This window comes from Medicago truncatula, chromosome 6 (assembly GCF_003473485.1).
Source record: "Medicago truncatula cultivar Jemalong A17 chromosome 6, MtrunA17r5.0-ANR, whole genome shotgun sequence".
NCBI classification, from domain to species: Eukaryota; Viridiplantae; Streptophyta; class Magnoliopsida; order Fabales; family Fabaceae; genus Medicago; species Medicago truncatula.
In genome coordinates, this window is record NC_053047.1 from 2,103,405 (window position 1) to 2,164,352 (window position 60,948).

At 32.3% G+C, this 60,948-nt stretch overlaps 6 protein-coding genes across 6 annotated transcripts; 4 read left to right on the forward strand and 2 right to left on the reverse strand.

Annotated features, from left to right (window-relative positions):
- The first annotated feature begins 1,282 nt into the window (after positions 1-1,282).
- On the forward strand, positions 1,283-6,897 carry LOC11433967 (TMV resistance protein N). Its single transcript, XM_024785374.2, has 7 exons — positions 1,283-1,434; positions 2,382-2,918; positions 3,106-3,528; positions 3,690-4,794; positions 4,967-5,254; positions 5,354-6,076; positions 6,170-6,897. The coding sequence occupies exons 2-7, from the start codon at positions 2,419-2,421 to the stop codon at positions 6,647-6,649; spliced, it is 3,519 nt and encodes a 1,172-aa protein (XP_024641142.1). The 5' UTR covers positions 1,283-1,434; positions 2,382-2,418; the 3' UTR covers positions 6,650-6,897.
- A 16,122-nt stretch (positions 6,898-23,019) lies between these two features.
- On the forward strand, positions 23,020-26,315 carry LOC25495240 (senescence-associated carboxylesterase 101). Its single transcript, XM_013595427.3, has 4 exons — positions 23,020-23,193; positions 23,294-23,660; positions 24,120-24,653; positions 25,386-26,315. Exons 1-4 carry the CDS (start codon positions 23,177-23,179, stop codon positions 26,193-26,195), a joined length of 1,728 nt encoding a protein of 575 aa, XP_013450881.1. The 5' UTR covers positions 23,020-23,176; the 3' UTR covers positions 26,196-26,315.
- A 1,692-nt stretch (positions 26,316-28,007) lies between these two features.
- LOC25495241 (peroxidase 31) lies at positions 28,008-29,931 on the forward strand. Its single transcript, XM_013595428.3, has one exon. The coding sequence runs from the start codon at positions 28,193-28,195 to the stop codon at positions 29,195-29,197; it is 1,005 nt and encodes a 334-aa protein (XP_013450882.1). The 5' UTR covers positions 28,008-28,192; the 3' UTR covers positions 29,198-29,931.
- A 9,482-nt stretch (positions 29,932-39,413) lies between these two features.
- On the reverse strand, positions 39,414-41,848 carry LOC11434906 (U-box domain-containing protein 40). The gene has a single exon (XM_003618292.4). It carries the CDS (start codon positions 41,438-41,440, stop codon positions 39,776-39,778), a length of 1,665 nt encoding a protein of 554 aa, XP_003618340.2. The 5' UTR covers positions 41,441-41,848; the 3' UTR covers positions 39,414-39,775.
- Positions 41,849-45,898: 4,050 nt separating this feature from the next.
- On the forward strand, positions 45,899-47,460 carry LOC25495242 (zinc finger AN1 domain-containing stress-associated protein 12). Its single transcript, XM_013595434.3, has 2 exons — positions 45,899-46,089; positions 46,844-47,460. The coding sequence occupies exons 1-2, from the start codon at positions 45,982-45,984 to the stop codon at positions 47,315-47,317; spliced, it is 582 nt and encodes a 193-aa protein (XP_013450888.1). The 5' UTR covers positions 45,899-45,981; the 3' UTR covers positions 47,318-47,460.
- Positions 47,461-47,984: 524 nt separating this feature from the next.
- Positions 47,985-53,457, reverse strand: LOC25495243 (ferredoxin-thioredoxin reductase catalytic chain, chloroplastic). The gene is made up of 6 exons (XM_013595436.3): positions 53,270-53,457; positions 51,326-51,438; positions 49,525-49,574; positions 49,125-49,196; positions 48,358-48,418; positions 47,985-48,238 (listed from the first exon to the last, which is right to left on the reverse strand). Exons 1-6 carry the CDS (start codon positions 53,361-53,363, stop codon positions 48,194-48,196), a joined length of 435 nt encoding a protein of 144 aa, XP_013450890.1. The 5' UTR covers positions 53,364-53,457; the 3' UTR covers positions 47,985-48,193.
- Positions 53,458-60,948: the final 7,491 nt, after the last annotated feature.

The following is a 60,948-nucleotide window of genomic DNA, read 5'->3' on the forward strand; positions in this document are numbered from 1 at the left end:
TTGATGGATTGAGTCTTGGAGCAAAAGAAAGGGGTTTTGGAGCTGATTCGGTACGAAAATACGAAGATTCAGAGATAAAAATATATCTCCCTCAAGTCAGAAACTTGGCACGGCCTGTGCTAAGGTTGGCACGGCCGTGCCACCTCCCAGGACAACTTTTGCTGCTTTTGCTTATATTCTAAGCTACTCTATTTGGTTTTACGACAAAACCCTTTGCTTGTGGAACATTCTAGTTATGTAATTGCTTAGATTTTAAGTCGAATGTTACCTATAAATAGAGTAGCTAGTCATCACAAATATTCATCTTTTCTTGAGGTTTATATACATGTTATTTGGTTTTTTTGAATTTTGAATGTGGCGTAGCCTCTATTTCTTGAATAAATGTATTATTCGCATGTTTAATTGCTTTAATAAAAATAGGAGTGTTACACCACTTGCATAAAATGATTGGGCCATGTGACATTCCGTTAGTTTTGCTTCTTTTTTTTAACAGAAAGTTAACAAAGGGACCAATGTCAATATTTTTACAAAGTGCAGGGACTAAAACCAAACAAAAAAAAGTGCAGGGATCAATCCCAAAATATGATGAAATTGCAGGGACCAATGACACATTTAAGCCTAAAGTTATTAGAAAAAACATATGTTTCTGTGTTTTTTCACATGACGAATGACTTCATTGAAAATTTTTTAACAAAAATATGAACTATTTTAAAATATTAAGAGTCTGAGACTAATTTGAGAATCAATTACAAAAGACATAGATCAATTTGATGGTTTACTCAATATTTTTTTTTCCTAAAAAAAGAAGTATAGTCTTTGGAAAATTGATGTCATTGCAAGTGCAATTGCTAGGAAGGGGAGTAATAGGTAAGAAGTATAGTCAACCAAGCGTGTCTACTTTTTTTAATAGCAAGTACTTAGGAGCGACATAGATGAATGGTTTGAGACAATCTTGGACATAGAAATAAATAATATTAAAATGAAAGACAAGATATTTTTTTATAAAAAATGATATTTACACGATTATTTTATGATAATTTTATTTCTCATATTATGTTTTTACTTTATTTCTTTAGTGCATTATTTTTTATCAATATCTACTTTTTTACGTAAATTTATAGTTGTTTCATAAGAAATTATACATAGATTGTTCAAATAACACATTATCATTGATACAATTATTTTGTCTTTAATAAGATGTTTGGATGTGGGCCATTTTAGTCTAGTGGTGTTTGAAATTGTGTGAAAGCTAGAAACTAAAGAAAACGAAGGTTGTTTTCACATCTCCCTCAATGCTACGACATTTCTCTTTTTCTTAAAAAAATTCAATTATTGAAAGTATTGTTTAAAGTATTCATTTTAGGAGTGACCAAGACTGAGTCCAACCCAAAGACTCCTTCAGACACAGTAATTTCGAGTTGCAACCAACTTGCCTTGTCCCAAACAAAATATGGGCAAACGAATTGTCTCAAATAGTATTCTTTCTTCCTCCCATTAAAAAATATTTGAATTCTGCTCTTTACCTAACAAAAATCACTTACACTCAACTGAACTTTCCAAAATATCTCTGCGTGAGTTAACTCACGTATGTGTTAAAATTAAGTCACGTTTTTTTACACTTGTGTGAGTTAACTCACACATGAGTATTTTAGAAAGTTTAGTGGGGTGCGAGTAATTTTTGTTGGATAAATAGCATAATTCAAAATATTTGAGTTGACCTAAATTATCGAGACTATTCTTAACATGCACATTCATAGTTAAATAGTTTGAGAATATTCTTAGAAGAGAACTGGATTCTTTTCACAAGTCTTATCATTAGAACTATTTTAAAATTTTAATAGTGGTATTTATACATATACAATTTTATTTTCCACGACTTACATTTTATGGCTCAATTTTTGAGTCCCACGTCGAGTAGATAAAAGTGTTTGGGTTGAGCTCTCTTCATGAATTTAAATCCGAACAATTGGTGCTCTCGTTGAGAGTTAGACCACAGAAAGGATCACCCATAGGTTGGATTAAGGTGTTCCACCGAATACTAATAAGTGAGTGAAGCCATCAAAGGTCATGGACGTCAGCTAATAGTGGACATCGGCTCATAAAGGGCGTGATAATGTTATAAATCCCATATCGAGTATATAAAAGTGTTTGATGTGATATTTAAGCCATGATATTTTCTCACATTGAACTAGTCTTTTGAGTAAAACTCTCCGTATACTAGGAGTATATTAGAAGTAGACACACTTGGTTGGTTGACTTTGCAATTGTAGTAGTTGCAATGACATAAATTTTCCAAAGACTATACTTCTTTTTTTTTTTTTTTGGTAGATCCAAAGACTATACTTCTTCTCCTACTTCAACCATATAATATATATACCATATCAATTCTCATATCTCATTTCTCATACCTCTATTCTCATGGCTATGCCACAATCATCTTCCTCCTCTTCTTCATCCTCCTCCAAATTCACCTATAACGTGTTCCTAAGTTTCAGAGGAGCTGACACTCGCCATGGTTTTACCGGCAATCTTTACGATGCTCTATGTAAAAGTGGAGTCCACACTTTCAAGGATGACGAGGAGCTTCAACGAGGGGGTGAAATAACAGCATCACTTATGAAAGCCATTGAAGAGTCCAGAATTTTCATCCCTGTTTTCTCAAAGAACTATGCTTCTTCTTCATTTTGTTTGGACGAACTTGTCCACATCATTCGTTACTCCAAGTCAAAGGGACGCCTGGTTCTACCAGTTTTCTATGATATTGCTCCTACTCATGTACGAAAGCAGACTGGGAGCATCGGTGAAGAACTTGCGAAGCATCAAGAGAAGTTCCAAAAGAATATGGAAAGGCTGCAGGAATGGAAGATGGCTCTTAAAGAAGCAGCTGAGCTTTCCGGCCACCACTTCAATCTTGCGGGGTACTCCACTTCATTCTTTGTTTCTTATATTATCCATTGTCTCATCATTTAATCTTATAACTTGAATGGGAAAAGATTTTAGAATTAATTGAATCTTAGGGATAATAACGATCATCATACGGGTTCAGTAAGTTTTTGATTTTATATAAATCTCAACTTTCGTTTTTTGTTCTCTAAAAATTTACAGACGACCTGACATTCGCGATGGTTTTACCGGCAATCTTTACGATGCTCTACGTAAAAGTGGAGTCCACACTTTCATGGATGACGAAGAGCTTCAACGAGGGGGTGAAATAACACCATCGCTTGTGAAAGCCATTGAAGAATCCAGAATTTTCATCCCTGTTTTCTCAAAGGACTATGCTTCTTCTTCATTTTGTTTGGACGAACTTGTCCATATCATTCGTTGCTCCAAGTCAAAGGGACGCCCGGTTCTGCCAGTTTTCTGTAACATAGATCCTAATCATGTACGAAATCAGACTGGGAGCATCGGTGAAGAACTGGCAAAGCATCAAGAGAAGTTCCAAAAGAATATGAAAAGGCTGCGGGAATGGAAGAAAGCTCTTAAACAAGCAGCTGATCTTTCCGGCTACCACTTCGATCTTGCTGGGTACACCACTTCATTCTTTGTTTCTTATATTATCCATTGTCTCATCGTTTAATCTTGAAACAGGAAATTATTTGAATTGTAGTAACATCAATAATGATAACGATAATATGATTATCAAATTGTGATGCAATGACTAATACTTATCTGATTGTATTGGATAGGACTGAATATGAATCCAATTTTATTCAAGGCATAGTTAAAGAGGTCTCCCGCAGGATCGATCGTGTACCTCTACATGTTACAGAGTTCCCTGTTGGCCTGGAATCTCAAGTACTAAAAGTAAAGTCACTTATGGACGTTGGATGCCATGATGGTGCCCAGATGATTGGGATCCATGGGATTGGCGGAATAGGCAAAACAACACTTGCAAAAGAGATTTATAATCGGATTTATGATCAATTTGACAAGGTGTGTTTCCTACATGACGTGAGAGAAATTTGTTCGACTAAATATGGCTTAGTACATCTCCAGGAGCAACTCCTCTTCCAAACAGTTGGGCTAAACGATAAGCTAGGACATGTCAGTGAGGGAATTCAATTCATAAAGGAAAGACTACAACAGAAGAAGGTTTTGTTGATTCTTGATGATGTTGACCAACCAGACCAGCTGAAGGCTTTGGCTGGAGATCTTAATTGGTTTTGCGGTGGTAGCAAGGTGATCGTTACCACCCGAGATAAACATTTGTTAGCAAGTTATGGGGTTGAAAAAACATATGAAGTGAATGGGTTAAATGAGAAAGATGCACTTGACTTGTTGAGGTGGAAGGTTTGTAAAAGTAACAAAATTGGTTCCAGTTATGAGGGCATTTTAGAACATGCATCAAGATATTCCTCTGGCCTTCCATTAGCTTTAGAAGTAGTGGGTTCTGACTTGTCTGGAAAGTCTAAAGACGAATGGAGTTCTACATTGGCTCGATATGAAAGGACTGTTCCTAAAAACATCCAACAGATACTTAAAGTCAGCTTTGATGCTTTGCAGGAGGAAGATAAGAGTCTCTTTCTCGACATTGCTTGTTTTTTCAAAGGATGTAGACTGGAAGAGTTCCAAGATATACTTGATGCTCATTATACTTATTGCATCAAAAATCATATTGGAGTGTTGGTTGAAAAATCACTCATAAAGATTATTGGGGGTTGTGTGACATTACATGACTTGATAGAGGAAATGGGTAAAGAAATCGTACGACAAGAATCACCAAAAGAGCCTGGAAAACGTAGTAGGTTGTGGTCCCATGAAGATATAGTTCCTGTTTTACATGCAAATTCGGTGAGTAAGAATAATGCATGTATATGTGTATATAAACACTCAACTTTTTATCTTCAACCTTGATTTTGTCTTTTTGATTATCAGTGCTACTAATGCTAATGTAAATTTCCCTATATGTACGTGTTAAGTTTGTAATATTTTTGTTTACTTGGTTATGGTTTTTTTTTAATAGGGAACAAGAAAAATTGAAATATTATACCTGAATTTCTCATTGTCTAAAGAAGAAGAGGTAGAATGGAAAGGAGATGAATTGAAGAAGATGGAAAATCTTAGAACAATTATCATCCGAAATTGCCCCTTTTCCAAAGGTTGTCAACATCTTCCAAATGGTTTGAGAGTGCTGGATTGGCCTAAATACCCTTCAGAGAATTTACCATCTGATTTTTTTCCAAGGAAACTTTCCATATGCAGGTTACGTGAAAGTAGCCTTACAACATTTGAGTTTCCTAGCTCATCCAAAGTAGGTGTAATGTTTTCATTTTCCTCATCTTGTGTACCAACTCACTACTGTAAGATTACTCATTTTTTCTCTTCTCTCTCTCTTTTTTATTTTTTGCAGAAGTTCTTGTGCATGAGAGAGTTAAATTTAGACCACAATCAATCTTTAACACAGATACTTGACATATCTGGTCTCTTAAATTTGGAAATACTGTCATTTCGAGATTGTTCGAATTTAATTACAATTCACAATTCGATTGGGTTTTTGAATAAACTCAAAATCTTGAACGTTACTGGCTGCAGCAAGCTGAGTAGTTTTCCACCCATAAAGTTGACATCTCTTCTAAAACTTGAACTTTCACATTGTAATAATCTCAAGAGTTTTCCAGAAATATTAGGAGATATGAAACATATAACATACATTGAATTGGTTGGTACTTCCATAGAACAATTTCCATTTTCCTTTCAAAATCTCTCCATGGTCCATACTTTACAAATATTTGGAAGTGGAAAGCCTCATAATTTGTCTTGGATTAATGCTCGTGAAAATGATATACCGAGCTCCACGGTGTATTCAAATGTTCAATTTCTTCATCTCATAGAATGCAATCCATCAAATGATTTTCTTCGAAGGTTTGTCAATGTGGAAGTTTTAGACCTATCGGGAAGTAATCTCACCGTTCTTTCAAAATGCCTCAAAGAGTGTCACTTTTTACAAAGACTTTGTTTGAATGATTGCAAGTATCTCCAAGAAATTACAGGGATTCCGCCAAGTTTAAAACGTTTGTCTGCATTACAATGCAATTCACTGACTTCCTCATGTAGAAGCATGCTACTTAGTCAGGTTTTGTATTTTGTTTTATATCTATTTGACTTCATTTTTAATATTTCATAATGATTTTTCTTGCTAAACTTGTTAGTTCTTTACAAATAACAGCATTTGCATGAAGATGGAGGCACCGAGTTTAGTTTGGCAGGAAGTGCTAGGGTTCCAGAGTGGTTTGATCACCAAAGCGAGGGACCATCAATTTCTTTTTGGTTTCGTGGCAGGTTCCCTTCCATAGCTCTCTTCGTTGCTAGTCTATCAACGGATAACAGGCATCCCAACAGTGATTTTCTTTCATTAACAGCCCATCTGAGAACCTATACCGATGGTATTGAGTTTGACATCAACAGTGTCGATCTCAATCTCGTGATACAACCAGATCATACATATCTATATGATCTGCGACAGCAAGTGATGGAACTCGAATCTGACCTGGAGAAAACAGATTTAATAGATGAATGGATCCATGCAGAGATTACGTTTAAGTGTGAGGGCGGCAGAGAGGAAGAATTGTTTATAGAAAGTGGAGTTCACGTATTCAAGCTGAAAACTAGTATGGAGGATATTCGATTTACCAATCCGCATAATTGAGAAAGTTTCAAACCCAACAAAGTAGAAATATTTTCTTCCATCTTCATTTAGAGTCTCTTAGCTTTTACTTCTAGTAATTATGTTGTCATTGAGCCTTTTGGAGGTTGTCATCAACTTTGGCCCTCAGATTTAGAGTTCATGGTTTTTGTTGTTGTAACATCTGAGACAATAATTTCATCGGTATTGGTTTTCAATAACAAGTGAAAACAAAATAATTGTGTCTCAAAATTAAGTTCATGTTTGTTTTTCCTTGTTTGCAACACTAATTAAGTCACCGTCAACCATCTTTTGTGTTTTGATAAACTTTTTTCAAGTATGTGAAATAAGCCAATTCTATGGTGCACAAGAGACAAATCTTGCATCATGTAGAAGCTAGTTTCTACCTTTGGATCAATAAATCTTACAATTAAATTAAATGAAATATGATATGATTTTTTAATTCAATTTTGGAAAAAACATTTGTCCATGAAGTAAGATCATTTTCCTTATGTATGTTAGACAAATTCCTTAGGATAAGTTTTAGAGTACTTTCCTACCAAATTTAGATGTTTACATGACCACTCTAAAATCTAATAATGTGTCTAAAACAACGATTGAAAATAAACTTCCCATGATTTTTTTACTTTTTTGACAAAAAAAACAATCAAAAGTTTTCCTCATATATAAAAAAAAATAAAAATAAATAAAAATAAAAAAAGGAATGTTGTACCACTGAGGGAGGTGTGAAAAGAAGCTCCCTTTACTTTAGTTTCTACATAATTTCAAACACCCGTTCAAAATAGCCCACATCCAAACTTGCAAAATAATTGTATAAAGAAAATACGAAGATTCTACCTCATCCTTCACATCTGATTGAGACTATAAAATCCAAAAATGTTGTAGGATGTTGGAGTGTATTTTTAACGTGTTTTTATACCGTTCAGATTTTATGATTCAAATTATCGTACTGAATGGAATAAGAAACTATCAAAAATATATTGCCTTTCGTTTCATTCATTTTAATCTATATCTATATTATATAAATTTAGGACCTGTTTCATGTCCCTTAATGGAAATAATTTTCTTCTCTTCTTTTCTTGACATGTGTCACCACATTTCAATGTTTTAGGATTTCATTCAAGTCACGACATGTGGCACTCTTTTTTTTAAAAAATAGGCTAAAATGAAATATATTACCACATCAACAAGGTCTTCCTAGCACAAGGTGTGCTAAGGAAGAAACACCAAAATACAAATTGTCTACAACAAAAGTACAGTGATCGCCACCAAACAACAACAAATCAAAAAAGAGTTAACCATTACCCAACACCTAAAATAGTAAACGGACAGAGCCACCACCCATGATAATTAGACATGTGGCACTCTAATATTGTTTTATCCTCAAGCATTTGCATTATTGTAACTTTGTGTCTTAATTTTTCTAATTAATATATGGAACCATGGTACCGTTTGGTATGGACAAATATACAATTTGTGCACCAATTGTGCATTTTCAACCTGAAAGCAAATCTGGACCATTGATTTATTATTATTTTATTCGAATGGTCAGGATTTGTTGGAAAAGTGGGAAAGGTGACCTGCTGCCATCAAGTTGTTTTTGTGCAGGCGGGTCCCACGCGTGGATTAAATTTGATTATTTAAATGGTTTTTTTGGCAATTATTCTATTGGGCTTAGCAGGATCAGGTGCATAACGCAGGCACGACCGCGCCAATATTAAGCACGACCGGGTCAAATAGAACAAGGGTCGAGCACGACCGTGTCGATGTAGTGCACGACCGTGTGTCGATTTGTATTGGGATTAATGGTATTAGAAAATTCTACAATTTTTCTTAATTCATAATATAAATTAAATATACAATAAATCATATTTAGAAATCAAATATACATTAAATAAAAAAAGAATAAAAATTTAGTAAAAGTTTTTGTTGTAAACTGAGAAAATTTAGTTAATAATTGGATTTTGTTTTATTTTTTTAATTAGACTTACATAATTAAATGAAAATGACCATTTTAGATAATCCTCGTTTACATAGATTAATTAATTAATAAATATAAAATGTCAAGTTTAGGTTATTTTGGTGACCAGAGTGTGTACATTATTGTTGAATGGGTCAAGGTAAATGGACATTAAAACACACAAAACATTTATTCATTAGCAAGTTTTACTTTGTTCAATTAATGTATTTTTATGACTCCAATATTCTTTAAGTTAGGGTAAGAGTTGTGAGTTTGATCAGTCGTTTTAAAATCTTTGAATTAGTTTAGGTAAAATAAACTTGTCATTAGGGTTATAGTTGAAGGCTTGGTTAGTCGATAAAGACTTTGATTAGTCAGTGATCGTTCATCCAATTAGTCTGACTCGAAGATTCTTGAAGTTAAGGCTAGAGTTGTGAGTTTGATCAGTCGTTTTGAAATCTTTGAAGTAGTTTAGGTGAAAGAATCTTGGAATTAGGGTTAGATTTGTCATTAGGGTGATACTTGTAAGCCTGATTAATCGATAAAGTCTTTGATTAGTCGTTGGCCGTTCATGAACGTACTTTGACTCCAATATTCTTTAAGTTAGGGTAAGAGTTGCGAGTTTGATCAGTCGTTTTGAAATCTTAGAAGTAGTTTAGGTCGAAGAATCTTGTCATTAGGGTTAGAGTTACAAGCTTGATCGGACGAACTATCCCCTCATAAAGTAGTCAAGTTAGTAACTAGTTAACTCCGATGAACTAAACGTGCCTAGCACCTGAACAGCAACAAGTACAATCAATCTGACCGTTCAAAATGACCTTCTAAGACCTAAAAGGAGATATAAACTTGAATTTCTCATATCGAGTTCCTTGAGCTAAGTCGATTGGACGAACTATCCCGTCATAAACTAGTCAACTTAGTAACTAGTTTACTCGGAGGACCTAAACGTGCCTATCACCTGAACAGCAACAAGTACAATCAATCCGACCGTTCAAAATGACCTTTTAAGACCTTAAAGGAGATATAAACTTGAATTTCTCATATCGAGTTCCCGGAGCTAAGTCGATTGGACGAAGTATCCCGTCATAAACTAGTCAACTTAGTAACTAGTTTACTCGGAGGACGTGCCTATCACCTGAACAACAACAAGTACAATCAATCTGACCGTTCAAAATGACCTTCTAAGACCTAAAAGGAGATATAAACTTGATATTTCTCATATCGAGTTCCCGGAGCTAAGTCGATTGGACGAAGTATCCCGTCATAAACTAGTCAACTTAGTAACTAGTTTACTTGGAGGAAATAGTTTAAAATGACATCTTGGAAATAGTTTAATCAGTCGTTATGACATCTTGGAAATAGTTTAGGACAAAGAATCATGTCATTAGGTTGAGAGTTGTTAATTTGATTAGTCGGTGAAAAATTTGATTAGTCATTGAACATTCACCCAAGTACTTTGTCTACAAGATCTTTCAATTATAGTAAGAGTTGTGAATTTGATTAGTTGTTATGACATCTTGGAAGTTGTTTATGTTGAAGAATCTTGTTATTAGGTTGAGAGTTGTAAGCTTGATTAGTCGGTAAAGAGTTTGATTAGTTAGTAAAGATATTGATTAGTCGATAAAGAGTTTGATTAGTCATTGAACGTTCCAAGTACTTTCGCTGCAAGATTATTTCAGTTTGATTAGTTATTCTAACATCTTTGAAGTAGTTTAGATCAAAGAATCTTGTGATTAGGGTTAGATCTGCAAGCGTGTTTTCTCATTGAACGTTCATGCAGGTAGTTTGACTCCAATATTCTTTCAGTTAGGGCAAGAATTTTGAGTTTGATTATTCGTTTTGAAATCTTCGAAGTAGTTTAGGTGGAAGAATATTATAATTAGGGTTATAGTTTTTATTAGGATTAGATTTGTAAGGTTAGTTAGTCGATAACAATAGTTTGATTAGTGATTGAACGGTTATCCAAGTACTTTGAATACGTTCATCAAAGTACTTTGACTCCAATATTTTTTAAGTAAGGGTAACAGTTGTGCATTTGACAAGTCGTTTTGAAATCTTTGGATTAGTTTAGTTCTAAGAAAATTGTTATCAGGGTTATAGATGTAAGCTTGATTAGATCAACTTAAGATTGTGTAGATTTAAAACAATGGCCGGGTGGATCAACGTTCATACGCAATTCAACGGGGGAGAAGCTCAGAGACACAACGATGGTGGAACACGTTTGGTATGCGGGTGAAGTTGCTTAGATCAACTTAAGATATCATCAAAATTTTGATTCCGCCATAAAATCGTCATTAGTTAGGGTAAGGTGCATTCCAACTACAACAATTGTCTTCCTTTGAATGGGGTAATTCAAACTTGTCGAACAACAGGACTCGAGCATTTCGCAAGCGCCTCATGTTTCTCCTTTGAAAATATTAAATTCTTGTTATGCTGGTTTAGATGAAGGTATTAAGTGTCAAGGATTGAACCTCAATTCGGTGGCACTTGAATACCATCATCTAAAGCAAGCCTGACAAAAATTTATTCTTTTCAAAGGGAAAACATGAAGTGCTTGGCGAAATGCTTGAGTCCTGTTGTTTTTTGAATTTATCCCATTCAAAGGTAACACAATTGTTGTGGTTGAAATGCACATTCCAACTGCAAAAATTGTCTTACTCTGGATGGGGCAATTCAAACTTGCTAATCAGCAGGACCCCAATATTCGATCAGCATCTTGAACGCTGGTATTCAAGTGTCAAGGAATGCACCTCATTCTTTTGACACTTGAATACCACTGTTCAAGATCCTGATCGAATACTGGAGTCCTGCTGCTTGGCAAGTTTGAATTTGCCCCATTTAGTGGTAAGATGATTGTTGCAGTTGAAATGTAAATTTCAAAATGTAATGTAATGTCTAATGCAATGTAATGTGATAACATATATTTTGTTTTCAATGGAACAATAATTATCTTACTTATTCACTTTTCAAATTTAAGGACAATGCCAAATGTGGGAACAACAATTCTCTAACTTTAATATCAATTGAAGGACAATGCCTGCTTGAAGGTGTTGTTGGGAGTGTTAACATGGATATTTATGGTGAAACCTTGCACGACCGTGTTAATATGCAACACGATCGTGCACTGCTTATTTTTTCAAAACATTATATTATAGGTTAATGTCAATTCGTTTTTGTGACGAAAAACTACTCATTTACTATTAGAATAAAAGAAGAAAAAAAATAAAATAAAAACGGCCTAATAAGTTATATATACATGTGAACTTAATTACTTATTGAATGCGCCCCATGTGGCTTATTGGTTAAGAATGTGTGCTTGCAAGGTGGAGGGTTTGGGTTCGATTCCTAGATCCAACACTTTTATTTTTTTAAATATCATTCAATAATGACACGACCGTGTCATTAATGAACACGGTCGTGCTCGATGTTACTTTATCTATTCCCAGCCAAACCGCTCTTCATTCAAACAAACACTCTTTCAAATTCTCTCAAAACCTAAACCTCCATTAACCTATCAATCAACTTATTTCTCAACCCAATCTCAGTTTTTACTTCTCAAAACTTCAATAAATCTTAACAAAAACAACATCAACCACCAAGTTTACCACATTCATTTCCAAACCTTCATCAAAACTCATCCAATCATCATATAAATTCCCAAATTCGTGTGGTCAAAAAACCTAACTCAAAACCAACGAAATTGAAGATTAAACAAGACTCAAACACAAATCCTCATCCCCAAACACTAAACCCAACATAAATTCATCTTTCCACAACCAAAATTTAAGGTCAAAACCCAACAATCTTCAAAACCCATATTTTGTACCCTTTTGAGAATTTAAAAAATGGCAAGCAAGAGAAAAGAAGGTGTTGATGACGCTTCATCTGATTCAAAGAGGAAAAAAGTTGTTGATGATGCTGGCTCTTCGGATGGCAGGAAGAAAAAGGGTAAGGCTAATGAGCTTGGGATTATCCTCAAGAAATCGGAGGAAAGGGAGAGGTACAACAAACTCGCTGCAAGAGGAATTGCATTCAGCAGGTATCCCGATAAAACCACGTTAAATACATTAGGTATGATAGAAAATGTTAGACTTCTGGTCAATAACATAGGATTGGAGAGATTTTTAGGGCATATGCACTCCACATATATACACACTACCCTAGAATTCCTTAGTACGCTGTGTTTTACCAAAGATAAATTGAATATCGATGAACCACAGCGCACTGTGTCATTTAGCTTGAATAACAGAGAGTTTAGCATGTCCCTACCTGAGTTTAACGAACGGATGGGTTTCCCTGCCACGGGATTCATCCAAGATTCTCGTAAGCCTGATAATTATGACTCTGATGAATTTTGGCATCAAATATCCGGGAGGACAAAATTTGTGGCTAGATCTGCTAAAGCTAGTTCAATCCACAACCCTGTTTTCCGCTACATTCACAGGGTTATGGCTTGCAGCTTATTTGGTCGGAAGGAAACGGGTACGGTTAGGACCGATGAACTTTTCATGTTATGGGCTATGGTTAACAAGTGTCAGGTAGACACGGGATACTATCTTTTAAGCCATATGGCATATGTTGCAACACAGGAGGCTGGTTTTATTGTGGTCGGGGGGCCAATCGATTACATTGTAAGGAAGTTAGGAATAAAATATTATTCTGACCAACCTCCAATGAAGGATTACAAGGGAATTGAGATTGATACGTTAATTCAGATGAAAATGATTAAGGATGTAAGTGGCGGGAGGAGAGAACAATTTCAATTGAGGGTTGATAACCAAGATGCGTTTGTATTGCCAAATCCAGAGAGGACTGACACATCCAATCCAGCAAATTGGATTTATTCAGATTTAGATCCAGAAGTTGCAGAAGCGCAGCATCTTGAAGACGACGCACCGGCTGCTGACCAAGTGGAACATCAACCACACCCGGTGGTTCAAGATGACCAGGAATGGCGTACAAGGATAGAGGCTGAGGTTCAAGCGACAAGGTCCGATTTTCAAGAGATGAGACTATGGCAACAAAGGCAGGTTCAAGATGACCAAGAGTGGCGTGCAAGGATGATGACTGAGGTTGAAGGTACAAGGTCTGATGTTCAACAGATCAGGCAGGAGCAGCAAAGGCAAGGACGTATTCTTGACCTAATGGTGCAGCGCCTTAACATTGATTAACCAACCTCCCGGTGGATTGTAATGATGGGAGATATAGGCTAATGCTTCTTGGATCTGTTTGCTTTGGCAACAATCGTGTCTTTCTTTTATTTAATTTAACGTCTACTCTAAAACTGTTTTGTTGGTTTCAATTTGAAAATGCTCTTGCGAGAGTTGTAATAGTAATGCACTTTTAACAAAGTACTCTTTTATTTCTGTATAAGTTTGATTCAAGTTTCACTGTGAACAATGCTTTTGTAATATTAATTACAATGTTACCTATCTATCTCTGTGTGTAGGTTCGTAATTTAATTGGTAATGTATGAGATTACATATAAAGGTTTGCCGTTGTCATAATCTCTGATTGTGTTGGTTTAGTACTCTAAACAATTCATACTTGTTTGTGATATATAATGGAAGTAAAAATGAATCATTTAATTTTGTGTTACAACTAGATCATGTTGAAGCTTCAAATGTGTGTAATGCAGTGAGCACGACCGTGTCAATGTTACACACGGTCGTGCAACATCCACTTCAACTGAAAATATGTGTCAGTGCATAGTGACACGACCGTGTTAAAAAAAGTATGACCGTGCTTCCATATGAGCAACTATTTTTTTTAAATCAGTCTTATGCGCACGACCGTGCTAATAAGAGACACGATCGTGCTATGTATGCAGTTCACAATCTATCTCATAAATACTACCCTAAACCATCCATATTTACTTCCATTATGACAAGCACGACCGTTTCAATATTAAGAACGACCGTGTTCGTGACAAAAAAATAAAATCAACAAATCGCCAGTGAGTTTAGGCACGGTCGTGCAATAAATAAACACGACCGTGCACGATACCAGAAAACAATAAAATCAACAAATCGCCAGTGAGTTTAGGCACGGTCGTGCAATAAATAAGCACGACCGTGCGCGATACCAGAAAACAATATAATCAACAAATCACCATTGTTGGCTTCTTACTCACTTTCATTTACCAAAAACTTACTCAGACAATAATAATTTATTCTTTCAGTTATGGTATCTAACACTCTTTTATTAGTCAACAACAATACTAAACAACGCCCAACCATATAGCATAATAAAACTTTTAAAATGATAAACTAAATTTTATTCATACCTTTAAAACGTAAATGAATCAAGATCTATAAACTAAACTAAGCAGAAAACTCCAAATCAATAAACGAGACTGAAATAATGTTGAACAATTTTGTTAATGAAGAAGAACTTTAAGTTAAGCACAAAGGAGAAAGGATGTCTGGAAATGTCAAAAATATGGGTGGCTTTGGAGATGAAGAAGAATGTTAAGCATGAAGGAGAAGGGAAACAAAGTTAAAAATGATATATTCTGATGTGTCACTTGTGAAAAGAGTTGAATTACTACTCTCCATGTTTCAATTTTAGTAAGGGGTGTACAAGTTATTGCTGATAACTGGTTGTTTTTTAGGGGGGTGTGAGCAGCAGAAACAATAAATGAATATTTTACAATATAATATGTTTCATTAAAATATTCCAGTAGGTAAATTACCGCCAGCTGTCCTTCCATACAAAAATTGTGCATGGTGCACAAATCTATCATTTGTGCATGCTAAATGCCACCTGGAATCATGTGTATAATTAAATTGTATTTTTTTTGGAACATCAATTATAATGTTTTATTATCATATATTTTATAGTTGATATTAAAGAATGAAATTTCAACGAGACTGTTTTATATAATATAATATTTCAATTATAACATATTTAAATATGCAAAATAAATTGCATATTTTTTTATTTTTTTTTAAGAAGAAGAAGAAAGTAAATAACAATAAAATAAAGGTGAAATTTTATTCCAAGAAGAAAAGATCAGATTTATAAAATAAAATAAATTGCATATATTTTTAACCTATTACAAAATTATCAGATTTATAATTTATCACAAAGTATAAAATGAAAATCACATTTTTATTTCATTAAATTGATTTTTTTTTTGAATAAATTCCGTTGAATTTTTCAATCTTTATTTTAGGAAAGAAAAAAAATATCGGAATTGGTGTATGTGTGATCGTAGCATACTTTATTTTAGAACAATCGGAATTGGAGCTATTTAATTGGAATTAAAAACGTATCATTAGTTCATTAGTCAAAGAATATCATAAATGGGTGATTGGCAAAGAATATCAAAAATATGATTTCAGTTGATTGTATTTAAGGACTTGCTAAAATAAACGTTAAACCTTCCGTCAAAAAATAACATAAACCTTAAACCATGGGCTGATTTAAAAAGTTTATTATGCTCCTTAACAAAAAAATAAATATTTTAAGGTAATTTCTATTGTACACTCGAAAAATTTGAGTGTACCAATACACCCATATTTAAATTAATAGTTTAATGAGTTACTTTTTTTAGAAAAAAAAATATTTTCTATCATTTACAATGATAATAACTATATTTTATTTCTCAAAAGTGTCGGTGAAGCAAAATTTAAATTTTTGAATCTTTTATTACTCATAATAGTGAATATTTATTATTTTTTCTGATAAAATGTAAAAAAATTAGTATGATTCTTATAAACAATGAAATTATGTTTTTTCTTATGAAATAATATTTTCTAAAATATAAAAGTCGATAAATAGCTCTTTGTTACATAAAAATGATCTTTAACTTATTGATTTATGAAATAGATGTACCGGTACACCTTAATTTAAAGGTGTACAGTAGAAACTCCCATATTTTAAGACCTTTCTTAACAAAGAAAGTACGGAAATGTTTTTCTAAATTAACATGTGGCGGCGTCAAACAATACTAGCCTTCTCATGTAATTGACAATTAATGTGTTGATGGATTAGTGAAATTAGTGAATCAACTAATTAATGAAATGGATTTCTTCTATGATGGGGTGTTGGTCAAATGATATGATTTTATTAATATTAGGAAAGAAAATAAACCACACATTTTTTTTATGAAAATAAAACAGAAGGATGTCTTTGTTCAAAAAAAAAAAAACGTGATGATGCATAATTTTAGGGAAATAAAAACCGTTTAATGAAAGAATCATATTTTTAGGAAACAAAAACGGATGCCCAACAAAAATGCAAAAATGAATAGCAACTGTAAAAAAAGAATCGCAAATCAGTGGACCGCGTGTAATTAATTTGATACCAACTTTAATTTGGTTATTTTACCAAATTATCTTGTGAAAAATACTATATGCTATATCTCTAACTTCACAATTTTTTCACATCACAATCTCGATTCTCTTTGAATGATTCGGATGAACATTGCAAATCACGGTGCTTCAAACGTTAATTTTAATTTATTTTTGTTATTTGCTATTGTTTATGTTTATTTATTTGTTATACCGCAAAACTTCTCTTTCTAAAGAAACATGTAATAAGAAATGTCTATCAATCCTACTTTACAAATCGGTTTTACCTTGCAAATGAAATATTTACCATCATTATCACATGGTCTTCCTCATATTATGATTTTGTTTTTTATAATCATAGTCTGGTTTTTCATGACTAAATTAAATACTCAAGTATTATAGAATAATAATACTTGATTATAAAATAACTATATCTTAATGCGTAAAAAAATCCTGTATATTTAAAGAATTTCTATTTTTGTAAATCTCTAAGAGCATCTCCGATGGGAAAAATTTTGCCTAATACTAGCATGTAAATGTCATTAGCTATTTTCATTTGAGAAAAAAATAAGAGGAATTTTTATTGAGATGCAAAGCTTTTACAAACATAAACATCTCTCTCTCTCTCTCTCTCTCTCTCTCTCTCTCATGTGTTCCATTGGTTACTTTATTCGTCATTTTTCATCAATTCAATGTTATTAAGCGTTAAAATTAAAAATGGAATGAATAAGTGTTGTGTACGGGTGATGCCCACTTAAGCTACCTCTTAATAAGAGCGTCGTTGTAAATGCTTTAAAAAAATGCTATATATTAAAAGAAGTAACAAACATTGTTTAAAAAAAAAAAAACAACCAACACACGTACAAATAAATATTAATAATTGTCATTGTGTACTAATATTTATTGTCAAATAAATAATGACAATGTATTGATTGAGTCCTTAATAAGGATTGGTTGTCAAATATTTACAAGTTAATTTTTAATAAAAAAATATTACAATTCATTCTTTTATCAACTGACTCAATACATTATGATTATGTATTTAACAAAAGGTTTATTTTATCAACTGCCTCTAAATAAATTATTCTATCAATTTTCGCCCTCATTGAAGAATAGGAGGACTTCTTTGTTAAATTTTCAGATAAATAAACTTTTGAAATTATTCTAGCAATGAGGATCTCCATTGAATGTTAGTGGTTTCTTTCAAAAAAAAAATTGAATGTTAGTGTTGTTAAACCTCTTTTGCTTCATAGCAAACCAAATAGCATTAATTGAATTAATAACAGCAGAGATGCTTACTACCTTGCACCAAAGACCTCTTTGAATATCTAAAATTTGCCAAAGGTGTTAATATTAATTTCGTGACTTCACATTTAATATGCAGATCTGCGTATCAGTGACGATGACTTGAAGAACATGTGTTTGATTGAAATTGAAATGTTGCTTCAGGAAAACGGACAGTCTCTTACTGAATTCAAATCTCTGCCCAGACCAAACGCAGCAGACGTGCCAACTTTCACAAACAAACTTATCGTTTATGAGCTAAATTACAACAAAGATGAACTGGAAAAGACATACACTGATATGTTACAGATGTTGACTGATGAACAAAGATGTGTGCACGACAAGATCATGGAGTCCGTTGGTTTTGACGACGGTGGTTTATTTTTCTTATATGGTTACGGTGGTACTGGACAAACATTTATATGGAAAACATTGTCGGCTGCTGTTAGATCGAAGGGGTTAATTGTATTGAATGTTGCATCCAGTGGTATAGCGGCTCTTCTATTACCATGTGGAAGAACCGCGCACTCGACGCTGACAGTCCCTATTAAGATTAATGAGGCATCATCGCTTACGATGGAAAAAGATAGTCCTAGGGGAGACCTGGTGCGTGCTGCAAAGTTGATAATTTGGAATGAGGCTCCAATGATGCACCGATAGTGTTTTGAGGTGTAACACCCTGTTTTCCCAACATAAAAATTTCATAACAAATAATCAGAGTTTTCCACATAAAAGGAATGCTACACATCTCAAAAATCATAAATGGAATAATTAACTAATTATCCTTCCAAAAATCATCAACATAAATATTCAAAACTTCGCAACGGATTTATTTCAACAATATATATAGTCTTGGCACGAAGGCCTCATTAAAACATCTCATAAAAATCCAATTAACAACTTAATCATGTATATTCATAAGCAACAACATATTCATCATCTTATAATAACATAAGCAACAACATATTCATCATCTTATAATAATATAAACAACAACATGATCATTAATATTCCATGGTTTGTCATCAATCAACAACTTCAACGATTCGACGACGACAACGTCAACCTGACAACACAGCTACGTGAGAGTACACCACTTCTTATAATACGACAACGTAAGAGTACACCACCTCTTATAATACGACAACGTATCACCTCTTATAGAACAACAACGTAAACAACATTAACAACTTAAGACTCCAATACTTTGGAAAGACAACTTACAACTTTACAACTTAGACCAACACCATTTAGACATATGCAGCAAGTCACCATCAATAATAATCATCATATATAACAATTACAATTTCATATCAACGTCTTTCACAATATATAAATATTTTCATATTTAATCATCAAAGTAAATCATCAATATTAATCATCTTAACATCTTCTCTTGCTTCTCACTTCTCTTGGTTTTATCCCTTTTTCTCCAAAAACAGGTTTCACGTAATCCTTGTTTTTTTAATTCTAACTCTCCCCTTTTATATAAATCCTTAACCTACTTATTTTCTCTTATTTCCAAATCTGCCCCCCCAGTCTCAATATTCTATTCTAATATATATATATATATATATAATATAAAATATTTCTATAACGAATGACAAATATATCTCTATAACAATTATATTTCTATAACATATATATTTCTACACCAAATAAGAAATATATTTCCACACCAAATAACATATGTTTCTACAACAAATAACATAATATTTTACTAATAAATATCAACATATAACATAACAAAATATCACTCATCTAATTTCCAAAACAGCCTCCACAACTTAATCTTATTTTATTTTCAAATCTTATTCTATTAAATAATAAAATAAACCACTTAATAAATCAACAACAAATCACAATAATCATATAAATCACATAAGTCATAAAAATAGACTCTAAACTCAATAAAATATTCAAATAATAAAATAGGGTGTTACATGAGGCAGTTGACCGATCAAAGCGTGATATCATGTCCAAGAATGACCCCCTAAACGAGTTTAGACCTTTTGGTGGAATGACAGTAGTTTTAGGTGGTGACTTCAGGCAGATATTGCCCATTGTCCGAAAAGGATCGAGGCAGGATATTGTTGATGCCTCGATCAATTCATCAAAGATATAGGCATATTGTAATGTGTCGAGGCTTACTGTTAATATGAGATTGGGTGCATCTTCGGTACTTGCAGAGCATGAAGAAATTGCTAATTTTGGCAAGTGGATACTCTCAATTGGAGAAGGCAACGACGCTTCAAATGAGAATGGTGAAATGAATGTAGAAATTCCCGAAGATTTGCTCATATCGAACACAATAAATCCGTTGATGTCACTTATAGACTTTGTGTATCCCGATTTGAATGATAACCTTGGTGACCCGCTATTTTTCCAAGAAAGGGGAATACTCGCACCAACGCTTTATTCAGTTGAGCATGTTAACGAATATATGATGTCACTGATTCCAGGTGAAGAGAAAGAGTATTTAAGCTCTGATTCTATTTGTCGATCGGGTGAAAATTCTGATGTCCAATGCGAGTGATTCACAATGGAATTTCTTAATGGTATTTAGAGCTCTGGAATTCCAAATCACTGGTTGAAACTAAGGGTGGGATGTCCAGTTATGCCGATGAGAAACATCGATCAGGCAAATGGACTGTGTAATGGTACGAGGCTGACAGTTACACATCTAAGGAAGAGCACGATAGTTGCTACCGTAATTACAGGAAAAAGGGCAGGTATCAGGGTATTCATTCCCAAGATGAATCTTATTCCGAGTGATCCAGGACTACCCTTCAAATTCAGGTGCAGACAGTTTCCATTGACGCTTTGTTTTGCAAATGACAATAAATAAAAGTCAGGGTCAATCTTTATCTCAAATGGGAGTTTATCTTTCTAAGCCCGTGTTCACGCATGGAAAACTTTATGTTGTTGTCTCTCGAGTTACTTCTAGAAAAGGTTTGAAGCTGCTCATCTTGGATGAAGATAATAATGTTTGCAAGGAGACCACAAATGTTGTGTATCGTGAAATTTTTCAAAAAGTATGATCATTGGTTATGTTTTAGAATTGTTGTTGCTATAATTTAGAAAACTAAAGTTGCGTATTGTTTAGAAGTCATTTTTTTTTTATTTCTTTGTAAGGCGTACTGGTCATTATAGGACATGCAATTTCTATATAAGCAGATCCTCCTGCCATTGAATTTTAATTGATGCACGGGTCGCTATCAGATTTCAGAAGGAAAGTAAAATTACTAATAAGTCAATGCTCAACGGCACCCCAAAATGTCTATTCTTTTTTAGGCTTAATAGCAATTTTAGCTCCCTAACTTTCCCAAAGTTGCGATTTTGGCCTCCTAAAAAAAATTCAAAATCGCCTCGTAAGTTTTGCATCTGTGCACTTTTGACTCGGTCTACGCTGACGTGGCACCCTAAGTCAGGTGCCACATATTATTGTTTTATTTTTTGGGGGCCAAAACTACTACAGTTGCAAAACTTAGGGGGCAGTTTTATAGTTTTTTTTTAGGGCGTCAAAGTCGCAACTTTGAAAAAGTTAAGGAGTTAAAACTGCTATTAAGCCTTTTTTATTGGAGTCATGTGTCTATCGGATGATGATTAATGGTAGTCACAAAAATCTTACAATCACATAGTCAAAAATATCCCAGCCATCCGATCTATTCCACGGTCCAGATCTAACTTTTCTTATTTTCCTCTCCAAGGCGAAAACACTTGCGGTTCCATCTTCTCTTATGCCATTCTTTTTTATATTTTTGGTCAAATGGTTTAGTGGTTGAAATCATATATTTTAAATGCGAAGAAGTGGGATGTTTGGGGTTCGGACTTCGTCCTATATATATATATTATACATTGTCCTTGTCAAGTGAGCTACTGACAAGTTCTTAAGACTTTACATCTTGATGGTGTTGTATCCTCGTTAGCATTTGTTTTATACATCGCACAAGTTTTTAGTTATGATTGATTATAATTCATATGGATTTGAAATTAAGTAACATATTTAACTATGAGTTTTTTTGTTGTGATTGACTGTAATTCATATGCAATCAAAAAAGGAATTGTAATGACATTAGTGGCTTAAAAAAATGACCTTTAGTACGATATATTTATTTGGAAGCAACAATCTTTCAGTAAAAGCGAAAGTGGCCTAGTGGTAAAAGGTTTGAAGTGTTGTCATGTGCTACCGGATTCAATCATTGCAGACCTTTTTTTTATATAAAAATTAATTAGATCCGCCAAAAAAGGAGGGATTAGGGTTATTCGGTTTGATTGAATTATCGTGAGAGAGATGAAAGTGAGTGAGAAATGATTTGGGATTGTGAGATTGAAAGAATGAAAACCTGATATTTGTGTTGAATATTTAAAATTAAAGCAACCACATTTAATCAAAAGAGGAGTGATATTTTAATAATCAATTTCCAACAACTTTTAGTGACAACCTTTTTCCTCTCTTTTTATTGGACAATAATAATAGAGAGAGAGAAAGGAAGAGGGAGAATAAAAGTACAATGAAATTATGAGAGAGAGAGTTGTCACAAAAGTTGTTAAAATATAGATATCCAAATATCATTTCTCCAATCAAAAACATCAGGGCCGCAGTGGTAAGAGTCGTATGTAAATGGGTAGCATGTGGTAGCTAGGAGTTTCTTTTCATAAATTTTATGAAGAACCAAAAATTAGGGTTAATCATTGGTCTTAGGTTAAGACTACTTAATATTTATTATTAGTAAAAATAAAAATAAGGATAAAGATAATGACAATGGAAGAAAAAATAAAATACACACCCTTTGTTGACTTCACGAAATATAGTAGTACCCTTCTGGAATAGCAATATAGTAGTACCCTTGTTTGCAATTTCAGTGACATACAATTTTCCGAAGACTTCCATTAACCTTATAATAACAACATCATCTCAATTCACCAATAACTCGCTTCATCACATAATCTTCTATACTTCAAAATTTATCTTTCAATTCAAGCACCATGTCACAACTTAAACTGTAAGTAATAATAATAGAATGTTAAAGCATTAATACTTATTTATGTTGCATAACACTTTTATTTTATTCTATTTACTTTGTTTTTGGATTATGGTTGCAGATTTAGCGGTGGAGCTGAGCATGCATCATTTGTGACAAGCTATGAAATCCTTAAAAAAACATGGAATGTTATCTCATCTAGTTATCAAGACATAGTTACAAATGATGATGATGATGATGGTGTTGGATTGTGTTGGAAAGTTTACAAAGAACAAAGTTCTGATTTGACTATTATAGCCTTTGAAGCTACCAAAGATTATTCTAATCTTCAAAGTGATTTGGTTTCATCTTCTGATCTTAAAGAGAATAAGAATTTTCATCAGTTTGAGTTTTTGTGCACTAAGAAGAACCCTTCTTTCTCTCTTAATAACACTGCTGTTTCACTCTTTTGTGATAATCTTCAGAAGCTTGATCAGTTGAAATCTAAGGTATTTCCCCTTTTCTTGTACGGCTTAAATGCACCTTTAGTCCTCTAACATTTAAAAATAGTAATTTTGGCCCTTCATTAAAAAAACATGCTATTTTTCTGTTGTGTAAAATAGTCTTTACTTCATCTCTTGTTGTCGACCTAGTACCACTGGTACTTATTTTGTTTGCTGTTCATAAGCACTTGTGAGTGAGATTGTTTTAGAGAGCTTATGGAAACAATTAGGACATGTTTATAAACTATATTCAGCTTATTTCCATAAGCTCTCCAAGATAGCTTATGAAAACAATTTGACTTTGTTTTATCTTTTGTTTTAGAAATAGCTTATATATATAAATACTTACATGATAAACGCTTATGCTATTAAGGGCTTAATTAAGTTGTGTATCCAAACACGGCCATATATTGTTCATCTCTAAATCTTTATATAATGTATGTATAAATAACAATCTTAATGCAGATTTCGACTCCATTGATTGTTACTGGAAAAGGTCTTGGAGGATCAATAGCTTCACTCTTCACAATATCACTATTAGATAACCATATTTCAAGTTGGAATTTTCGGAATCGTCCACTATGCATCACATTTGGTTCACCTCTTGTTGGTGACAAGAAATTGCAACAAGCCATATCACGTGGTTCTTATTGGAATTCTTGCTTTATTCATGTTGTTTCTTGCAATGATCCACTTCCTAGGCTATTCACCACAAACTACATGCCTTTCGGAACATTTCTCTTTTGTTCTGATTCAGGTTCTACTTGTTTTGAGAATCCTGATTCTAATTTGGAAATTCTCATTACATTAAACAAAGTTCATGGTCAAAATCAAGGATTTGATTCAGCTGAGTATGGAAACTTAGTTGAAAAACTCAGACGTAAAACGATTTTCAAGGATTCTTCTACGCCGACCATAGACAAGAACAATTCGGATTCACTTGCAATTGGTATCAGTTTGCAGTTGCAGCAAACACTAGGGTTGACACCACACATGCTGGTATGTGAATATCCATCTTTTTCTGGGAGAATATAGATATTTAATTAAATCACATTTAGGTTTGATTGGATTAACTTCTAGTAGTCTATTGGAGCTTGTTAATTATGACCCTGCTTGGATAAACTTCTTAATTAAGTGCTTATAGCATAAGCTCTTATCGTATAAGCATTTCTGTATAAGTTATTTTTATAACAAAAGATAAAATAAAGTATAATTGTTTTTATATAAGCTATGAACTGTTTACATAAGCTATCTTGGAGAGTTTATAGAATTAAGCTGAAAGCAGATAATAGACATGCCAAATGTTTATGCAAATTGATAAGTTGAAATAAGTCAATCAAAATAGATCCTAAACTGGGTTTGTGATGTTTCGCTTACTGAAAAGTCCTGATATGATTACAAATGCTTATATGAAGTTAGATACAATTAGCAGGGTTTTAAAGATGGTTTCATTATCATGGTCAATGTTTTTTATGGTTAACCGTATTTGACCGGGATTCTCTAATGGCAACATAACTGTTATTGTGACCGCAATTTTGATTTTAATCTTAAAAAGAAATTGTTATTTAAAAAACTTACTACTATTATAAGGTTCATTTCAGCTTTTGCTATTAGTGATTCTAGAGAAGTTTAGTCAAAGTTGATTCTTAATTAGAGTCATTATGTGTACTACAACTATTAGTAAACTAAAAAGTTTCTTGGCCTCATTTCAAAATTTGACTTTCGATGCAGCAAAAGCAGAACATTGATATCAATGTTCTTGAAACAATGATAAAAACACTAGAAGCAAGATTCATCATTCAAAAGAAGATATCATTTAATCCATCAAATAAACAGAATGAAATGAAGGGATGTATAGCACAAGTTGAATGGTACAAAAAGAAAACAACAAATCTTGACATAGGGTACTATGACAGTTACAAAAACATGTACGAAATATCTGATTATGATGTTGTTGAGTTTCATAAAAAGCTCACAAGTTATTGGGAGAAGATGGTTGAAGACGTTGAAATGAAGCCTAAAAAAGAAGGTGCCTTTTTTCCTACTTGTTGGCTATATGGTGGAATTATTTATAGAAGAATGGTTGAACCATTAGCTATTGCTCAATACTACAAAGAAGGTGGTAAAGATTATGTGAATAAAAAAAGGTCCAAACACTTCAAAAAATTGGAGGAACAGTCAAGAAATGCCATAAATGAATTAAATATTACAAGGAAGACGAATATGAAAATGATTTTGACTAGAGATTCTTGCTTTTGGGCACATGTTGAAGAGGCTATACTTGCATGCAACGAGTTGAAGGTTGTGAAAGACAAAGAAGAGGTATTGAAGAAATTGGTTGAATTTGAGGACTATGTTTATTGTTTGCTTAAGGATTATCAAGTTTCATCTGAAATTTTCTTGAGTCAAAGTAGCTATATGAGTTGGTGGAAAGATTATAAAGCTATTAAGGGACGTTCATACACTTCAAAACTTGATAACTTCATGAATGATGCTGAAAAGGTTAAGCTGTATGGTTTGGGAGCTTATGAATTTCCTTGAAGTATATTTAGCTGCATAATAAAAGTGAGTCTTATATGTTGCAATACATCAGGATTTCATCACATTCTTATGCTCTTATGAACCTTATTGATAAATAATGGAACCTTTTTTCTTTAAGTATTTTCCCTTGCAAATCAATACTCTTTAGTTTTACCTCAATCGTAGAAGTTACATTCCATATATTTTGTCTTACTTCTACTCAGGCGGAAGTTATACGCATCTAAGACTAGTCTCCAAGTCTCTAACCTTCCATTCAATTCCTCCCTCGATTTTCCAAGCAAGACTACATCATTTGCCAAAGTCGTACATCTTGGTGCTAACTCTTGGATGTGTTCCGTAAGTACATCCAAAACTAAAGTAAAAAGGTAAGGGCTTAGGATTGACCCTTGGTGCAATCATATTGATATGGAAAAATCGTTGGTAGTCCCATCTTGCATCCTCATACTAATCAAAGTCCCCTTATACATCTCTTGGATAACTTTAATATAAGCAATTCTAACATCTTTCTTCTCTAGGCCTTTCCAAAAAGTCTCTCTAGACATTCTATCATACACCTTCTCCAAATCAATGAAAACTAAGTACAAGTCGTTTTTATTTGTCTGATATCTCTCCGTCACACGTCGAAATAGGTAGATTGCTTCCATAAACTAAATTGATTATCGGTAACTCAAATCTCTTTTCGTAATCTATGCTCAATCACCCTTTCTTATAACTTCATTGATAAACTGATTGAAAGTTGCATCGATTAATTTTTAAAACATTGAGTTTAACTACAATATTTTTCTCTGCATATTTACTATCACATTTCTCAAAAATAAAATAAGATAAATTACTATCATATTTTCTTCTTTCCTCTCTAGATTCTATGTGTCGGTGCACATATACTATATAAATAAATATTTATGATAAAAATTCAATCCGAACTAATTACTCTTGGATTTAAGAAGTGTACCAAATAAAACAACAAAAAATACATTTAATATTTATGCTCTTTAATTTAGTATAAACATTTACTTCTCAAACCATTTTTTTAAGGATTTAATTCTCTCACCATTGTCATTAGTGAAAAGTTATTTTAACTCCAAAAATTAATTCTCTTTTTTCAAACAAAATAACCCTTATTCACATATATTTTTTCTACTATATTTTAAAAGTTGTCACGTTTTGATTATTCAAATATCACATCTCTTATTACAATATTGTTTTCTTTTAGAGATCTTATCACAATATTGTAGTGATAGTTTGTAATACATGGTTTAACTTATAATATCAATATTGTTTTATTTTATAGATTTATTATGATTTAAAGTTAAACTAACTCACATTTAGTCACACAAAAGTAGAAAAAATTTGACCTCGCAGTTACATGTATGTGAGTTTCACGAGCCTCAAATTTACTGCACTTATCTATTTCCAATTAACTATCCATTTATAAGTGAGACAAATATAAGCTAAAGATTAGTGAAATTCATTATTGAGATCTATTTGTTAAAATGGTTTTCACTAATCTATCACATTTGTCTATCTATTTCATAAATAGACAATAACGGAATGATAAATACATGAAGAAAATTCAAACTCGAGTTTCATACAGTGATTATCACTTTAGTTTGTTTAAAAATTCAATGATTTATTGAATCGTAGCTCTGAATCACAAACAATCTATCAAAAATTACGATTAATCGTTATTTTTTAAACTACAGTGTAACTTTCAATCGACTTATTTAAAAAGTTAAACCATCCACTAAACTAATATGATGTCCCCTCAATGCTGCCAAACCATTTTCAATAACATGCCAACCCAAGCAAGATACAGCCCTACTCCAGCTCCATCCCACACTTTCATCAATCTCAATCTAACACAAGCACAAATCCCGTGATCAACGCACCACACTCCGCCACGTGTCCCTTTTCATCCTCCACAAAATCCCCCTCATCCTCACTTTCCTTCACTCCTCTTCACTTTTCAAACCCCCCAAAAAAACACAACAACAACAATGGCAGCAACAAAAACAACCTCAACATCATCAAAAACATTGTTGTCATTCTTCTTATTCTTCAACATCATCATTAACCTTAACATCTCCGAATCAAAACTAACCTTAGATTACTACAAACAAACATGTCCACAATTCCAACAAATCATTCAACAAACAGTAACCTCAAAACAGATCCAATCTCCAACCACCGCTGCCGCCACTCTCCGTCTCTTCCTCCACGACTGCCTCCTCCCTAACGGCTGCGACGCCTCCGTCCTCCTCTCTTCAACCCCTTTCAACAAAGCTGAACGTGACAACGACATCAATCTCTCTCTTCCAGGAGACTCCTTTGACCTCATCGTACGTATCAAAACCGCTCTTGAACTCTCCTGTCCCAACACTGTCTCTTGCTCTGACATACTTGCTACTGCTACACGTGATCTTCTTATCATGCTTGGTGGTCCTCATTACAATGTTTACCTCGGCCGTCGCGACGGCCGAGCCTCTGTGTCATCTTTTGTTGATGGCTTTCTTCCAAAGCCGTCAATGACAATGACACAGATAGTTTCAATATTCACGAAACGGGGTTTTACGGTTGAAGAGATGGTTGCTTTATCTGGTGCTCATACAGTTGGATTTTCACATTGTAGTGAAATTAGTTCAGATATTTACAACAATTCTTCTGGTTCTGGTTCAGGTTATAATCCTAGATTTGTTGAAGGGTTAAAGAAAGCTTGTGGTGATTATAAGAAGAATCCAACTTTGTCTGTTTTTAATGATATTATGACACCAAATAAATTTGATAATGTTTATTTTCAGAATTTACCTAAAGGTTTAGGGGTTTTGAAATCAGATCATGGGTTGTTTAGTGACCCTTCAACTAAACCTTTTGTGGAAAGATTTGCTAAGGATCAAGATTATTTCTTTAAGGTTTTTGCTAGTTCAATGCAGAAGCTTAGTCTTTTGAATGTTCAGACTGGTAGGAAGGGTGAGATCAGAAGAAGATGTGATCAGATTAATTGATCTTTGTTCTTGTTCTTGTTGTTGTTCTTGGGGTTTGTTGTGGATTATAATTGTAATTTTTGTTTCTGGGTTTGATAAAAATGTAAACTTTCTTTTAATTGGTCCTATTTTTATATATATAAATTTTTCATATTTTCATTAGGACATGATATTAAGATTTATAAATATTGATATGAGGTGGATCTCGAGGGATGGTCGAAAGAAGAGAGCGCGGTGGAGGGCGATGGTGCTAAGTCTCTCGCAATGTTACTGAATCTGCAAGCACTCTAACGGACAATGTTGCTAGGTCTCATAGGGATAGTGTATCTGCAAGCACTCTGAAGCCGAAGTTAGTGAGTGATTTGATTTGGAAAATAAGGTAAATGTAAATGCATACATTGCTTATGAGGATGAGATCAACGGAAAAACCTTTGCAACACTAGTTTGTCATGATTTGCGGATTATTGTGTGATTGATCACATGATTGTATGCACAGCTTCTCAAAAGCTAACTTTTCCGAAGCTAGCTTCTCAGAAGCTCTGCATGTGGAGTTAGATTTACATTGTAGACACCCAATTTTAGATGACCTTGGCTCAATCCGGAACAATTATAATTTTATCATATACATTATTATATAATATGTACCCCTGTTTGTGCATGAATTTGATGTTTTAAGCTCAATTATGTACTTACATTATCATTCTGTGTGAGCTGTGTTGTAAAATTTAATAAAAGCACTCTTTTTTTTATTCTTATATCCTGTATCTTAGAAGGTGGTGTTTGTGTTGATTGTTGTGATACAATGCATAGATTTGTCATGGAAAGACACATTTTTTGAGCAGTTAAAACACAATTTTTGAAGCACAATGATGTAGTTTAAGTTTGAGTTTCAAATAAACTAAATGAAGTAGTAATATAGATTATTTTTTTTGAGGGAAAGTAGTACTATAGATTTAATTAGCTATGGTTAAATAAATGAAAAATTAACAAGGGGAATTTAATGAAGATTATTAAAGTACTAATAGATGCTTTTCAATGTTGAAAAATGTAGTGTTTTGTCTTTTATTGGTGGTTTCAGACATGGCCAACAAGTGCATGTGGATACAAATAATTTATTAGACAGTTGTAGTAGACTTAGGAGTGTTGTTATTAATGGACCTACCTTATTAGGCGCCGCGTATATAGCATCCAATACATCATAACATTAAAATTGAAATTTGATTATTAGTGTGATGGAATGATAAAGTGATTTTTTGTTCTCTCTTATACTATTTTTTTAATTTTATTAAAGTGATGAAATTTGATTATTAGTGTGATGGAATGATAAAGTGTATGCTAAAATTTGATTAGAAAACATATGAATGTGTCAATTAAATGCATATCGCCTCAGTAAAATTAACACGTAAGAGTTAAGATTTAAACTCATTTTTCACTTCTTCACATTTTTGATGTGTGAGTTTCTCATAGATATTTTATATGTATAACATACACTTTTTTTCTTGCTTAATTAACAGCTTTGAGTTTGAATATAATCTCTCAATTATAGGATCAATGAAGTATTTATTAATGAAGAGTTTTACTACTACCCTTCAAAAAAAGGGGTTAGGCACCAAAACAAAAACTAAAAATTTCTACGAAAAATAGTATATGTGGCATCTGCCAACGCGACATTTGAAACAAAAGTAAAAGAAAATTTAACGGTTCTATATTAGAATTCAAACTTAAATTATATTTATCGAGACTATATGCAACTTGATTGACTTCTCTTTAAACCTGACATAGCCTTAATAATTATTAACTAAATGGAGAAACACCCAATTCCCATCTCAAAAAAGTGATAAAAGTTGTGTGATGTTAATATTTTCTTTTGACTTAAAAGGTTTTGTATTTGACTATTTGGTTTGCTCATATGTAAACAACTATAAAGCTTGAATTATAGTGCAATTCACATAGTAGAAAAAAGGATCCAATCATCCAAATCAAAGGAGAGGGGATTTGTGCATGGTCAAATGAAGAAGAATGTGCTGCCAGGCTGGGTAAACTCATCATATTATTAAGGTGGGACCTGGTATCATGTTTTCATTTTGCATATCACACGGCAGAGTCATTATTAATTAATGGATATAAGGAATTTTTCATTATTTATACTTTTAATTACTCATTTTGAGCTCAAGTTTAAATTTGTTAGATTATAGTAAATATTATTGTAATTTTCAATAAAATTGATGTTTCTTTTTCACCTTTCATGAAGGTATATCTTCCTTATCATCAGTTATCAAAAAAATTGTTCAAGAAATTTATTATTATTATGATAGGATAGAAAACAAATTCTTTTTTGTTAATGAAACATTTTTATTTGTGTGTATAGAAAAGAAAGCATCTTTACTATGGAGAGACCTCCTTGATAAATCCTCGTGAACTTAACTCAATTGGTAAGAACAATGCATAATATATGCAAGGTCCGAAGTTAGAATCCCGGCCACTCAAAAAAAAAAACCTCCTTGATAAATTGATTTTATTGCACGCGGTTGCAGGCCAGGCCAATACAACATACCTTTCAAAATAAAATAAACTAATTATTATTCTTCACATATTTTCTTCATAACGATGAGGAATCAATTGATAAAGACAAGGTTCATTTGATCGTGACACTTAATTGTGACACTTAATTTTCAGTGACTCTCACAATTTTTTTTGTTTACTATGTTATTAGTACACAGTTTTCATCGTCGTTTAATGGTGATTAATCTCCATTGAAGATATGTGCAACATATAAGGTGTCTGTTTTCCTTTCAACTAAATATTTCATATACACGAACAAGGAAGAATCCTTGACCGTCTGCATATAAGGAAACCAAAACCAAATCTCTTCCTTCTTCAACCTATTCATTGTTGATAGTTGGTCTGACAATCTATATTTCCTCGATTTGTCAAAGAGATAAAGAATGTGTAAAAAACGTGGTTGATTCTCTATTGATAAAAAATGATTGAGTGAATTGATTAGATTAAAGATGAGTTGAACAATAAATTTAAGTATTATAAGTAAATTAATTCTAGAATCAAAAGTTCCAATTTTTAATTTCAAGTAAAATAAATTCTAGAATCAAAGATTAATTCTACTCAAGAATAAAAAATAAAAAAAAATCATAAATCAATTTTTTTTTTATCAAATAACTTAAGTGTTGAACTCACATCATAAATACACAGACATGAAAAACTCGGAATTCGAATCTCGTTCCTTGCATACCGATATCGATAGAACTTCCCAACTAAGTTACATTTAGAAGATATACGAGAAAAAGGGTCCAACATGGTGTTGACAAAGTTCACAAAAATAACTAAACCCATAAAAAGATTCTAGGTTTGATTTAACGAAGTCTCTTATTTGGAAGGTCACACAATTCTGATAAAAAAATCTGAAAATATCGGTTGTATTTTATTTTGCCTACACGAGGATTAGAGTAATACTAGTTCCAAATCACCTAACTTGTGTCCCGTGGGGATATACCTAGAGGTGCATATTAGAGGTCCAATATCCTAATAAAAGAGTATTTAATGTACGTGGCGACTATATTCAATTTTTAATTGTAGTTCAAACTGGTGTATTTTTTTTAGTTCCCAAGTTCAAAGGCTAACCAAATAGTTATGTGAGGGTAAACATCCCATATGTCTTGGTGTGTATGGATGATTATGTCAGATATATCTTTAGTCTCGTTATTTCATCTCGTTATATGAGCGTATGCACGCATACGTGCACATGCGCACTTGTACACACATAATTTTTCTAAAATAAAGTGACTTGTATTGCGAAACATATGAAGTATTATTTCATTTTAGAGGTATAAATTCTTAATTGAACAAAATTTATTCCCTTTTCAAGATATGTCATGCAAAAATACAAGGTTTTATCTAAAATTTATTATGTTCATTCAAAACGTTTTCAACTATTTACCAATCTTTTTTATAAATGATGTAGATTGGCGATTTGCGATCAAGTGTGGTGGTCTCGAATTTACTTGAAGGTGAAATTGTGTATCAAATAGACAAAGAATTCATTGGCTCGACTACGCTCTTTTGTGAGGTTATTTGAGTTTGATTTCTTGGCTTTAATTCTAGTTTTAACTTTTTATTTGAATTTTAATATTTCAGAACACCAAAATTTTTAAATGATTTTGAAATAATGAAAGAAGTTGGCGATTCTTTCAAACTTGTAATAAATATATTTAGGCTTTTGACCAAAAAAATATATATATTTAGGCTTGAAGTTACAAAAAAAAACTATCTTTAAATCCATCTCTTTTGGGCAAGAAAAGGCACTTCTTGTTTCAACTCACAAAGCCTGCAATGTATACCCAAAAAAACAAAAACAAAACCATATCAAACAAGAAAAATGAAAGCAACCATTTCATAGAATCACAAAAAGTTTCAATCTTGCCTCTGAAGGAAACCGTTCAATGTCAATGAACTTCAAACTAAACTAAAAAATAGAAAACAACAAAAAAAAGTTTAAAATTAAAAATAAAATTGATTCAACATTGTCACAAGAATATGAATACTTTCTTTCTAACTATTAAACTCAACATATACCAAAAAAAAAAAAAAAGCGAATAAAAATTGAAAAAATGAATTAAAAAATTGCAGAGTCGATGAAGATGTTAACATAAACATTATCATGAACGTGTTTTGTCACGAGAAGAAATGAGGTCGTAACAGGAGGTAATGAAACGGCATCGTTGTGTGATATGCGCCCATTGTTATTGAAAATATTCAATTTTCAAAATTATAATACACTATGAAAATATTCGTAAAAGAATAGAAGGACACAACACGCACATGGATGTACGCACGCATGCACACATGTGTGCATATCTGTTGTCCACGCCCATCGGATTCTACCTCTTGATAGGAAGAATTGAATCTCCCGAGTAGATTGATGCTATCTCCCGAGTGCATCGGCATGTAACCAATTCAAGGAGTTCATTGAGAAATTTTTATTTAAAGCACCAGAGTCACATTCATATAACAAGAGGGTTTGAATCGTTTTTCTAAGCTCCTTGACAAGAATTGATACTCATTTTCAGATATAATAACATTTCATTTTGGTTATAATTATGGATTTGTATCACACACCGATAAGCTATGAATAATACAGCAGTCACCAAGAACTCTTAATCCTTGATCTCCAATTACACTGCTTGTCTGTTCATAAGGGAAGATATTAGTTCATAGTAAGACACTAAGAGTATACATATTAATGTACCAATTGTGAGGAGGCATTATTCTTGAACAATAAATGAATATAGGACGAAGAATTAAGAAACAGGAAGCACAAAAGACATGATGAAAAGGACGAATTATTTGATGAATAAATCAAAGAAGTAGTAGTAAAATGCATAACAAAACACAAAATGAAGAAATTGAAACGAATCTTCAAAAACGAACAAGATGAATCACAAAATCAATGGATGATTGCGAATAGAGAATGAAGATCGAACAAATAAGATGAAGAACTACGTAGAAACTTCATCGAAAAACGCAAAAAAATGCATAGCAAAAAATGGTTACAGATCGTAACAAACTTTCCCACGAGGGAAAATCTACTACCATATTTTTTTTTTAAGGAGGATCTACTACCATATTATGAAGTGAAGAAATTATGCATTAGCATTAACAAATTGTGCATCCGAACATTATGAAAACATGTTTATAAGTCGTTTCTCTAATATTTCATACTTTGTCCCTTTTAGCTAATGCGAGAACCAAAAAATCACATTTAAATTTTTAATTAGATCTCCCATTTTACTATATTAAAAATACTTTAATCGTTTTCAAGTATTATAAAATCATACACCATTCCAAGCCTATTGAAAAAAGCATTATTCCAAGCTTTATGATGAACTGAAAATTACTACAAATAAACTAACATAAATGACTAAAACTAATAACAAAGCAAAACATAGGGGACCAAATTGGTACAAATTATAGTTAGGGGACCAAATTGAGACAATCAATTAAGTTAAGGGACCGGATGATTGAATAAGCCAAATATAAAAAGACAACACATAGCAAAAGACACTTCTAGCCACACTTCTCATACCAAAATTGTAATATACTATAAAATTATTTGTAAAAGAATACAAGGACACAACACTCACATTGACGCACGCACACAAGCACGCATGTGTGCACACTCAAGCACATACACACATTGTGTATGTATGAGCATTTTTTTTTTGTTGAAGCAATGTGTGTATGTATGAGCATGTGCTTGTAATAATATGAAATAATATATATGTTGCCCTCACCACTCAAAATTTCAAGTCTATATCATTGATTTCATGATTTTACTTTGTCGAACATTTTATTTTTCAAATAGCACGAAACTAACGTGCACTATAACCCTCGTGGTGAAGTGGATATATATACCACCATAATATCTCACCTCCAATGATCTAACCGATAAAAAAATTGTTCTCTTTAGGTATCATGACATGATTCTCGAGGTAGTTAATGGGGGGTGCAGATCCTCTCCATTTCCTTAGAATAAATTGTTACGGAAGATTTCAACAAAACACCATGTTTCCTTCTAGTAATTTCTCCACAAATAACTGCAATGTTACAAACTAGCGATTAGAAATCTAGAAATAAACTAGAAAAAGTTTTTGAATGTTGTACATGATTTAAAAAAAAAATCTGGATTTTTTGATGATGAATGTATGAAGAATGATGATGATGAAGAGGATGAGCTTTAAAAAAAATCATTGATCTCCAATTATACTACTTATCTGTTCAAAAGGGAAGATATTAGTTCATAGTAAGATACTAAGAGTATACATATTAATGTATCAATTGTGAGGAGGCAATATTATTCTTGAACAATCAACAAAGATAGGACGAAGAATTAAGAAACAAGAAGCACAAAAGACATGATGAAATGGACGAAATTGATGAATCAATCAAAAAAATAGTAGTAACAAAAATGTATATTTTTATAAGAAAATTTATGGCGCCAACTAATAAATAAAGTTCCTTGATCCGTCAATAGTGAAAAAAAGTATTTCATTTTTTCATTCACTTTTTTATAGTCATTAAATATATTGTGTGCGAATGAGCGTGCGGGCGTGCGAGTGTGCATGTATTATATATGATTGAGTATTTTACCTACAAGAGTGGAGTTGTGGTAATTAAGGAGGTGTGATTAGAGATATACACCAACAATGATGATAGTGAATTAGCAGGGATTAATAACTTGAGACTTATCGCAAGCTGAATAATATCAATAATCAATAATTCAGTTTGTAAAATAATATCAAACCATGCCTTAGAAAAATATCCACATCTTGCAAGTTGAATCAAAATAGAAATCAAGCTTGACTACTACTAAATTGTTTTCTTTGGATTCACGAGTTACAATTTGATCTTGTTGATTTTGCGCTTCGCTGAAAAATGTGGTCAATTATTTTCACATTGGAAGCAATGATATAACGAAGTTTGGTACGTTGTGTTGTTTGAATATAAGAGGTTAGGACAGCCCTAATTTATCCAACTCAAATATTTTCATCTATGTAACAAAACAAAACAAAAAAATGCTATAAACATCCTTCTTAAAAAAAAATAAAGTGGGTACGAAAATCATACATGCAAAGATCTTAATTCATCCATGTTTAGTCTTTACATTAATGAGGTCTATTATATTTATAAAAATTTAGTCAACAGTGCTCTAACCTTAAATTTTTTTATCATACGAAAAAAAAGACAATTTATTTACACGAAAAAATAAATGACCAGTGACCACATGTTTCTGTGGCTTTAAACAATCTACCCAAAACAAGGTTCAATTTTTTTACCTTTAATCTCCATCTCCCAATACACACTAAATCGATGCAACAATTTGGTCAATGTTTGCAGCAACATTTTACACCCTCCAAAAATTTCCATTTTAATGTTTCTTTCTTCAAAATGCAGCAACATAGACTGTTAAAGTCCCACGTTTGACCACAAATTTTGAACTGCCAGGCTGTATGAATAAGATTTGCAATATCAAATTTCTTTCTTATTTTATTTTTCATTCTTTTTATTGGACCTTGAGGGCTATATAAATGGTGTTTAGGGTTTGATCTAACTACACTGCAAACACTTTGTTTTTTTTTTCCTCCTCTATTCCAAATCTTTTACTCTCTCCATCTCAATTTAACCGAGTAAGTTGATCATTTCACATAGATTTGTGAATTCTTTAATTATGATGTTGTTGATATGGTATTTGTGAACAACACATTCAAAATGTATAAGGGATGTGAAGTTAGTTTTCAACCCATCTTATGAGGGTAGATTGAAGAGAACTAACTTCACGTTTTTTATATATATTGCATGTGTATATTTGCACCGTCTTGATCTACTCACTCAAACCTAAACAAGTTCCCATCTCCATAGCAATTCCTAGGACACGAGGCTTTATTCCTAAGAGGCTATATGCTACATTGCTATCACCTAATTCCTTCACTTGATACATGTTATAGATGCTTCCTTTTCTTCAAATTAAACTCTTTTTTTGTTCTCGACTAATTCCAACTAGATTAGTGGTTCTTTTATTATAAAGGTTGCACTTCATTAAATCAATTGAACTATTCATCTTTCAAGTTTAAAGAACAATTACATTGACCTTCCAAGAAATTTTGTTTATATGCCTCAATCTTTTAACATGAATTAGGACAGAACCAACTCTCCTCACTTGTTAATGTGTAGACTTTTGCCAAACAGTTTTGATGTATTTTAAACAAATATGAATGTTGGTATATAAGATATGTGGCTCGTTTACGTGACGACGTCTTTAAGTTTTGGGCCCCACTAAGTAGTATCGTCAAAGCTCTTAGTTTGGCTTGATTGCGGAGCAAAAGTTGGATCATGTGTTGGTTCATGTTATAATACATTAGAACTCACACTCTAGAGAAAAGTTTTTAGGTATATATGCGAGTAGTTAAGTCTCAGGTCGCCTATGGATAAATGAAATATTAAATATATAAAAGAGATGACCCATACATCTCATGTTAAGGTTTTGAGTGAAATGTGATATATTCCTCTCTTGTGGTCATGAAACATTGATCTGTTGTTGTTTCCTTGCCCCCTCGGACTCCCCAACATTTTGGAGGGGATATGATGATTTACTTTTCTTCTTTTAAATTACAAACAATGTAAGTTTTTTTAAAATGAATTAAGTGTGATTAAAATATTATATGATCACTAAACATGTTGTTGATTTAATTTTTATTAAAGATCAAATATATTTCGAAATAGATTTAATCATCCACAAACATCTCCTCCAAAATACTTCTTCCAAACATACCCTAATTGATGAATTTGGATCGGATCATAATGAGATGTACACACTACTAACTTATTCTTCCAGTAATTATGATTAAGTACTAATTTATTTTTGGTGCTCAAGAGGTAACTTATACATTTTTTACCAAAAAGAAAAATTAAAGTTACTAATGGTGAATACCTGAAACCCTCTTTCTTCATAACTCGTAATTGTCATTTCATATAATTTAGTTAAAGGTGATGATAGGAAAGTAACTTTTAAGAAAGAAAAAGAAAAATATGATACGAAAGTAATCTTCACTATTTTTTTAATAGTTAAAAGATGCAATGTAATAATTATATTGCTAAGACCAACTAATACCATTGGTTGATACAAAGTTATGACTTTGTTAGACACATTTGAAGTGGAAAAAAAAATGTAGTAGAAAGGAGTACAAGTGGAGCAAATATTTACATAATTCTAGGACATGAATCATCTCAAGATCAAATAATGGTGGCACAATCATAAATAATGATCTTCTCATGGAGGAATCAAAACCATTCATACAACAAGTTTCCTTCCATGTTACTAGTTTGGTCGTAATATTTTTCGTCAAAAAAAATGTTTTTAAAATTTCATAAATATACAAGCACTTCAAACAAATTCTCTATGCAACAATATGTTTAAAACTAAATCAATTATGCTCAAATGATTCTCAAAGAACCACTAATCTAGTTGGAATTAGTTGAGGAATAACAAACAAAAAAAGTATAATTTGAGCTTTAATCATCCACTCACATACTAAAATGTGAGTGAAAAAGAATTGAAAAAGAAAAGGTAGACATAAAAAGGAAGCATAACCAGCTATAACATCTACTAATTGAAGGAATAAAGTGGTAGCATAAGCATATTATGCACCAACAATCCCTTAGCACTTTCTACTCCAAAAAAAATCAACTTTATTAATCTTCATCTTCTTTTATTCCACCATGAACAACATCACATTCTCTATTTCTCTTTACAACCTCAATACACCCATTTAACTAAGAATTCATTGCTTTTCTCTTCCTTATACACAAACCAAAATAAAAATTGAAAAAGTATTTCAACTAATAAAAGAGTATTTTCATTTTTCCATTCTCCACCCAACTTAAAAAATAAGAAAACAATGGAAAAATTGTAAAAAGAAAAGAAAAAGTACCACAATCTCCAATTTTTACCCAAGTGAACTTCAACAACATTGACTTGAAAAAACTGATAATCACATTGAAAAAAACTTAAAAATAAAATTTCTCATGTATTCACAGCTCATCCGATTTAACACTTAAATCATCCAATCCACTGTTGAGTCGATTCATAGTTCGACCACTGAACCCTGAGTCAAGCAACTCCTCCCAATCCACTTCCTCTTCTTCAACCTCTTTTTCTCGCATCACCTCCAATATCCTCCTCACCTTTTCTTTAGCCTTCTCGCTCTTCATTTTCTCCATCTTTTGCAACATTTCCACAACTCCAACCTCCTTTGCCACCGCCTTAAACCTCAATCCGCCATGACTCAATGCATGCAAAACCGCAACACAACTCTCTTTGGTCGACTCAGACTCCAACTCGTTCCCACACAATAAACCCACCAAACACTCCACAACACCTGCATCCAACATAGCAGCCCGACCATCCGATCCAAACCCTAAATTACCCAACATCAACAAAACTTGATCCATCATATGACCCGACTTAACCATCCCCAACAAAACCGAAACAAACCCTAGCTTAACCATCTTAGCCCGATTACTCCTCACTAAAGACAAATGACAAAGTGCCAAACCCGAGTCATGGCGCGTCTTTTCACTCTCTGATTTAAGCGCGTGAAGCAATGGCAAAAGAGCACCTAAAACACCAATCGCAGTTTTATTATCATCATCAAGCGCTAAACTAAACATCGCACACGAAGCATGTTCCTGCGATTCACACGATCCAAACCTCAAAACCTCAATCAACGGTGGAACAATTCCTGACCGGACTATCTTCACTTTGTTAACTTTCTCAAGTGAAAGGTTGACCAATGAAGCAAGTGCATTGACTCTTACAACCTCGTTCTTAGACAAAATCAAAGAACGCAGAAAACATAGTACCCTATTGCTGCAAAGTTGAACTCTACTTTCCAAATTCGTTCTTGTGATTTTTCTGAGTGAGATTAAACCTTCTTCTACTATAACCAATTCATGGTTTCTGAGTTTTGTTACTATTTCTTCTTCTTCCGGTGTTGTTGAAGGTTCAAGTTCAGATGAAGAAGGTGAAGAGTAACAGAAACTTTGAAGCTGTGGTGGTGTTGTTCTTGTTGATGATGATGAAGTGACAGTAGCTATAGATTCCTCTGAGCTTGAGTAGGAGGTTTTTCGTGGTGTTAACATTGATATTGGTCGTGTTTCTTCTTCTTGGTCGTTTTTATTTGATACGAGGTTGTTTTGGTTACGCTGATGTTGTTTTGAAGACATTAGTTTGAGTACGAGGTTGTTTTGATTCTGTTCATGTTGTTTTGAAGACATAAGTTTGAGTACGAGGTTTTCAGTGGTTGTTAGATTTGGATTGGTTTGCATTTTGGTTTGGGTTTGAGTCCATTTGAGAATGGAGGATTTGAGGTTAAGATTTGGTATTAATGTTGTGAAATTTGGGGTGGTGCCATCAGCAAGTTGGGGGGTGTAGTTGAGATTTTTACATGCTTGTACTGAGGTTCGGTCAAAGGAATGACCAGAGGAGACAATTACAGGATCAGACATGAGAGAACCTGAAATGGGGCATAGAAATTCTTGAGGTGGGTTTTGGTTTTGGGTAGCTTTTGTTGTGTTGAAGAAAATCATCATTTTCTTCCATTTCATCTTTGGAGTAGTAGTTGCAATTGGTTCTAATGATTTTGATTCCTTTTTGGAACCACCCCATTTCTTGTTTGTGTTTTTGTGAATCTCCATGAAATGGTTCAACTTGTTTGTGTTTTTGTGTGTTTCAATAAGGTTGGTATCTTTCGTTTTGGGGGGGTGTGAAGAACAAGTTGTTTAGAGAGATAAGATTAAGGTTAAGGAAGAGTGGAGATTCCATCTTGAAAATTTGTGGTTAGAACTTTGAACTCAAATGAGATTGAGTTGAAGAGAGTCTTAAGACAAAGGGAAAGGTTGATTGTGAAAGAAGAGAAGAAGATGAGTTGAGGGGTAGCATGGACATGTTAGTGTATTGGCTTTTTAGTTGTTGATTGGGTGAGGAAAGAAAAAAGGAGTGAATGGTTGTGTGAGGAAAATGATGATGATTTGGTGTTGGAGTTGAAGGAAAGGTTACGGGGGAATGGAGAGTTTTGATTGATTCCTTTTGCTTTATGAAAATATAAATGTGAAAAGCTTATGAGGTTGGTGATTATGTTCCTAAGAAACTCATATTTTAAGCCATTAGCATGTTAAGTTATTTTTTCCTTCTAGCTAACTTTCTTGCATGATAAACTCACTAAAATAAGTAACATTGCAACAAAAAATTATGTAATTATTATTAAGACAGAAGTAAAAATTTGTATTTTTAAAACAGAATTTTTACTAATAGATTCCTTAATCATTACTCTTAAGGCATCGGTTAGCAAAAACGTAAGTTTAATTTCTTCTTTAACCTGTAAAGTAAAAAAAGAGAGAAATGATGTTTGGCTTTATTTCTTTTTAAGTTCTTCTTGATGGTCAACTCTTCAAATTAGTCAGACATTTGTTTGCTGTAAAAGTTTAGCACAGATGCATAAGGGCCAATAGAAAATGACACCTCTGAATTCTACAAGCTTTATTATGTTAGAACAATTTTGGCCTTTTACTCATTTTTGAACAATGAAAACTAAAGCAAAATTTATTGTGTATCTAATTTGGAGTTACACTTTACAGAATATATAAAGCAAAATTTATTGGGATCATGATTAATGGAAACTCATTAGTGATATGGAAGAACCCAAACATTTCCCTGTTTGAAGTGGTAAGGATATGATATTATACGGACACGAACATAACACGGATACTGATATGTCGACGCAGCTAATAATTTAAAAAAATCATATAATTCAGTGTAATTACAAATATCGACGTCGTGTCGGACACGCCGACACCAGGACACACATAATTCGAAGGGTGTCCGTACTTGATAAATTAAGAGTCGGTTTGGATAAATTTCTTTACAATATAACCTTGTAAATTGGGTTTATTAGACAATAATACTGCCTATGAATAAAAGTTGGTTTTTGCTCCTTACTTTTTCAAGAAAACCTTGTCATTTAATCTTTCTAAAACCCTTTATCAATCAATTTTTCCATTAGTCTTTTTTGTTAATAATAATATTATAGTTGCAGAGTATCATCAACTTCAAATGACTAATCTCTATCAAAAAACTTAGTTAAACTATCTTTGATATAACATATTTTACAAACTACGTTTTTTATTTATAAGGTTCGGATCCGAGACTTTAATTAAGAGAAATAACATCTAAGTGCACTTTCACTCACATGCATGTATGGGGAAGTTTAATATATTTTTTTTAGAAAATTTATGAAAAGTAGAATCCAATGAGTCTAGATTATGGCCAAATAGAGTATTAAGGAAGCTCTAACAGCTTGGACATTTTCTAAGTGAACGTGAGATAAAAAAAAAATGGGACAGTGCTGGATATTTCATATTCACATTTTTGTTGTAGATATGAAGTATCTTGGTATTTAAGAATGACTAATTTTTATTAGAGAATTTGTTTAACATACAATATGAATTCTTTCATTTGAACTGAATTTTCTCCATATACAAAAAATCAAAAAATTAAATTTCTAACAATTTGTCGAAAGGGTTTGAATCTCTTACCACCTTGACAAACCACGTAGGACCCTAGCTATCCACACTTTGCAAATGTAATTTATTTTTTGGACAAAAATGTCAAATGTTGTCTTAATTAAATAGACACATATAATGCTTTTGCATGAAGAGATAGTTTTTCCAACCAAGTCCACAATTTCATATAATTATTGCAATCTTAATAGCTAAGTCTCTGTAGCATGCAGTAAGCACAATGATATGAACCTTTATGAGAGTTGTAGTCTTGTAGGCTGGACTTATTAGAGATCACTCTCACTTTGCAAAAAAGTGATTGATTCCTTTTGTGTTTTCATGTCCCACACCATTCACGTCCAGATAACTATACATCGTGTTTTCCTTTTGGGTATTAAATAAATAATATACTAACAATTTATACGTTAACCTTATATATAGGCTTTTATATCTTAGCATTGAACTTTATTGCAAATAAAATAGATTTGATTATTTTCCACTCCATAATTCTTAAAAGGGTTCGTGTTAGGACACTAGTTAAAGAAACAAAAAAAAAATTGTATTGAAAATAGTAGTTTTTATATTTTTAAAAGTTTAACCGTATATCTTTCAAGATGATTTTATCATATTTATCTAATTCGTATGGAGATAAATAACGGTTTGTTAAAAAAAATACTGTTTTTTTTTTTTTTTTTGTATGAGTAAATATGGAAGGGTTTTGTTTTTAAGAATTAGTGGGATAAAAATATATTTAGTTTAAGTATAACTTATTTTAAAAGAAAATTGATTCATCGTCATTTTTTCAAGACTAAAGTTCAAATTCAAATGAATATGTTCATTATAACAATATCCACATTGTCAATTGAATCATATCTTATAGACCGAATGTCACTCATTTTTTAACCTATAGACATTTATCAATTCTATAATTAGTCGGTATTTAGATCAAAATATGTAATTAGAACAATAGTTTTTAGTTCAATGGACATACTTATTCCTATTTTTTGAATTTTGTTTGATTTTAGACATTATTATAGCAAATGTTGGCGCTATGCTCTTTTGTGAATGCGGGGCCATTGTTGCTGAATATCACAGGCTTTAAGATACGTTAACACAAATTTGAACTAGTTTTGCAAGTTGTTTATTGCATTTAGTGGTGCAAAAATTAAACCACTGATTTAACAAATAAAAAAAGTCAATCTAAACCAATGAAATTGTTTTGTTGTTGTTGTGTGTCCATGACATACCTCCAATCTTGTGGTAGCACCTTGCTCCCAAAGCAAGGGCGATTTTACCCCCCAGCTAGCCCGGGCACGCGCTTGGGTTCAACCTATACTTTCTTTGTATCGCTACAAGAAATTTGACTTTTAGTGACGGCCAAAATCCGTCACTATAGTGCAAATTTCCGTAGCTAAATCTGTCTGTCATTGCCAAGTGATTGTCGCCATATGTTTTCCACCTTTACCTACGGAAAAAACTGTAGGTAATTCTAAGGAGACGATTTTAAAAATATTATGAACCTCTACCTACGGTTACAGCTGTCACTAAAACTTATCGTTGTTTTATTTTGCTCAGACTCCAAAAAGCAGATAGTATAAGCAATATTATTTTGTCCACAAATCATAGCTCAAGCAATAAAATGTCAAAATTGTTATGTCAAAGTCGAATGACGTGATTGAGGTTGGAAGTCCCAATCTCTCCACTTTTTATTTGGAAAAGGCCAAACAAACAAGATATATTAAAAATTACATTAATGCTATTTAACGTGAGGGTAATCGTTCGTGAAACCAACAAATGGTTCTGACTTCCAATTTTTGTGGAATAAAGCCGTGGTAGTGGTATGAAAGTTGGTCAGAGCAATTGGCACGTCCCTCGTTGATGTTCATTTCGTCCTACAAAGCATTTTCCTAAAAATTATTACAACACAATGCCTGTAAAGAATTGGAAAAGAGTACAATCACAACAAGAATCAAAACTGATCCAAAACAACGAAAACAACCTCATAATACCACGAACTCAAGACAACCAAATGGATTAACTCACCAATGATTCAAGTCATGCTTTTTAAGATTTTAATCTTTGATTTAATCCAACACCAAACCTGAATTTTCACTTTACCTAATAATTGATCTGAAGTTAATTTTTTGTAATTAAAAAGATAACTATACGTTCTTTCCACCAAGTCCAAATACAAGCCAACCAAATAGCTAATAAGCAATCACGAAAAGCCTTGTTAGTCAAAACAATTAGCTAGTTGGCCACTGATTTTGGAAAGGCCAATGTGTGAAAGACCCATTAGTGCAACATGTACTGTGTACTAACTCAATTGAGAGAAGAAAAAAAAAACAGGTATGTGTCCCCTCAATTGCTTAAAATTTCATAAAACCTTATTTTAGTGTGCATAAAAAGATAATAGAAAAGAAAAAGAAAAAGAAATAAACCGCGTAGACGCCGAAATAGAACTCCTCCTAATAGGACGGTTACAACTAGAATGTTCGGTTTTAGACAAACGTGTCATATACGTTACCCCTATCAAATTTTGGCTTATGCCCCAAGTCAATTCCAAACCTATAAATACACTCTTCTTTTTTTTTTTCTTTTCTTCATTCATAAGTTCATTTTTTTCGATATTAAATTTCTCAACAATCACAAAAGAGACAACATATATTCAAATTGAAACTATGGCATCTGGTGGAACAGAAGCTTTTCCAGACTTAGGTAAACATTGCCAGCATGTTGATTGTCACCAGCTTGATTTCCTTCCTTTCACATGTGATGGCTGCAAACAGGTATTTTCCTTTCATTTATTATTTTGATATTTATACAAAATTTCCGATTAGTTCTATATTTGACTGAACGATTATTGATTAGGTTTTACTTATTTTGTGAAAATAATTTAGATTACTAAAACCTCTCTAATTCTCTCAATCTAAGGGTTAAGATGAAATTGTATTGATTGAGTTAACAATTAAGAATTAATTCATGACAACCTACTTAGGTTGACCTGATGGTGTTGGCTTCAGATCTTTGAGTGTGCTCCTCTCAATATCCGAGATTCAATTCGTCAATTTCGGTAGACTAGTTTAGCTTAAAAAAATATTTAATTCTTAATTAATAGGTGCCCGCGCGCGAAAACTAGAGGAACTTGCATTATGTTCTTATTGTATTTCAATTTATCTTGTACTGTTTTGTAGTATAATCAAATATGTTGGTCTGGTCAAGATTTGGAATTCAGTTTTGACTTGTCTGATGATGTGAGCTTAATTATCCATGTTAAAATAATAAAATATGTTACGTTTCTGCATGTTCAAATGTGTCAAATCATGTGGTTGAATTCACGTGATTAATAAACTTCATGTAAGATTGAATCGATCGAAAACACCTGAGTTTGGTCTTTGACTAAAACAACTTTGGTCAGTTAATTCATTGAGTAGTGTAGTTTCCAATTACAAAATTTTTGGTACGTTAATCAATGAATACTAGTAATTTATAAGTTTGATAAATATGAAACAGAAAAGTGATTAACATAATTTATAATGACAGGTATTTTGTGTGGAACATAGATCCTATAAGTCACATGAATGTCCAAAACCAGACCACAACAGCAGAAAAGTGGTTGTTTGCGAAGAATGTTCCATGTCTATGGAGATCAGAGGCAACATGGGAGAAAACGAAGAGGCAATCTTAAAGAAACACCGCAGTTCAGGGAAGTGTGACCCTAGCAAGAAGAAGAAACCGACTTGCCCTGTGAAGCGTTGCAAGGAGATTTTGACGTTTTCTAACACAAGTACTTGTAAAACTTGCCACATTAAGGTGTGTCTCAAGCACCGATTTTCTGCTGATCATGCTTGCAGTAAAGGAGATTCATCTTCTTTAACAACTACTGCTGGAAATGGAAGGTGGAATAATAGGTTTATGGCTGCTTTGGCTTCAAGAAATGGTCAAGATTGTGGCAAAAAATCTGGATCTCGTTCTACTACTTCTCCTCCTAGTAATCCTTCTGTTAAGGCTTGTTGATTCGATATGGCTAATAACTTAATGTGTAATACAGGTGATTCTTGCTCTGTTTGATGTATGTTGAATGATACACTGCTTTTTTAAGTGCAATTTTAATGTTCAAACTTACATTACATCTAAAAAATACTATAAATAGTTTCTCAGACGTTAGACTCTTTATCTCTCAGCCGTTAGATTAATCAAATGACAACAATTTCGTTGAAAAAATGGTTTGATATTGAAATCCATTGTTTCGAGAAGTGTTTAGGATTTTATGAACAACTGTTTATTTTGTTTCTCATGAGTTCCCTCAACAAAATGTAATCATTTTCAAAGCATTGTCGAACATTTAAACGAACACCTCATAACTAGGATTCACTCATTAGTTCAGCACATTGCGGAAGTCTAACCCCTTGTGCTATATCCCACTATCGTTGACAAGAAAGATTGGTTTTACAATTCAAGAGTTTTGTTTTAGATTTTAAGAGTTTGGTTTACCAATTCAGTTAAGTACTTACTTATGTGTAAACCAATTTTACAATCTTATTGAAGAATGACCATGTATAATGGTACATTACTTTTAAGTGCAATTTGAATGTTAGAACTTACATTACATTCAGAAATTACCATAACAACTTAAATTTTTCGATATCTATAAAGATATGAAACTATATAAAGGAGCTTAATCTTAGTATCAGCAGCCAAAAAATGAAAGTTGTGAAATGAAAGAGATCTGTGACAAAGTATGGGTTAGGCCATTTATAAGGGGCACAGATAAAAAAATTACATGTGATTTTCGGTACATATACATATTGTTACACCTTTCTCTTCCCTTGTTTTTTCAAAAGATACAGTTTGAAATGCTAACTCAAGTACATTGATACACAATAATCTTTGTTACATATTTGCTGTTGATTCTTTAATTTCATCCAAGGTGATAGTCTGCAAGGCAAGAAAATGTTGCATTAAAATTAAGAGAAGAAAACATAACATTCTAATCAAAATCTGTTTGTTTTGTTTGTGTCAGAATCAAAATCAAACAAACAGAATCACAGAATTACCTGTTCATCGCCGGCAAAATCGTTATCAGGAGTGAGAAAAAGCATGCAATGGCACTCCTTTCTATCAAACAAAACCACAATGAGTTAAGAAAACAATATTCTAGGGGAACAATTTAGAGCTTAACTTAAATCACAGAGAATAATATTCATTATTTCACATATATATTTTTTAATTGATTATTCTACATTTCTTGACAAATAACATGTTTAGAGCTGAAGCTATACCGCTTTTAACCAATATATAAACTGAGAAAACTGAGAAAGTCACTCAGGTACTAACCCTGATAACAAAAGTATGAATTACTCCCTCCGGTATAACTTTATTGATTCGTTGAATAAATGATGTACTTGGTCTATATTCTAGACAAGATACATTAATTACTCAATGAATCTAAAAAGTCAAAGTTTTCTTATAAATAGGACCGGAGGGAGTATAAAATACGATCATGGCTATGAATGCTCTGTTTGATACAGTTGTTTCATAGGTAAATGTGTAATTTTCAATTCTCCATTTTGATAAAATCAATACCTTTAAACAAAATATAAGTGTCATTAATCGCAGATCCCAGAAAATATCAGTTTGTTTAAATTTTACTCTGCTATAGTCTCTATTTGACAATACTTTGTAGTCAATAGTGTATCACATAATATAACAAACATATGCTTGTTATATTACATAACTTGATACTTGTTGTGTAGCTTTGAACTTGATAACTTAAGGTCTGAGAAGGAAAATAAGTAATAGCCAGTAGTAAAGATGTGTCTACCTCTCTCTCATGGGAACACACGGGCAATTCCAAAATCCTTGCGCAGCCTCAGCAGCTTTATCGTCGTAATGCCTAAAACAGAGATTTTGAGCGTAAGCTTAGGAATTCAGAAGACATAAAACACTTATCAAACCTATGTATGCAACCACACTGCCAGAACTATAGAATAAAGACACAAAATTGTCTTTGCAACAAGGCAGTGTTATCAATTTTGGACAGCAGAAAATAGCAGATTGTTAAAACTCCGCTATACAATAGTGCTATTGGACAACATTTTGTACTAAATAGCATATCGCAGGACAAAAGCAGTTTGTCAAAATTCTGCTACGTTATAGGGGTAAGGCGTCACTATAGCTGCTATTTAATAACACTACAACAAGGTAAAACAACAAGTATTTACCGGCAAGGGCAGAGTGGTGCACCCAATGAATCTTTATGGTCAGCCAGACCCTATTCCAAAGTAGAAAAATAATATCAGTAAGAAACATTAATTCCCAAAGTAAATATCTATTATCAGTTGTATGCATACACGGATAAAGTGAAGTACTGAAGTTTCATATGCCTATCAACAACGACAATCCGGAAAACTCATTTTCGAACTTAGTACAATTTCATCCCAGCATAACAAACTCGGTGGTTCAATTAATTTTCCCTTCATTTCCATACTTGCTTTTCCGCTGCCAAGATGTATAGGAAAATTTTCTTAACTAGTTTCTCAATTATGCAGATTCTGGCTTAGAAATGAAAACGCGATATTATGTGTTGACAATGATAAAACAAGCTAGATAGTTTATACAACATTCTGCATTTCAAACCATGTAATCTAATAAAATTTTAGTTCCTCGTGCCTGACACATGATCAGTTGTGCAACTAGGAGCATATAAAAGTGGTATTTTCCGTTAAAAAACAGAGGATCATAACAAAATTCACACAGGGTGCTCTAAAACCAGAAGATCAAAACAGGGGATCAAAACAAAATTCACACCCTGTGTGAATTTGAGTAATGTTCAACAAATAAGTACCATGAGAAGGTGATTTTTGAATTAATACAAAATATCAACATGCCAAAAGACTTAATATAAAAAAGAAACGTTGTGTTTGGTCAAAATTTTCCTAAGTGTACTTCGGGTATTACAATATAAAATTGCAGAAACAGTGTTCCATAATCATCATCCACAAATTAGTGTAGTGTTCTATAATGTAATGTTTCTCACAAAAAACTTGCTACACAGTGAGCAAGTAGCTTACCCTTATCCATTCCAAAAATTTAAATTAGGTTCGATCATCGTCAATGCATTACAGGATAATCATACAACAAGCAGAGACAGATCTACGTCTATCACTGGTGGGGGCAAATGCAACTTGACATTCACTTCAAATTCTTGCATTTATACTTCGGCCCTTTAAAAATTTGGGTTGGGCCTAACTCGGCCATTACCAAAACTGGCTTATGGAGCGGACTATCCACCACTAATAAATACATTTTCAGACCATATCTGACTAAATGTGGGACTTCTCTCATCAGACACATTCTAGTATATTATTTATATTCTCAATATTATATGTGTGAGTATTTCCCCCATAACGTAAAACTTCTAGGTCTGTCACTACTTACAAAATCCTAAAAAACCAACTAGAAACATATAGCGGCAGAAAAACATAACATTTGAAACCAATACAGAGCTCAAAAAACAAGTTGAGAAAGAAGGACAACAACACCCATCATTTTGATCGCTAAGTAATTTAAGTATCGGTAAACTCAGCATTCCCGAATTCCAAGTTGAATAATGGAAATAACATATACGAGCACAATCTGGAACACTAAATTGAATTCAAACAATCAATATTATACTAATCCCTTGTTCAAAAATATTATACTAATCCAAGTAGCACCTAGTAGTATAAATATATATATGTACACTGCACTGACACACCACAAAAACAGGTAAAGATCCCACACACAAAAAAAAATTAATTGCAAGTAGAAATAAGCCCTTTATGAAAATGAAACGAAACATTGCCAACAATAATGAATCTCCCATGGCTCACGTTTAACAAAACTTCAAAAGTTTCATTGCAAGACAGCCAAGACTTGATGCAACAATATTTGCATCAACAACTAAATGAATATGAAACTGCAATTTATATTTGGCAGTGTGTGCTAATCAAACAAGAAGCAGATAAAAAATAGAGAATGTACCTTGATAACAACAGCAGTTACTCCTTTGTCCGAACAAAAGAACGTTCCTGATTTACGGGCATATTGCTCTGAGAACTTCCGCATAATTTCAACTGATTTATCAGATGGTTCCACTGAAAGAACCAGCACATTATTTCTATAGAAATGAAATTTTATCAAATCACCGAAATTGAAAGCACAGCAACAGAATTTGGCCACAGAAAACTGACATCAAATAGAGAAAGTTAAATAAAACAATAGGGCCACGGTTTCCAGCAATGTTATAAAGGTTGAACCAGTTACATCCCAAGACAAGTACTAGGTTAATAGGTCATTGGTCGATCAGTGAATCACCGGCTAAACCGGTATATATTTTAAAAGTTCAACAAGCACATAAGCAATAAGTTTCATACTTCAAATATTAAAAAATATTTATACCATACTTGTCAATTCATGCCATGCTAGTTCAATAATCATATGCAAATTTGTATTTAATATAGAACATCATTTATAACCTATTAAGCACAAGCATATAAACGGACACATAAGGTAGACGTCAACATTCACACATGCGCGCTCACACACACACACATGAGCATCCTTTTAAAAACGTTAAATTTCGGTATCAACTATGTCCTTTTTCATTTCTAGCCAAAATTGAAGTTCCGGTTAGGCTTTCTGGCCGCGTCCAAGCTATGTTGAGTCCAAAAAAGTTACTTTTAAATTCCTACACCAGAATGGAGTGTCTGACACGCATCAAATACTCAGACCCCTTCAATATGAAGTGTCAAATTATAACCATCAACAATTTTATGAGAACAATTTACTACTTGACAATATCTTTCATCATCATTATTATATTTTTCTAATTTCATATATCTAATATCAGTCATGGTACAAGAATTGGTCAGTTCAAGCTGATTTCCAAAACAATTTTTCTTAGAAAAGAAAACTAATTTATTTTTATTATTTACAACTCCACAGGTTTGCACATGTGCAGCTGACAACATTCCTTTTACATGTTCAAACTTCTGCCAGAACCCAAAAAGCTTTCAAATTTGACAAACATAAAGTTAAACATCAAAACCCACTTCCCGAGGTAGCAAATAAGTGCATGATTGGTTCCGCACAAAATTGATTTTGAATGAATTGATTTTACTTAAAAGTGAGTTGAATGTAAAGTGGTGTGTTTGGATTCATTTACGTAAAAGTGAATTGAACAATAAACTTCATAGTGAAAATCACGTTTAGACTCAAGCCACAAATCTTAACTTCATGTTAGAATCAATTCAGGAGGCAAAATCAATTCTACTCAAGAGCAACCAAACATATCAAAACATATACTACACCTCCATAATCAATTATGACTGCCCCAAGCATGGAACCAAACATAGGATGTATGTTTGGCATCACTATTAGAATGGTCAAAATTGATTCTATAAGTGTAGAACTGATTCAAACATGTTCGATTACTTTCGAGTAGAATTGATTTTGCCTTCAAAATTGATTCAACTTGAAGCTAAAAACTGAAGCTTTTGATTCTAGAATTGATTTTAACACTCAAATTTATTTGTTCAACTCACTATTACATAAATGTATCCAAGCAAATCATTTTACCTTCATCTCACTTTTAGCCAGCATCAATTTTGCATAATCAATTCAATTGACTCAAAAGCAATTTTTATCAAAGCAGAACCAAACATACACTAAATTCATGATGAAAACACAAAATTTCAAAACTCAGTTCAGAAGCATTTCCACAAACATCTTCTGGATAACACAATGAATAACCACCTACCATTGACAACACTTACTAAACAAACACTACTAAGAACAATGATTCAAAAAATCAAACTTTACCATGAAAAATCCAACTGGGCCATCAAAAAATCAAAATCAAAATCAATTACACAACAAAAAACGAAAAAAAAAATGAAAAAAGTTAAAATTTGGAATGAACTTTACATTGAGCTCGAACAACGGGGAAGGTGCGACGGCGACGGAGAGGGGAAGGGGCGGAGGAAACGGAGACGGCGAAGGTTGAAGCTTGAGAGGTCATTGCTGGTAAATTCGTTTTCTGCTATGAAATGGGAAAATGGTGTTTCTGTGGTTATCAAGTTTTGTTGGAAAAAACCAAAAGATACAATTTTGTGATGTGTTTTATTTATGGTTTTTGATTTTGTGTGCAAAATGGTAAAATATTAAATGAGTTAAATATATTTATATGTACAATTTATTTTTTATTTTATGATCTATAAAATATTTGTTAAGATATTTTAAGTGTAACATAAAGTTATTGTAGTTATGTTTTTTTTTTTTTTTTTCCAAGTAGTTTGGTGGCTAGAATTCACATTTTGTAAGGTAAATAAGTGGTGTGTTCGGGGTTCGAACATCAGCCTCTACATATAATAATGCATGTCCCTGCATAGTTATGTTATTATAATGAGTTGGGTTGAGTGTATCGAATGAGATTAAAATGAATATTCGAGTTCGAGTGATATTAAATAGGATTATTTTCCCTAAAAATAAATTAAATAGGACTATTTCTAGATAGATTTTATGGAGAAAAAAAATATATCAAAATTACCTTGCTTCTAATGAAATTGAACTCCTTACATAAAATCTTGAATTCAAGATTTGTGGTTAAAAAAATGGTTCGAAAGAAAGATCTACCAAAGATTGTCATTGAGGGGTTGAAATCAACAATAACATCCGTAAAAATAGTATACTTTAATGTCATAAGCCAACACCATTATACCGACTCAAGTGAGTTCAATAAAAAAACATGTTATAATAAAATACTTAGATGATTATCAATCTAAAGTTGAGTTGAATTAAACTAAACTCAACTTTAATCATGATTTTGAGTTTAAATTTTATGGATAAAAAAATAAGATTGATAATTTGATATTAGGTAATTTATAGAAAATAGAACATGTGTTATCAAATGTATTTTTAGGTTGGACATCTTTGTTAAGATATCAAACTTAAGAATGTTTGAGTTTTATGTCATGTGTTGTTGTCTTGATGATAAAGTAGTTTTATGCCGATTTATAAAGTGGTTTTGGTGATGAGTTTTTACTAGACGTAGTAAAACTAATTTACCATGACAATGTCATGAAACTCAAATTTTATTAAGGTTAATGCATATTGATTAAATTAAAGTCAAAATAAAATTGGGATGGTAATTGTTATTTGTTACTAATATAAATATAAATTTAATTCAGAATTCCTAGCTCAACTGACAAAATGCCGAAATTATTAGGCCGGATGTCATAACTGGGGTTCGAACTCCGGTTCCTCCACTTGTGTGTGTGAGTTTATAATGATTTTGCCATTTCGTCTATCTATAAAAAAAAATATAAATATAAATTTATCCTATATTTGTGGAATAGAAGAATAAAGAAAGTTGGAGAGGGTAGAAGCTAGCCACACGTTGTAAAAAAAATCTAGTAGTTGCTTGGTTATGATGACAAAAGAAGTTGAATATTGACGTTGAAAGTTTGAAGTTCCAACCAACCATTATTCTTTGGACTCTTGGCTCTCTTCATCTTCTTATCCACACTTCACCCATCTGTCCAATGACTTGGACTTTGGATAACCTGAAATTTTAAATGCAAGTGCATATCAAACAAAGGACAAAGATAAAATAAGGTATGATGTGTCACATAAGTGTGTTTCATGTATATTTTGTTGTTTTTTCACTTCCATATTTGAAGGGGATATTTATACTTAAGGTTTTGATTCCTTTATTTTTACTTTTTAGTAGAATTAGTCTCTTTATTTTAAAATTCAATAATTTTGATCCCTCCATCATATTTTTGAACTATAAAAATGTGATGTGATAAATTTTAAACGTCGTTGAATATGATATGAAGATAGAAAAAGACCAACATCGATAAAATTGTAAAAAAAATTCTTAAAAACTTCATTTAAAATATATCATATCATAATATTTTAGACAAAATATGTGATAGAGGGATCAAAATTATAAAATTTAAAATTATGGGGACCAATTTCGCAAAATGATGAAAATAGGGAGACAAAAACTATAATTAAGCTTATACTTAATCTAATTAGCAATTAATTTGTAAGATTTTAAAATGGATATATGTACTTAATCTAGTTAACAATTACTTTCTATTTATTTTAACTTCTTAAAAAAAAAATATTAATTTGTATGAGTAAATCATTTAAATTCTAGTTAGTAAATGGGATTTGTCCAAAAACACAAGTCTGGGAGACATTAGATCCAAACTCATGAAAAAAAATCAAACAAACATAAAGAAGGAAATATTGTGTTGATTATGACAAAAATTCTCCAAAAAAATTTAGGTGAAAGAGTCCACCAATTGTAATTTATGGATAATAAAAAAAACAAATGGCGCAACTTATCACTGAAATTGTTATCTTACCTATAAATATAGGAGATGATAAATTGCATTTGGGAAAACAATGAAAATTGTATAAACAACTATTTTTCAAATGCGTCAATTGTTCTTAAAAAATTAAATAAATTGTTAGACCCTCATGAAGAGATAAATTAGAAGTAGTACTCGCTCTACCCTCAAGCCCTGATGAAAAATAAAATTTTCCCCATGCTTCTAGAGTGATCTAAGAATATTGTCCAATGAAAATGAGATTCATTCAAAATATAAGCAAGGGCCCCTGTCTTTTTAGCTTTAAGACACTGTCGCAACAAAAATTTAATCGATTCCACCACCACTTCAATTGAAATTGTCTTTGAAGAAAATATTTTATCACAGAAATGTATGTCAAACAAGCAAAAGAGCTTTCACCTCCTCCCCATACTTTACCTTGCTAAAACAATTACTTACTGTTCACAAGGAAATACTAGTTTGTGAAGGGTATACTAGTTTAAGAACCATAATAACGATTCTAACTCATGCTTGTGTTTCAGGTCTTGGAAGTTCAATTTCTCCGAAAATTGCCCATAAAATCACAAACAAAAAAACTAGGAACAAGACTCTCTCATAGAAAGTACTTCTTACGAGACCCTGCTCCTCAAAATCTAAAATTCTATCATTTAGATTCATTTTTTATTTTTCAAACTCTCAGAAAAATTCAAGTTTTGCGTGATTTATAGATTTTTTGAATGTTATTTTTTATATTTTAATTGATATGTTTTGTCATTTTTCACTTTGTTTTTTGTGATTTTTTAGGGCAAAATTCGCAACTACTAAAATGACAGTAGGTTCCAACTTTTGCTTATATATATGCATGTTTTATATTATATAAATTAAACCGTGTTTTTTTTTTGGATTATATAATCTGAACATATATTAAATTAAAATAACTTAGGACGCGCAAGAAACATGTAAGATGAAAAATAAATTCTCCTATTATGGTTGCCGAGAAAACACCCCCAATACAAGGTTAAAAAATGGAATCATGTGAAAGAGTAGTTGGATGAACTCATTCTTCACTTTCTTTTAATTTTAAAAGGTCATGCTAACGGGTAACTTTAACACACTTCTTAATAAAATCAAAAGCACTAGTGTCACATTGAAAACAACAATTTTTAAATTTTAAAAGTTGAATTCACAACTTTTCGTCATATTACAACCCAACATTTCTATTTTATTCTCTTAACCAATGTCCTTAACTTTTCGTCATATTCCAACCCAACATTTCTATTTTAGTATGAAAAAATCTTTCATGAAAACATGAGATTTCTTAAGATTGTTTTTTTTCTTTTAAGATTTTACTCTCTCTTTTCCTCTCTCTCTCTCTCTAGCTCTCCCGTAAAAAATAAAGTAAAATAAATAAAAGAGTCTTTATTGAAATTTTGTGAAAGAGAGTGTGTTATGATATTTTTTTCAACTATTTCTTAAAATTCATAAATTCTGTTGAAATCTCATGAAATCCATAAACTCATTTCAAATCCTTTAAAATCTTATGAATTAAATTCATTGAAATCCTTAATAGTCTTTTAAAATCATCAAAGTCTTTTAAAATTCTGAAGACTTTTTTAAACAAAAGTTGTCCTTTAAAATCGTAATCCAATACACCATCCTTCGATCACCACGGCTAGACCTAAAACAAGAAAGACATGAAAAACAAATAATTTGGATCGCAACTAGAATGATACCATGTCACAAATTACGCCGAGAACCATGAACTACACCGTGAACCACCACAAAAAACTGGCAGCACCGCCACAAAACCCCTCCAAAAACCATCACAAACCACCACAAAAATACAGCAAACTAACACCACCATGAACGTTAATGATTGATAAAACAACCGCTGAGAGAAACCGATGGCCGAGTGATGCGGATGGTCAAAGCCAATCATCGCACCACCAACGGTTGAATCTACATCACGACGGATATAGGTTGGATTGAAAGGCAAAAGGATGACGGTGGAGATCTAGAGAGAGGTCAGAGAGATGTTTTTAGGTCAGAGATTTTACTTAGTTACAAAATAGAATGTATATATCTGCTTATATTTTGAAAGAAGAATAGCATGTCCTTAACTTAAAAATAGGTGTAGTCTTCTTAAGTGGGGTCAATTGACAGAGTTGTATGGTTTAATATGTGTGTTAGACTCCTCAAATTAGGTCATATTTTTTTAAATAAATAATGCTAACAATTATTCAGAAGTATATTAGCTAAAAATGTCAGATTTAATCTTTGCATTGTTTGACAAGGCCAGATTTGGATATTGCAGAACATAGCTTTGTCGAGTCTAAAAAACAACCGAGATTATTTTTCTCTCCATAATTGACAAAACTCATGTACGTAGGGTTAAATTTTAGTTTAATTCAAAATATTAATTAGCTGAACATAAAAATATATATATATATTATTAGTTGTACATACAGTGTAACTGTTTGGAAAATTAGCTAATAAACAGTTATATGTTATTTTTATTATTATCCCTCATCAAACAAAGGTTTACTGTTTAAGCAAGTTCCATATGCTGTAGTAGTTACCCTTCTCAGTTAGAGAATATTATCTGCATGCACCACAGAAAAAGTTTGAATTATAAGTAGCAAAAAAAATGATTGTTTATTATGGATGAGTGCATTTTTTAGAAAAATAAATCCCTTCTATTGGTCTTTGAGATCTAACTCAAAACTGAACTTGTTAAGCTAAATATTTTTGTGATAAGCTATCTATATACATAAATAAAATAAAAAATCCATTCCATCAAGATGACTTGTGTCTATCTACTCTCTGAGTATGGACGTAGATCATTTACAAAAAAAAATTCAAATTGTTTCTTATTTATTTTATATATAATAAACTTGTTTACTTTGCATCTGTGTAGGTCGTAGTTTTCACAAAACAAATCCAGATTTGATAAAAGTATACATCAAATATGAACGACATTTGGGGCTAGAAAACACGATCAAATATATGAGATCTAGAGTTTAAACTCTAGTTTCTACAGTAACATTAATTCTTTTATAAAAGAATACGATAAGGAAGGAATTGATCAATCCCACTTGAATTAAGTAGTACTACGATATGGAATTATGGGGCAGTAGTTATTAAACCTATACTCAAAGTTGCAAGAAACAAACAAGAAAGAAGAAGAATATATATATCTTTGCACGCAAAAAATATTATAAATCTTTTAGTCATAAGTAGTTATGATTGCTTATAAAAAAAGTTATGATTAATTTGCTAAAATTCAAAGAGATCAACATAGAAGGAGAAGACATGTAACTAAGGTCGTGACATAGATCTAGAAAAAAAAACTTTTATTTATGTTGGAGAGACCTAATTTGATGAGCCGCATAAAATTAAACAAATAGATAGATATATAAAAAAGAAAAGATCATTAATTAATATTAAGATTTAAGAGAGTTCAATACAAAGGGATGGAAAATCAAATGAAATACTACAAACATAGATCAAATCAAGAACATATAAAAGATAACAAGTTTTGTATCACTTTTCATGAATACATAAACCCTAGATATCTAGATTCAAGAACTTTCTTACCATGGAAAGTAAAGGGAAAAAACTTCACCAACATCAAGAAAAAGTTTACAAAAACAAAGAACACATAAAAGCTATAGTAAAAAGTGGAGTCAAACTAACTTGCTTGGTGTAGCAAATTAATTATGAATCGGACCAAGATGCTTGATTCCCCATATAAGAGCTTGAAAGAGAGTTTGAGAATGAATGAAAGTACTAGTGCACCCTTCTTCAGTCATAAACTATGCAAGAACAAAGCTCACATAAAAGAAGAAAATGATGGTAGCTAGTGGGGGGTGCATATAATAATAGTGCAAACTTTTTTGATTGTTGAAGCAATACAAGTTTCTGAAATAAAAGAGTGGAGTGAGATCTTGACCTTGTTTTTTTTTCTCTGTGAGTTGTAGTAATGATGGTGCCTTTAGGATTGTGGGGTGGTTGAGACCTAAAGGGAAGAGGATGATGTGGGCATAATGATGGTGATTGAGAACAAAACAACAGAGAGACATGATGATGATGATTTCTGGCGTTGAAATAGAGGAGGCAGTACAAGTATTTTGTGCACCCTTTCTTTATCTCTTCTGACATTTTGGAGAGAGAGAGAAAGAGAATGATTATGAGAGTGTGCATCCACTTATGAAACCTATAAGCTGGTCTACACTCTACAATTATTTATAGACTATATAGCACTCCAACATAAAGGCAATACGACTAACCTAAACAAAAGTTTATATTAAAAAGAATAGTGATATTTGAACAACCATTTGATACAACTTTTGTGATAACTTTTTGTTTTTATTGGTTAAAAACAATAAAGAGAGAAAAAGAAAGAGAGAGAATAAGAGAATAGTGTGAGTATGAGAGAAAAAGTTGTCAAAAAGTGGTTGTATAAATATCATTTCTCTATTGGAAATTACTACAACTTTTAAATTTTTAAAAGACTTGTGTTATTTGAACTTTCTTTACATGATAACTTTTGTGACAACCAAAATAATACAAAGAAAATGAGGCATTGACACAAAAACCAAAGCAATAGAGAAAATAAAAACTTAATGTGAGTATGAGAGAGAAAGTTGTCACAAAAATTGTCAAAAAATGATTGTTCAAATATCATTTCTCTTTTTAAAAAGGTAAAAAAAAAAATTCACCACTTTTTAATATAATATTTTTATTTTTTTTCCTTAATCAAGGGTAATCTTTAATATTTTCTTAAAATATAGGCTTATTTATATGTTTAGTTCTTATAAATAGAATAGAGGTCACTTGAGTTTTGGTCGTTGAATTTGTTAATTCTACCAATTTTGTCATATAAATATTAAGGGTCATGTTAACCCGAGGGCACCGGTTAAAGAACTTAAAAAAAGAATGTTTTAAATTAAAAGTAATACTTTTTAAATTTTTAATGAGTTGATTACACAAGTTCCAACGTGATGTTATTATATTTGCTTCTTTAACCAGGTGCCCTGTGAACACTGGTTAACATTTCTCAAATATTAATCATTTGAGTTTTGGTCCCTGAGCCTATAATCATGCTTTTGTAGTTGTGATTAGCTAATGTGGCGAGTGTTGACTGAAAAAAGTGGATGTTTACTCAAATTTTATGACACAAATGAACGAGTTTGCCCTTACTGAAATCGATCCTTGAAGAAATGACTAAAATACCCTCTTCTTCCCTACTTCTTCTTCCCTCGC

What these genes read in the sequence shown, in the direction of transcription:
- LOC11433967 (XM_024785374.2), top strand. Translation starts at nt 2,419, where the DNA reads ATGGCTATGCCACAATCATCTTCCTCCTCTTCTTCATCCTCCTCCAAA. An exon ending in CTGTTTTACATGCAAATTCG is followed by an intron (nt 4,795 to 4,966) that starts GTGAGTAAGAAT and finishes TTTTTTTAATAG; the next exon opens with GGAACAAGAAAAATTGAAAT. An exon ending in AGTTTCCTAGCTCATCCAAA is followed by an intron (nt 5,255 to 5,353) that starts GTAGGTGTAATG and finishes TATTTTTTGCAG; the next exon opens with AAGTTCTTGTGCATGAGAGA.
- LOC25495240 (XM_013595427.3), top strand. An exon ending in TTGATCAGTTGAAATCTAAG is followed by an intron (nt 23,661 to 24,119) that starts GTATTTCCCCTT and finishes ATCTTAATGCAG; the next exon opens with ATTTCGACTCCATTGATTGT. An exon ending in GGTTGACACCACACATGCTG is followed by an intron (nt 24,654 to 25,385) that starts GTATGTGAATAT and finishes CTTTCGATGCAG; the next exon opens with CAAAAGCAGAACATTGATAT.
- LOC25495241 (XM_013595428.3), top strand. Translation starts at nt 28,193, where the DNA reads ATGGCAGCAACAAAAACAACCTCAACATCATCAAAAACATTGTTGTCA.
- LOC11434906 (XM_003618292.4), bottom strand. Translation starts at nt 41,440, where the DNA reads ATGGAGATTCACAAAAACACAAACAAGAAATGGGGTGGTTCCAAAAAG.
- LOC25495242 (XM_013595434.3), top strand. Translation starts at nt 45,982, where the DNA reads ATGGCATCTGGTGGAACAGAAGCTTTTCCAGACTTAGGTAAACATTGC. An exon ending in CATGTGATGGCTGCAAACAG is followed by an intron (nt 46,090 to 46,843) that starts GTATTTTCCTTT and finishes TTATAATGACAG; the next exon opens with GTATTTTGTGTGGAACATAG.
- LOC25495243 (XM_013595436.3), bottom strand. Translation starts at nt 53,363, where the DNA reads ATGACCTCTCAAGCTTCAACCTTCGCCGTCTCCGTTTCCTCCGCCCCT. An exon ending in TAACTGCTGTTGTTATCAAG is followed by an intron (nt 49,575 to 51,325) that starts GTACATTCTCTA and finishes ACTTTGGAATAG; the next exon opens with GGTCTGGCTGACCATAAAGA. An exon ending in TGTGTTCCCATGAGAGAGAG is followed by an intron (nt 48,419 to 49,124) that starts GTAGACACATCT and finishes TTTGTTTGATAG; the next exon opens with AAAGGAGTGCCATTGCATGC.